Source organism: Eucalyptus grandis, chromosome 11 (genome assembly GCF_016545825.1).
Source record: "Eucalyptus grandis isolate ANBG69807.140 chromosome 11, ASM1654582v1, whole genome shotgun sequence".
NCBI classification, from domain to species: domain Eukaryota; kingdom Viridiplantae; phylum Streptophyta; class Magnoliopsida; order Myrtales; family Myrtaceae; genus Eucalyptus; species Eucalyptus grandis.
Window position 1 is genome coordinate 40,352,019 of NC_052622.1, and position 72,089 is coordinate 40,424,107.

Genomic DNA, 72,089 nt, shown 5'->3' on the forward strand with positions numbered 1-72,089 from the left:
AGCCCAAAATGGAGCCATGGGATCACCGGACTGAACCAGCATGGTTGCGGTTAGGTCGGGTTACCCATGACTCCAGCTTTGTCAAAGAACCGACCCGTGTCGCGTGATTGCAGACCGGGGTGGGCACCTTCGACATGAAGAAAGAAATTTTGGGGTTAAGGTGGGCGACTCGTACTACACGGTTGTAGTCGGAGTGGTATCCACCTCAACACCATCTTAAGTGATCCTATGCGGCCCAGGTCCGGTGGCAGGTTGTGTGTGCTATGATGTAGTGCAATGTAGGGGATGTAGGCATGATAATTTATAAGCAATCAACACTTCATACATGAACAATAAACCATACATTCCTTCACCTCCCTACAAGACAAAGGTGAGCAAACACTTCCCCTTATACCTCCCATTCTACAAAAACATTTAACACCTTTAATGTTAGGGAACGTACTTGAAACCGTCGCTGCCAAACAAAATTTTTTATGAACAAGATTAATATTGGCCTAAGTCCTCTAAGGTTTAAAACCAAGTCCCCAGCGGAGTCGCCAAGCTGTCGCGACCTATTCTCGTGGGGAGGGAATAGGTTTAGGGGTATTGCCTAAAGGACGAGCCTACAGCCCATGATTAGGCGCAGGCTCTCCCAAGCCCATACCTCGCGTGACGTTGGGATATTCTTAACAATTTTTGCACAAAAGAAGTCGCCACTAGCCTATTGGGGTCGGCTAGAAACCAAGTGAGGCATGGGAGCGTGCCTTACTTCCTACGCAACCATAGAATCTAGGGTCGGGGACTTGATTACACTAATTAACCAATTAGTGCCCTTTCGGTACCTAATCTTATTCATTTTATCAAAATAATTTTTGGCAAGTAGCTTGAATTGATTTTATGCTTATCCACTAACATGTGAGGTAATCATGTAGGTGCGCAATCATTAAAGTAAAAATCATAGCTATCAAGGTCCTAATTGCAGTAAAATTAAACACGTGCAATTAAACATAATTAGATATGCAAATTAAACATGCAACATAATTAATATACGAGCAAATAAAAGTCTAATTACACTATAAAAGTAATACATGGCCATTCCTAGTCAAAACCTACATTTTTTAATTTTTGAAATTTTTTAATTTTTGTAATTAATTTTTGTAATTTTTTTTTATTTTTTTAAAATATTATTTTAATATTATAATAATATAATATATTTGAAACGAACCGGGTTGGATCCCTGGGTTGGGTCCGACCCGGTTCGGTGAACAGGGCCTGAACCCGAACTGGATCGGGCCAGGCGGCCCGAAACAAGTAGAAACCAGCCGGACTGGGCCTGATGTGTAGACCCAGTCTGGTTTAATTTTTTTTTAAAACAAAGCCCATAAGCCCACTACTTAAAACAGCCTAAACCAAGCCCTAACATTCAGCCCAAATTACTCAAAACCTTACCCGATGGGGTTTCGCCCGACCCGGTCAAGACTCGGTTTGCGCCTCCTCTCTAGGGCTTCTTTGAGGCGAGGCACGACGATGCGGTGCCGGAAGTTGGTCACGGCGGCGCGGCAGGGCGGTGGAGGTGCGGTGGCCGGCATTGGTTGCTGGTGTCGAGCAGAGACAGTGGCAGCGGCGGTGGCGTCGCGGCTAGGCAGGGGCGGGCTGTTGCGTTGCGGAGCAGACGCAGTGGCGACCGGCTCTAGCGTCGCGGGAGGGTGCTCGTGCAGAGGTGCTGCTGCGGCAATCCGGCAGAGGGGAGCGGCGGAAGCTCGGGTGGCGTCGGGGACGGAGGGCGGCGGCAGCTCGAACTGCGTCTAGCGCCGGGCGGAGGTGGCGCGAGCATTTGATCGTCGCAGTTGCAGCAGGGGGGTCGCGGAAGCTCGGGCTGCAGGCGAGTCGGGGCGCAGCGGTGGTGGCGCGGTGCTTGCGGGCGAGCGGCTCCGTCGCGAGGCGGTCGGCACGGCGAATGCTTCGAGTGGCCGTGGGGCGGAGCCGCCTCTTTCTCTCTCTCTGTTTCTGGGTTGCTCTTCTGCTGAGCTCTCTCTCGAGCTACGATTGCTGGCGCGATGGTCGTCGCGGCTGTGGGTGTTGCAGCGGCGTCACGGCTTCGAGCTGCTGGTGGTCACTGCGGCGTCAACGACGAAGCCGGATGCAGCAGGTTGCTGCGGCGGCGTTGGATTGCAGGTGGAGGCGAGCGAGCGACGGCACAGGCTGTAGCGAGGTGGCTCGGCTGGCGTCGGGTTGAGGCGGCGAGGAGGGCAGTGGCTTGGACGGCGTCAGGTAGCACTGCCGCTACCCTCCTCCCCTTCGTTTCTTCAGATCTGGATTCCAGGGAAGACGGCGGCGAACGACGTCGATTGGGCGGCTCGTCCGCGACAGTGGTGGCGGTATAGCTCCCTTTTCTCGAGCTCCCTCTCTCTGCTGAGAACTCCCTCCCTTGTTTGTTGTCTTCGTCCCCCTTCTCTCCATTACCCTCCCCTCTGCTATTGCTAGGGTTTCACTGAAAATGGAGGAGGGAGAAAGCGGCATGGGCCGGGCCAAGGCGAAATCCGGCCCAACCCCTTCCATGTCTTTTTTCTATTTTTTGTTGTTTTGTTCTTGTTATTTTTTCTTTTTTTCTTTTTTTGTTATTTTTATTTTTTCTCTTTTTCTCTAATTTTTTATGTATTGGAAAACAAAAATTAGGTGTCAACAAGGACAAAACTATGAAGCTTAGTATGGGATAAGCCAAAGTTGATAATTCCTTGTTTGAGTTATCTAGGGATGTTGCACCACATCTCATGTTATGATCAAGCTGTTTGACTCCAAAAGGTTTTCATACAAAAAGTCCGAACCACATATCCATGGACTTCTCAATCAAAATTGAGTGTTGCTAAAGTCACACCTCAAATCCTATAGGGATGAGGAGTGACATGACTGCATTCTTTCTCCAATAGACGCAATCTCAAAATATTTCCAAATATCCAGCTCCAAAAAATTCCCGCGATAATATGTTCGCTCTAACGATCACTAATTGAGAGACCTGAGAAACATGATAACAAGAAAAGAATGAGCTATCATGGCTCAAGGAATAATACATTTCTTCTAAATGAATCGAACAATTACTACACTCATTTGAAACACATACATAACTCACTTTAGCCAAATTTGGAATTTAACAAACCTTCAAGTCCAAAGTGCAATATTTCTTGTTTTAACACAATATGTTTATAGCATAAATACTTAAGATAATAACAAAGTAAACACCAATGGTCTAGCCTTGGTCAATCTCATAAAAACATATGTCAATGGTCCATTCCATTGACCAATCTTATGCTCAAGTACACCATGGTCACACGTAATGCTGGTGACAAAGCGATCAAGATTCTTCCTTTACTAGGTCTTCACCTATTATTAGTCGGTAGGTCGGCCCACAAAGATATTCTAGATTCATATGCGCATACCTAAAAGCTCCTCACTAGGCTTACAATGATATTAAGCACTCAATCGACATCCTCCAATATCAAAAATCCAATTCATAAATAATCTCATATATCATAATACATTTCACAAATCATTTATAAAACATTTCAAATCATTTCAAGATTCATCTCATAAAGCTGTTTTGTAAATTGAATAGAATCAAGTCAAATGCATATCACAAATCGATATATCTAATATTTATCAACTTTCTTCATCGAATAGAATATATATTTTCACCAAACAGTTCTCACACCATTCACAAATACTGAAACATGTTAAATAACCAATCCAAATTTTATATAACAAATATGCTTATTTATAACTTATAAAAAAATAAAATCTTTATCATTTTGAAGGAATGGGTTACAAATTCTTAAAATAAAATAAAATAGTATCACCAACCCGTGAAAGCCGAAAACCAACTTACAATGGTTACGTGAGTTGACGCACTCACATTCCTATCAATTAATCAAACAAAGATAATAAAAACCGAGTAATACACAACTCTAATGAATGACTTGACTTAATTACCTTTAATCATCAATAAAACAACTTCTACAGGCTAACAGGTAACTTTGTTTAAGGCGCAAGTCCATCCTTTTCCTCATGTGTATTATTCGTTACACGTAACTCGCGGGACAACTTTAGAATTTCGTTCCAATCAACTCGTACATTGAAATCAATTTTTTCAAACCTCACCGCTCCACCATGCCCTAGCCTACTATTTTCACAAAAATCACAACTTCATAAACTCTTCAATCACACGTTGTAGTTCAAAATCGAAATAACGCCAAATTTAGAACCCAACTTCGAAAATTACTTCGATTAGATGAATAGTAGGCTCAAATACTTACTCAGCATTGCAATTTGCAGTTGATTCAGCTTCTCGGTACGTTCGGATCGTGTACGCGCAAAAATTTCTCTATTTTCCCCTTTTTCCTCCTCTTCTTCACGAACAAGCGACCCCTTCCTTTCCGTATAGTCTCTGCTGAGTTCCTCCTCGTTTGTTGAAGGGAAAATGAAATGGTGGGCTGGGCTTGGGTTTGGATTTAAGAGAAATGGGCTGGCGGCCCATTTATTACAGCGAACTCTGCACAAACTAATAATGCACCGGAGACAGTTACAGCATTCCCGCGACGTTGGCAAGCTGCATTTGTCTGTAGTGTTCCAAAGACTCTGTCCCTCTCCCAGCAGAAGCTAATGCATCAATGATGGCGTTCCAACTTATCGCTTTGGGCCTTGCCAATGAACAACCATCGGATTTTTGAGCTGGAAGAATATTTCAACAGCCAAGTCGCATAATCATGAAATGGTCGGATCGTAAAATTTACTCACAAGAGTACCCAGTATGTGCATATTGAGATATGTTAAAAACAGATGTCATAAATGAAATTGGAAATGGACATACAGGGACATAGATAAAACGGCAAAAGGTAGAAGTTCTACTTTCTGCTGACAAAACAAAAATGCATCTGGTTAAGATGTAGCATCACACGTGCCAGTGATAGAGCCATTGGGAACGAGGGAGTACAAATTTTCATGTCAACGAAAATTTTAAGTGTCTAAAATTAAAAATCTAAAATTAAAAAAAGAAAACTCAATAAGCACGCTCCACAAAATTTGAATAAGTAATTAATTGACTAATAATGAGGTGCTACATGTGGTCCCTCCGTTCATATACTGGAGCATGCTTCAAAAAGCACTGCAATGTTGAACTAATGCAGAAAATGCATCATTCCGTTTGACTGTTTATCCGAATTAATTAATAGATTTAGATTGTCCTAACAATAATATAGTGCAGAGTGGAAGGAGACCTTACTATCTTGCTCAGACGCCTTGCCAATACATGCCGATCAAGAACCATTAATATATCTCTTCCTCTCTAGAGGCCTCCCTTTTAGGTATAAATTAACTTCTTGACTTGTTAAATCAGCTTCTTAGAAGCAAACTTGAACTAAACCACATTAAAGACTTGAACTAAGCCATCTTTTACTTTATTGGAAATTCTTCTCGTAGCATCAAGATGAATAATCTCCTTTTCATTTTTAGATACAAATAGAACAAGATAGATTTATTACATAATAGTATGATGATCCAATCTTCAAAGCCAATCGACAAAAGCAAAAAGGAAATCAAATCTTCTATGTTACCAAAAGCATCCGCAAGAGGTCTAATCTTCATTATCTGAATGCGGCAATTAAGGTTCATCATCAACTTCTAGCAGTTGATTTACTATTGAATCCATGGTTGGCCTCTTGTTCCTGTCCTCCTCCAGACATGTCACGCCAATCTCAAGAAGCACTCCTGCCTGCTTCCGGCTGTATTGCCCTTTCAATCTCTCGTCCACCAAATCCTCTATCCCCAATCCTCTCCACATTGGTACCTCCTCTTCATCTCCCGGATGAAGACCGTCAGTTCGGCCTCCTGCTCCTCATTCCCCGCTTTCTCCATGACCCAATTCGAGAGCCGAATCCCCCTCGCTATCTCCAGGACCGTTACCCCGTAACTGTACACGTCGACCTTCACCGTGATTGGGAGGTTCAGGGCCCACTCGGGCGCCAGGTAGCCCTTCGTGCCCCTTACGCAAGAGAACTGCGTATTCGCGCCGTCCCTCTGGAGCAGTTTTGCCAGCCCAAAGTCCGCGATCTTGGGCTCGAATGTCTTATCCAAGAGGATGTTCTCGGGCTTCACGTCGCAGTGGATGACCCACTCGAGGCACTCGTGGTGCAGGTAGGCTAGGCCTTTGGCCGTGCCGAGCGCGATCCTGAACCGTTCCCTCCACTCAATGACGTCCCCGCAGAACAAGTGCTTGTCCAGGGACCGATTCTCCACATACTCATAGACCAAGAGCTTGTGCTTTCCCTCACAACAGAAGCCCCACGTCCTCATCAGGTTCATGTGATTGATCTTCCCAATTGTTCTGACTTCAGCCCAGAAGACCTCCTCCTCATGGTACACATCTCCGAGTCTCTTCACTGCCACGACCCTTCGGTCCGCTAAGACGCCCTTGTAAACCAGTCCTGACGCTCCCCTCCCTATCTCTACCTTGAAGTTCCGGGTCGCTCTCTTGAGCTCGTCATAGTTGAACCTCCTGAACTGGCTTGTTATTGCGGCGTACCCGTCTTCCACTATGCAATGCACATCACGCTTCCTGAAGAGAATCCACCAGCCCGAGAAAAAGATGAGGATCTCGACCGCCCCAAAAGCGGATGCGAACCCATAGAGGTAGGCCCATCTCACCCTCTTGCCTATAGTGCCATACAACGTAGATGTGTCTACCAATAATTGGTCTCTGGCTGCGGAGCACTCGGGAGCGCTGCCGTTGTGAATTGGCTCCAAGGATGCCACTATGGAGATGGGCAATTTCAGATGTAAAGTTCCGGGAAAAGACGGGACCTGATAGCCGTTAAACAGCGAGTTCTTTGTCCAACACCATCTTTGCGATTCCAAGTAGATGAAGCCCAAGCAGCTGCAGCTATCCAAACAGGTCTGCCTGCAGAAATTGAATGACGCGTTATTGTTTTTGACCGCGTTGAACCCATAGTAGTCCGTGTTGGGAAGCGCCAAGAATTCCACATCCCGAGGCTTGGAGCAAGTGAAATTGAATTTGGGCTTGCAACCTTTGTGCCAGTCACTAGGCTCTTGCATCTCGTAACCAGGAGGGCATGTGCATCTGGGCTCGGGTGTGTGTACACAAATCCCATTCCTCCCACATATGCCATGCACAATGCACTGTGCCGGAAGCGCCTGCCACGTCACTATCCACAACCCTGACTGGTCGTCCAAGCTGTACAGCCTCAGGTTCCCGTCGTGGTCTAGTGTCAGCCGCCGTTTGATCCTCAGGCCTCGGTCGGAAGCGTTGAATTGAAACCGGTCACTTGATTGAAAATGGCCAGTCTCGTCTAGGACCGCAACTCGGCTACTGTTGTCATTCGTTCTCCCGTTTGTGGACACGTTGAAGTGCGGGTTAGGCCAATAGAGGCTAGATATGTCCGGTCCATCGTACATCAACCTCAGCACGTTGTCATGGTCGAAGTACAGGTTGAAGTAGCCAGAGTGAAATTCTCCTCCTTTTAGATATGACACCAATTTCTTGCTCTTATTGAGGAGCTGGGTTGGCAGCAGAGTATCAGTCGGATGATCAAAGCTTTGCCATAGTTTTCTCCTATGAGGACCTCTCAGCACAAGATTGCCTGAATTCAAGAGCTCTAGCGAACAGGCATCGGTGGAAGTCGCGTGGGCCTCCCAGACGACGGAACCATCTGCGTCAGTCACGGCCAATGCACCGGTGCCCCTGAGCGTGACCTTAGAGCCTCGGCCATTCACGGGCTTGTCCCGGTTGGCCGTCCAAACGACGGTCCTGTCCGAGGAGTTGGCGAACCAGATTGAGAACCAGTAAGCATTGTCTCCAAGGCCGTAGAAGCCGCATGTGAAGGTCTTATCTGGGGATGATAGTGTGTCGGAGTCATGTTTTTCAACTGATAGAGAGGAGCCTCTACGCAAAACGTCTGAGCTTGCAAAGGAAAAACATGGGAAAAGATGAGTGGGAGGAGAGAAAAGCTCGAAAATGTGATGGCTTTGTGTTTCATCGCTGGAGAAACGTTTATGTGAGTTTGGGATACGAATGGAGAGAGAGAGAGAGGGAGAAAGACAGTCCTGATCTCATTTCGTTTACAGATATTTGAAGTGCACATCGATCACATTCTCATATATATATACGCCGAGATATAATGGTCAATGACTTGCCCAAACTGGGGTACATATTTTTATTACGATATTTTATCATATATTATATGAATGGCATGGCATAGTCAAGCATAAACCGTTGAAAGGCCAAATAAGAGGAGACATAGGATAGACTTTGGTTTACACAATTTATTTTGATTGAAGAATCATCATCATGACCTGGCTTCAGAGGCGTGGTGGGATTATTAGCAATTAGGCTATTGAAAAATTACACTTAACTATTGGGATTATCTCCCTGGGTTGCTCAAAAAATTCATAAAAGCCCAAATTATTTTCACCCCCACATAAATTTCGGGGTGTGCAGGAGTAGTGGAACCTATAGACCATGTAGAATTGGCGACAATAGGCAGATTTGATAGTGGATATTAGAGCTTGCAGAATAGGTTGCAGGTTTTAAAATTTAGCAATTAGCAAGCTTAGGATAGGTGCCGGAATTTAGGGTCATATTCACTCTGAACCTGCCTTGCACTTTGCATCATGTACAATGTGCATGGTACACTTAGAAAGGTAAGATTTTACCTTATCTAATATTTTTTTAATTAAATATGTGTACTTAATTATGTATGACTTTCTTTTTTTCTTATGAAATTTTCACATTTAAATGTGTGAAAATTCAAGTTGTCGCCAATCTTTAATCAAAGCAGAAAAATCAAATCTCCAACTTCATTTCACCCTCCCTCTCTCTATGATGAGCTTGGCTATGTCTATGCCAAAACAATTTAATTCATCCTATTAGTACAATTGGATAGGCTTTCATGTAAACTCGTAGATTTAAATCAACTGCTTGAATCTATTTTTAAAAAGGTCTTATTGTTGAGGCCAGGATTATTTATGTAATATTTTAATTTTCAATGCGCCAATTACACATAATATGAGACATATGATACATTAGAAAATCCCACACTTTAAAAGGTTCTTAACCAATGCCCAAGAGCACTTTTTTGACAAGATTGTTTTCAAAATCAAATTTTCATTTATTGTTTACATTGTGATGGGGAGTCTTGTTTTGTTGCTCCCTGTCTATATCATATGCAAGATAATACTTCCCCATCATGTTTTTTCCACACGACATCCTTGAGAAACAGCAAACTTCCTTGAAGTACGTATTATGTTGGTCTCAACTACATGGGGTTAAACCTCAAATTAAAGAGACAGCGAACATATTCAGCTCGCCGACTCTCCACAGATCACGTCGAGGATTGAACATTAAAATAGAACAACCGTGAAGGGTAGTGTAAAATAATCTTCTTTGGGTCGGTCAATTATTGCAGCCGACCCTGTAAAGAAAAGGGGCCCGATTGGCTAAGGAATCCATAATGACAGAAGACAAGTTACAATCGCGAGTTGTCAAGACGGCCGCGTGTAGAAAAGATCAATCTTGGAGTATGATCGGGGTTAAGTATAATCGCAACGGCAATTGACTGTAATGGATTGGCAATTCATATTAATCGTGTTTAGTCTTATAATTAAAAAGCACCATCTTTTTTGTTAATTGAGAACAAGACTTAAGTATATGCTAAAATTCTTGTCAATTCAAGTTTTTTTTACAGGTTTATCAAATAGTCTTATAAAAACGTGTTGATTCGTGTCAGAATGACATCAGCACTACATTTTGAAGTGACGAGAATATAATAACCAAAGAGCAAGTATGGTAGACTTAAACCATGACTTTGCTTGAATCAATCGTTCATTTTAAACGGTTATTTCCTGGGAGGCAAATTCACGCGTATTGAAATTCTTATGTTTTTCTTTATCCAACGAATAGCTCAGTTTAGATAAGTTTTTTAGGGCCAAACGGGATAACACCTCTGTTCATCTGCACTGGTGAGAAGCAAAATTAATCTCAAATGAGTCCATGTTTATTTTGCGCCCTAAATTAGAAGTCAATTTTCATTGCTCCTTTTGTTTTCCTTTGTTTTTTTTCCCCTTACTCTCCCAATTTAGATTTAGATTTGGTAGCTTTCCTCTTCTAATCTTAGATTTGGGAGCCTTTCTCTTCAATCTAATTTTAGATTTAGGAGTTTTAATGAATAAATACTTTGTCTCCAATTTCAATGGTATATGGCTCGCTATCATAAGTGTCAGATTTGAACTTGTTTAAGATGTTTAGTTATTTTTGTATGGTGATGATGTTCGCGACATTGAACTTAAGTGTACAATACCAAAGGCATAACAGTAACTATAGATAGAGATCTTGACGTGTATTTATCATTGATGATGATGTGTAATTTGATGATCGGCCATCGATCTTATCACTTAGATGCAATCATAGATCTATTCTTGAAAGACAACTATGTGATTATTTCCATGTTATGATGATATACCTTAAATTTTGGTTTTTGGTTTAGATTGGAGCTTTAAGGGCTTACCTTGTAATGGTGACTTTTGAGACTTCTTATGGATCCTTTTATAAATCATCTTGATAATAAATGGAACTTTCTTTGGACAAAAAAAAATTCTCATGCTTCATATTCCCTATCAATAAAAATTTTATAAATAGTTTGTCAAATTTTGTTGTACTACGTTAGTAAAATTGGGCCGAGTGTTTATTCGAAATGACTTGATTGCATTTTTTTGAATTTTTAAGACTTGATTACACATCAAACAAAATGTGCATGACTATTGATGCAGTTTATCCTAATACGTAGGTAAACCGTTTGTCCCTTAGATTGATTTCGTAATAACAACAAACAAATTTCTCTAGTGAGTCTAATAGCTGATAAAAAAAATATGGATATAGGCAATTTGTGATTTTTTTTTGGTTGAAAATACCCCTTGTATCCAGTAGAATGGGTCGAATCAATTGGTCCTCCGGTTCATTTGCCAAGCATGCGTCTGATTAAACCGGATCAGTACATTAAAAATCTAAATTAGTAACAATTGAAAGGGGAGACTTCAAACATCGGACCTGCCATAGCACTCTCCATGCCCTAAAACCGATTAAGTTAGGACTCTTTTTCTCGATATAATGGCTACAAAATATATTTTATGTTGCGTACTTGCTCTTCTCCAAAACAAAAAGATAAAAAAATAAAGAGTCAACTTTCATCCCACCAAGTTCAAACTTGAGACCAGCAGGTCATTGGAAGCAAACCTCTACGATCTTCACCAATCACAGCTTCTGTAAATCATGTGTTTCATATATATATAGTCCTTTACACATAAACCATTCGGTTTAACTGGTCATATTAGTCAAACCGCGTATGGTCGTCCTGTTAGGTATAGCCACTTGTATGGTTTCCAAATCATTACCCCAAACTCGAATTCCTTCCACAATTCTCTCTATAACATTATCATATCTTAAACTCGTCAAAGTCACTTTTGCATCACTTGGGAGTTAATTGACACCCGAAGTAATCTCAATCAAATCGATAATGTGATTCAAAGTATGCACGTCAAAAACTGTACGGTCATATTTTTAGTCTTGAACTTATCAAAACCACGTCAAGAGGAGTAACTTTGCTCGAATCGCCATGCTTTTTTCCTTTAGGAAAGTTACCATGAACCTTTGTCATCATTTCAATACCACTTTGTCCATTCTATATTTGACAATGCAAAGGTTGAATGCTGTATTTTCACGTCAAAACCCAAATTGCATCCCGCATCAGTCAACGTCTTAGACTTATTTAACGAATCGTCGTGTCTCTCTCGAAATTTTCCTTGTCTCTAAATTCCCCGACCCTCCAAAAAGCCTTCCCATGGAGGAGAGGAGACGACATGTTGATTCAAGAAACTCGATTGGTTGACCAAAGTCCAGAAACAGAGAGTAGGTGAAATTCACACCTTATTGCGGTAAAATAGATTTTTCTAGTAGGTATCCGTACTAAATCAATGTCGATATTATTACCTTTCGTCAGCCATATCGGAAAAAATTCTAAAATTTTATCTTCTGGAAGACAATTTTGTTGTCCATAACATAAAGTTTCATATACAACTCTAGATTACTCTAGTTATTATTTTCACAACCAGTATTTTATCTGGACATGTTCGCATATTCTATACCAGCTAATAGAAAAATTAAAATCCAGATTTGCCTTAAAATCATAACCTCTTATGATAGTGTGAGAAATTGAAAGTTACGATTAAGTTGATTAATATCATGCCACCAACTAGTTTAATCATTTAATGGCAAAGTAAATAAACGACCTTTGCATAACATATAAAGAAACTGATTGCTGTTTTAAGTGACTAATAAAAATATTTTATTTTCCTTCTATGTTTATTTATAGTAATTGTTTTGTTATGGAAAGAACGGAAAAAATTAAGAATCACATAAGCAAAATAGGCTATAGAAATGTCGCATTTGTAAAGTCGTTTTTTTTTTTTTTTTTTTTCCAATATACTATTTACCAAGCTTTCTATGTGACTAAAACAACAAGTGCTTTTATTTTCGTAGATGAAAATAGTTAATACAACTTTACTCGAGAATTAGATTATCACAACCATCTAAGAATGTGCATTATTTCTTCATGCTCTCACCTAATCATATCATTTTAATTCCCAAAATTTGATTCTAATTTTAAAAGTGACTTCAAGAAACACATGACACAAGTATGGAAAAACCGGTTCTATATCGGATATAATACAATCCACGTACAACATAAACCCTTTGGCTTACTTTATACTGGTGAAGAGAAAATGTGTAGGCGTGCAAAGAAAGAAGATAGCTTAAATGTTAATTATATATGGACATAAATTAACTGGAACATGACACGGAAAAGTATGTGAAGAAAAATTTCGGCAATAATATAAGAGTGAATCTGCAAGAATATTGATGATTTTACATCATTTGGATAATAGGTGAGTAAAACTTGCATTTATAAGTATACCTATATTAATGGATACATTTTATAGAAGCCATTGCATCTAACAATTGTTTTTTGTTATTTTTTTATACAAATTGAATAAATAAATAAAAATTATTAGCATGATTTTACATCATTAGGATACACAAGTTATTTTGATTGGCATTTTAATAAAAAAGATTGCATCTAACGACTGATTTTTTGTTATTACTTCATCCTATCAAATGGAAAAGCCAAATAAATATGTATTTATATGAATATGACGTACATAATCATATCTTTGGTTTACATATAATAATTGACAGCTACATCTTTAATTGACTCATCAAAAGATATAAAATAAAACATGAAACATTTCTACCCGAGCATAACAAGGCATATGTTTTATATACGTGCATATTAGGTTTTATTGCAAAAGAACAAGTATCTTTTTATAAGTTCGCATGCTGGAGATGTAATTAAAAATCACATACATACGCGTAGTATTTGACTACCAGAGTTAGGGAGGGAGAGAGAAAGAATACATACGCGTAGTATTTGACTACCAGAGTTAGGGAGAGAGAGAGAGAGAGAGAGAGAGAGAGAGAGAGAGAGAGAGAGAGAGAGAGAGAGAAGTTGAAGAATGCGAATTAGTTTGGGAACGGAATGGTTGGTGAGAAAAATAAAAATTCAATTTTCAAAAGTAAAATTCACGGGATTGGTTGTAATTATTGTCATTATTAAAATTATGGTTTTTTTTTTCAATTTTGCTACTACGTATTATCACAATAAATCTTAATAAAAGACATGGGTGTTCCATGAAACTTTTGTGCAAATATTTGAAATCCCTTATTGAGTTTGCTCTCTATATAGTAGAGATGCATGTTGTGGAGTAATTAAACGATGAACACTCACGTGGATCGATCGGTGATGCAAATTCATTTCTTAAAAATACAAACTCTCTCCTATTTTTGTGTGTGTGTGTGTGTGTGTGTGTGTGTGTGTGTATTGTCTTACCCATAAGTAATCAACATTTCGTTTCAGATGGTCAATATTTGTTATCATTAAAATAGGAAAAGTTGCCCTAGAAAAAAGTGTTGTTTGGTGTTTTCTTGACCAACATAGCATCGTACTCTCTATATTTGTAATCAATTTGAATATAGGAAAGTCCCTAGAACAAGTATAGTTCGGTTCAAGCTTTTTCCCGGAAGTAATTGTAATTGGTTCATATAAGTCTGAATGTTGAAACAATATCTAGTTATGGATCATTGATGAGCTTTCAAAAGAATTCATACATATAGCAACAGATAGGTAAAAGGGTCATGCTATTTCCATAGTTAATATCGTTCAGAACATGCCAACTTCAAATGATTGTGAAAATAAAACGCACTGATTCTTTATTCATCTAAAATCATAGTTTTGGCTAATTTTGACAATATGTGCAGAGACCCAATACTAACATCATCCTTTAACTCCAAAATACTACTTAAAGTTTGCCATAATTTACTATTCCGAACTGCCGCAACCTCTTACCATCTTTTGTTGTTGGATGTCCGCTTATCCCACGGTTCAAACCACCAATACCGTCGGCCAAAAAATCTTCTAGCCCACGACAGTGAGCGCCAACAGTAAACTAATCCACATCTTGCTAGTGACAACAAATGGGCCTGGCCCATTACTCGTGGAGTCGGAGCTAAGCATCGGGAAGAACCGGGTAGGGGCCAATGAAGCAGCCTTCCATTCCTCTAATGTATAGTCTTAACAGATCACATGTTCACATATTTCTAGCATACTAATGATATCCTAATATAATTAGACAACTAGCAAGACTTTCATCTCGCTCATCTCATTGAAACACTTCCAGATATATTCCTAAATGGGCCATAACCACTTTAGTTTTGTATATCCGCGACAAGAGAATCTTCTGCATCTTTGGTAACTCAACGTATTTGACTCAGATTAGGTTAGAGGAAGGCGAGGCGCAAATGAGGAGATGCAAGACCCTTCTTCGGGGTAGAGATGAGGCTTGGACCCTAGATCCGCTGAGGCCATGATGCAGGAATAGGGGCATGACTTGATGGCCTAGACAAGGATAGAGTATGTAATCCCTGACCGCCCCACAACCATTCAGCCTTGATCATGGCCGCCGCCATTAGATCATTACTAGTTCAATTGGCTGTAAAGGTCTCATTACCGAAATATTTTCCATTGCAGCACGTATCCATACATCAACGTGAGCTCTGGAAAAGGGAAATTTTACCAGACACAAAAGGCAACCGACGATGATGACAAAATGCTCGGAAGTTCTGATGGTTGAAGCAGCATAGGACTGGCAAGCAAGTCCTGGTTGAAATAAACAGCAAGGATACAAACAATGCATGCATTTATCATATGTAGGAGACTGAATTGTCTAACCCACAAGAAGAAATCAAATGGCTCCCCATCAGAATAAAGCGGCATAATTGAGTATGGTACAAGAGCTTTGAGAACCTGTCAGGTCTTGACTCCGATAAATGGACCTTGACTGCCATCTCGCCCTACGACAGAAATAATGCGCGAAAGTATTGTTAATCATCTTTAACGCCTACAACATAAAAGCCAAGCCCACCTATTAACTAAAGGATAATGCGCAAATCTCTTTTTGTCAGGTGCAGTATTCCAAAGATAGAGAGCTCAACAGAGTAACCCTCACATCATTGTCCAGTGGAAATTTAGTGGGACAAGTCAAATTGTGGTATATACAATGACAAAACTCTCTGAATCTTAAAGGAATATAATGACTGGCTGAAACACCTCCTATGAAAACAAGTGAAGGCATTTTGCTAATTTCTGCACAGAACTTGAGAATTTTTCATCCTCCAGCCTATTTACAAATCCTCTCCTACCAATTTACCCCGGTCACATGAAGAATAACTGTACAGATAAATTATTTTACAGTGTCGTAGCAGGAGCAAAGTTAATAGGGAGAGGGAGTAAAGTAACTTTCATTGGCTATGTGGCTCATTGCAGGTCTTCGCTTTTGTGAAGAGCCATGCCCGACCTTAATCAATTCTGTTCTTAAGCATATTAATGTAATTACGAAGCCTATATCGGTCTGAGTTAGTGAGGGAGAAAGGTGGATTGAGGTGAAGTGATGGCGCCTCCACTAGAAGAAAGAGTAACAGCTGCACAGCCTTTGAATACGATGATTTTGCATCTGCATTACCCATAAGTTCTTCAACCTGCAATTTGCAACAGCAACATTTAAGTACGTCAGTCCACACACTCGTTGAACTGGTGTCAGACTTTATAGATAATTTCAAAGCAATATGATAAGTTTCCAAATACTAAAAATCCCAGCTAGAGCTAACATTTCAATTTACAAATTTTACATAGTGCAACCGCAATATAACAACAGTATGTTTGACAATTCATGCATTGAGCGCAAATTGCTGAATAGGCCATGCCACTTAGGCTGCCTAGCAGTTGAATCGCATCCCATACATCCCCTGCTCTGTACATACTTTGCTCTACCTAGTGATTCATCAGCTTAATCAAGGCAGACAAAGCATTGACCGATCAATAGGTTAAGACCTCTAACCAAGTCATTACGAAAGAAAAAGAGCAATCACTCATCCAAAGGCATAGCAATTGAATCATTCTGTTCTGGACACTCTTAGAGTCAACAATGCTATATGGCAATTTTTAGATGAAACGTGAGAATAATGTTAGGGGTACCAAACATTTGCAAAATTTACCTGGCCATACATCATTTGATGCAGTTTTCATAATGCAGATACAAAACCAATGATGTATGGCCACCTAAAATTTTGTAAATCAACCTTTGAAAACATTTCATAACAGGCATTACACAGTGTTAGCACGACTAGTAGATCTACATCAATGGCCTTTAATGGACATCACTTCAACCACATGATAATAGCAGGAAGGACAAATATAAATAAAGAACACTTACAGCCCCACGTCTGCCAAGATCAAGAGCAGATTGAAATATTGCCTCCATCGCATCTGGCAATGGCATTTCTCTACTTCCTGCAATCATCTTACTTATGTTAAACACTAAATAAACCAGAAAGATGTACCTCACTTTTTTTTTTGGGGGGGGGGTCACAGTTCAATTCATAGTGAGATAAAAATGAGGTTGAACAGTCATACTAAATTACAATTGAGTCCTGTTATGCTGAAGTACACTAGTGACTGACCAAGCAAAGAACATGAATTGACATAATTTGTCCTCCCATGTCTTCCCTTCAGTTAGGTCCTCGGTACACTATTGGGAATTATTGAGAATACCAAATGTTTGGAGTTAAAGACAGTTTTCAGAACTAGAATTCTACAAGATCTTTTAAGTCCATTTTATTTTACTTGATAACCAATACAGAGGATAAATGATCATAATAGAATTTGACTTGTGCCATGAAGGAGAAATGGTGCAGTAAAGCAACAGTAAAACAAAGAAATGATCCAAGTCAGAAGAAAATATAAAGAAGACAGACCTGGTTCAATAACCTTCGCAAGTTCCTCAGCATGCTCCACTTCTCGAAGAAATTCACCCTCGATATGGATGGAAACCTCCTCCGGCCCTAAGGTGTTGTAAGCATCAGTCACTGGGCTGGGACTTCCTTCCGTAGCAGATGCAGCCTCTGTATGGCATATGTGCAATGCTTGTTTCCATATAGCAAGAATCACAAGCTGGATTGAAAATGCTTTCAAATGCTTTTCCTTCTCCATCTATTTGTAGATTCAAGACATACTTATTAACACAAAGATGTATAAGCCTAAAGTTTCACGAGTGCAGTTCAATAAATGCTGAAGGCAATATTTCTCTTGTGGGTGTAATCAGTATGAGATGCATGCTAAACCTAGCAACAGGTAGCAGATTGACAAGCGCATAATTAACTCAAGGAACTAACAATTTATGAGGTCAAACGTTGCTGAGTTTTAATTCCCGGTTGGTTATCAAACATCGCAAACCCTCAATTAAAGGGTATGAGGTCATGCAAAACCCCCATATCTGTCCACATACCCTCTCATGAAAAATTATTCGAAATGTAAGAACAAGTTTCATTATTCTAATCGATAATTGGGCCCAAGTCCCTCCACGTGTGCACAGGATGCTGAAAAGAAAAAGACCCCTTTATTCCCTAACCACTGAAAACTGATATATATTACAAACTTTTATTCATCTCTACTGTTATTTATTTTTTCAATTATAAAATGGCATTCCTCTATACAAAGGAAATACCATGATCATAGACAAAGAGGAGCCCTGAGCCAAAATCTAGATGAATCAAAAGTAGTATTTTTTGGATTTGATGATGTGAGAAATCAAGTGCCATGATCCTACACAACTAAACCAATCCAAAGGGCTAATTATCTGTTTTCCCCTATTTGTGTTAGAATTCTTGATATACGAATATTTGCTTAAAATTAGATAGAAGTTAGACAAAATCAAAATTTCACTCCACAATCTCCCCCATGCTACTACTTAACAGATGCAAACTGATCATGTCAATAGGGTCACTCAAGTACTCATTTAATATAAAAGTCAGAATCCAGGGATTGAGTTGTAACTTGCCTCTTTATTCACTAGTTGCTTGATGATAGATGTGAACTGTTGCAATAACATAATTCTCATCATACAGTGAGACGATGGCCTTTCCAAGGCATCTACATTATCCATGGATTCAAATGAAGTCCCTCGAGCAACAGTAGAACTTCCAACGCTTCCCATTTGGTAAATATTACCCCTCCTTAAAAGACCAATTGAAACTGGGGCACTTGATGGGAAAGCCACTTCATGAGATGCCTGAGGTGGACTATCTGATTTGAATGGAAACTGGCTTGTCTTAGAAGCACTAAGAGAGGAAGATGAGACATCCAAAGGAGGTCCAGGAACTAGAACATAGTCATCAATCAACTCCATTGAGTCTGCGACTGTGAATTAGATGATATACTTCAAAGACAATCCTAGCTTTCATAACTGAAAATAAAGAGAGAAAAGGAGCATACCTCTTGAGCGACTGTTCATTGGTCTTTGGTCCAACAAAGGATCGTTTGGTTTTGCATCAGAATTACTATAAGTGTCAGGCCTAAAGCTATCATTCTCTATCTTCATGTTGCTGCTACTACTGTCCCTTGAATTTCGTCTGTAACTAAAAGCAGCGGATGGCAATTCTCTCTTATCAATCTTTGGATCAGTTAATCCCTGAATCGACTGTGTTGGGGTCCTCCTACTTGAAAAGGATGGACTCCTAACTGAACCATTACAATCATCATCAAGAAAAAAGGGAAAACAATCATCATGAACCAATTCCTCTTCATTCTTCACGGGATCAGACTCTGATGAAGGAAAACTATCCAAGGTTCTTGAAAACTTGCTACTTCTGCACATTGAAAGAATTTTGTAGTCATGAACAGAAGGTTTTAATGCATAAGGTCTGATGACAAAAGTTTGTCCCTCAAAAGTACCTCAACAAACCATCTGGCTGCTTCTGGGACAGAAATGAGTGGTTGAAGAACTCTTGAAAAGTCAAACGTTCAACTGTATATTCAAACAAAAATTAATTTCGAGGATTTTTTCACTGTAACTCTAGCATCTGATAACTGACTAACAACTAATTCAGATTCCATTGGTAAATAACTAAATCTAAAAAGGTCTTCCTGGTTTCCCTTATTAGTTTGTTTAAGTATCAAGAGCAATGAATTTTTGCAATTAGCAAAAAATAAAATCTAGTATTCAAACATTCACAAATAAATGAGACAGGTAGAAAGCCAGTTGTAGTTTCATTGTGTAGATGGCCTCCTCGGGCAGAACCAGAACTTCAAACACTAGTAAGAAAGGTTACTCTCATATAACTAGGTTTTCAGCTAAATGGAATTACGGAATAAACACAGATAACCGAGGTCCAAGGTCTCTGGACATCTGAAGTAAAACAAGGTAATGAAATTACATAATAAATGGTTTTGCCACAGGTATAGCTTTGTACACACAACACCATGTCTAGAGGCTTTGGTCACATATCATGAAGAGCTGGTAAAACCATCATATCAGCATCTGCTAAGTCATCATGAAAATCACCCTTCTCTGAGATAGATAACTCCCAATCCTGTTCTCCATTATTTACTCCTTTGACAAGAACAAAGAACAAAGAAAACCCTCAAGCTCCACACTTGTTATATCCCATGCTCAATGCTACTTCCAGAAATTTTATTTTTTTCCTGGAACTGGAGAACCAACATCTAATTAGTAGCGGATGCCCTCTAATTTTCACAAGCTTTTAAATAAACAATTATTTAATCACAAGATCTAGATGTTACCAGATTATCTCATTCTCGACTAAACAAATAGTCACAAAAGGTACCAGATTCAACGCAACACTAATGATGACATCTAAAATGAGAAATGTCCTAAAGAGAATTAGAACGGTTTGTTGCATCCTTTTTCATATTTACATGAACCACATCACAACTTCTCCATAGCAATCTATGCCTAACAAAGTCCTTAAACAATCAGGATAAGGGGTTAAAATTTCTTTGGTGGGTTCATTTTCCCTTTCTTATTTGACAATAAGCTAGAATGCTCCCAAATACCTGGATTACGGCGAAGTAACTTCTGGCACAAATCTTTGCAGTCAAAGCTTAGATCCCTACTTTCAGGAGGAAACTGCAACTCTGTCGATTTTACAATGTTCTGAAGCAACTGTGCAAAGCATGTAGAAGGAAAGGGTCAAGACAGAAGCTACAAATAAGGGGCAATTGCTATCCTATGGGTGCTAGCAAGCATTTAAAAGCATTCTGGCATGAGGCAACATCAGTTATACCTGCATTTGGTTGTTCCCAGTGAATGGGGTTTTTCCAGTCACAAGCTGAAACAGTATTGCACCAACACTCCAGAGATCTGCCTGCACATTTCATTCAACAAGAATAAGTTTCTAGAAGCAATGGCTGCACTTAAACTGAGAGTAGAAGATGTTACCTTAGCATCATACTTCTGAAGTTGCATGATCTCTGGTGCCATATAAAGAGGTGAACCACACAAAGTTTCTGCAAGGCCCTTTGGTTGCAACGATCTGCCAATAGAGAATAATCACATTAAGTGGAAAAACAAAACTTACACAACCAATCAGTAAAACGAAATTGCACAACCTCAGCACAATCAGATGTCTTAAAAAAACACTAGACCTACATTCCCAAAAAAAAAATTGTAAAACAGATCAAGTCACATGCCCACCTAGTCTGAATAGGTTTTTGACGTAGTAAAAAATGAATCATGGTAAGCCTGAAGTACCAAAGCCCTCAAAATATTTACCCAGTACAGGTCCAAATTAAGAAGAAGATTAAATATAGAAAATACAAAAAGCTGCGACAAAACACACCATCAAATTACAATTATTAGTATTGACATTCACCTTAGAAGTCGACATCGTCGAGATGTACTTTACAGGAAAAAAAATTGCAAAATAGCATTTGGTAACATAGTGAAGGCCTAGATTGGGAGGTGCATACACAAGGTTCAGCACTTGTATTCTCTAGGAGCTATTCCTGAGGATTGTTGAGAACATAGGCTGCACCCATTCAGGTTCAAGATGGAATTACATGAAATCAAGTCTCCCTAAATGACTAAACAAAGTCCATGCATAGTCACTTAAATAACCCTGAGTTTTAAATTATCCCCTCTTTAACTATAATTAGAAAATTGATCTACACATTAAATATATAGAGAATGAAAATCACATTCAGAGGCAGACGTATCATCTTCGCCGTCTATTGATGTGGGTGGAGGGAGAGAGAGAGAGAGAGAGAGAGAGAGAGAGAGAGAGAGGGCTCCAGTCACCTTGCAAATCCAAAATCTGCAATCTTTAATACAGAACGTTCATCATTGGTAGATAGAAGGAGATTCTGTACAAAGGGTAATACATGTTATCAAATGTTCATCGTCTGAAAAGTACTAGAATGGATGAGACAGAAGAGTATCAGGCAATATGCTATGATTAGTTTTATCTGTAACCAAGAAGACAGAACTTTCATATTTGGTCTATAGAAGGGGTCATCCATGTTACAATATGTACAAGATCTTACGAATATCAGGCTGTATTAAAAAGAAGAATATCAAGCAATATGCTTATGATAAATGTTAACTATAAAAAATTCGCATACAATTTATTTTTCTGGAGATATATACTTCTTTCTGCAACAAATGAATAACATCTAATTTGTCCTTTTGGATATTAAAGCACTTAAGGACATGTTGGCGTGGTATCAATTTTTACAAATGTATGAATTAATCAAAAAAATCATAGGAGAAACCTAAAATTCTTGGAATTAACATAGGTGCAATTACCGCACCTGTGGTTTCAGATCCCGGTGTATAAGATTATTGTCACGAAGAACTTGTAGACCGTTTGCTGCAGAGAGACACAATCACCGAAACTCAAATCACGGAGAGTTGGAAACAAAGGATCTCATAGATGAAATGTAGATAAATTAAATTCTAACACACCTAGCTGTTGCATGTAGTGCTTAGCAATCTCTTCAGGAACTCTTCCGCGGCGATTGATATACGAGGAAAGGTCACCACCTTTGCAGTATTCCAGTACAAGATGTATTTTCCCAGGGGCCTGACTCATGCAACATGGTTCCAATCTTAAGCTACTAATAACATCTCCAAAGATCATAAATATATAGACATATGATAACAGCTCAGCAACATATCATGAACTCGTGTCTGACATGTCAACATAGTTACTGATTGCTAGTTACGCATCAACTCCTTTCTAACAAATGCTTTTAGAAGGCAAACTTGCTACCCTAGACTTTCTCGCGTCCAATAAAGAACCTTCAATTGGGATGGACTTTACGCCCCAATCTATAATGCGCCTATTTTTATGGTAAGAGATTATGATCCAACTACTCGATACAACAAGTAAAATCTCCTTGTGCTTCGGGACCGCATAGTAACAACAAAGAATGTGCTAAACTATTAGTGGGAGTAGAGACTGCAGCGGCTAAGAAGTTGCATCCTTCCAAATAGGAATTGGCCAATCCATGGGTATATCATTAAATTACAAAGGTTGTACACCTAGACTCATGTGACAAGCCAAGGACCCGAAAGGATCACTAACGAAATACCGCATCTAGAAGCCCATTCCCTCAAAGGGTTGAAGGGAGATAGTGCATCAAGCTATTCGCAAGGGCCAACTTGATCCTCTTCCCCAGGGATCCCAGATGAGGGACCCCTAAGAGACAAAAATTTAACAATCACTTAGCCAAAATAGGAATTAATATCATTCCAATTGCCATTACATCTTTATCCTCTATCATCCAAACAGTATTTTCACAGAATAAGATATCTACTGGACTTAAGCAAATTCATGATGAACTGCAAAGCATCTAATGCTTTTTCTTCAGTAAAAAAGTTATTTTTCTGTAACAAGAAAAGGTCTCCTTACGCACTAGGAACGCTAACATTTCTAATACGTTCCGTAACAAAAATTTGCTCAAAACCTCATCACACCCGCCTAACCAGCAGTGACCTTAGTAATAAGATCGCCCAATCATTCATATTCCATAACATACCAGCCCAAGGCAAAAAAAAAAAAAAAAACAGGAAAAGAACATCCTACAACTCCAGAAGGGCCGGAAACCCCTCCGCGCCACAGCCTACAATTATCCCCTAACGAGCTTCAACGCCGAAAAGTAAGCAACTTGCCGCATATTTCGAAAGATGCCGGAAAAAGCGTCCCGAGAGACGACCCACCTCAATGATTTCGTGCAGCCGAACGATGTTCGGGTGGTCGATGTTCCTCAGTATGTATATCTCGGACAAGAGGCTCTCCTGCAGCTTCTTGTTGAGCTTGTCGGTGGCGATCTCCTTGATCGCGACCTCCATCCCGTGGGACCGGTGCCGCGCGTGCCACACCAGGGAGAACGACCCCGACCCGATTTTCTTGCCCACCAGGTAATCCCCGACCACCCTCCCCCCTCCCCGCCGATTGCGCCATTGACGAGACGGAAGAAAGGACGAAACCCTAGAATCGATCGGACGCCGAGCTCGGCCGCCGGATCCGGCGAATCGGAGCTGCGCGACGAGCTAATCGGGCGCCGCGACACGTGGGCTTTGGGCCCTTGCGCCTGAATCGCCGAGCGCGACGGCGAGGTGGGAAGAGAGCCGAGCGAGAATCGACGAAACCAGAGAGAGAGAGAGAGAGAAGGAGAGAAGATGAAATCGATGGAAGTGGGATTTCGATATGGAGCGTGGGGGAAGAAATGGGATCCAGTCTTATAAAATTAATTAATTACAGTCAATAATTATTAATTTTACAAGAGATAATAATGATTAAATATCTTGAATTTGATTTGATTTGAGTTAACTAGGTGAAAAATCATCATCTGTCGTCTTCTTTTTAACGTGGAGAAGATGATGTGTATTTTCTTTGCGTCACGGTCGTGATTAGCGGGAAGATGAATGTGGCTGGGGTTTGGATTAGAAAGGGATTGAAATTTTGATTAGATTTTTTTCTTTTTAGATTGGATTTTTGCGTTTAATTAGAGGAGGAGAGGAGGATTGAAAGGGAAAGGGCTTTTTGCCTGTTGGCTAACCAGATGAAAAGACAACGTGTTCTTTTTATCGGCAGTGTTAGGGTGTGGCCGGTTCTATGGTGTGCAATCACGGGCCGGAATGAGTCGCGACCTTATTGGTCGATTTTGTTATTTCATTCATTTGGATGGACGAGCACGGGACCGGCGGGCCTAATCCGATAATAATTCCAGCACTACACGTCAACACAAAATTGATAGAATGAGGTTATAAAGATTCGACGAAATCGACATTAGTGGTTAAATGGTCCGTTGTACTTAAAATATTATTTGCAAACTCGGATGTGTACTACCTTGAAAAAAAAAATAAAAGAAAGATAACGAAGTACTTTTAAAGAACCCAACAATTCAGATGGACTCAAACATTATTTCGAGTGAATTCGGACAATAATATCTAATTAACAAGCTCGGCTAGGCAAATTTAGACAATAATGTTTAATTATCAAGCTCAGCTAGACCTTGATTGGGCCCAACAAGTTTGTGAACTAAACTTTTTCATAGGCGAGCCTAAGCAACAAGCGAGACACGATCAAAGGGCCCAACTCACTCGAGCCATCCGATGATCATCCCTACTCTTTGTCAATTCAGTTTGGTCCTTGAGTTTTGATTTTTGTTCAGTTTGATTTTGTACTTTGAATCAAGTCGTTTTATCCTTCTAGTCATTTATATTTTATTAGCGTGGAACATGCAAATCCAACCTAGCCATAAGCTCCATGTTTGTTAATGTGATTGTTAAGGTATACAACCACATTGACCTATAAACATTCATTTGATGCATATGCTGATGTTTATTGCCAACACTCCAGGCTAATTTTTTTTTTTATTTGTGCTACTATCTCAAAAAATTTCCCTTTAACATTAAGTGTCATTAGACGGTTGCACAAAATACGAGTCACATCTCTTCACTTCATCTATCGCAACATTCATACTCGAGATCTCCATCAATTTCTTATTCACAAATGATCAAAGAAATAGGAAGACTCCGTTGCTCGGTACTTCATCCCTACTTCTCACCAAGGTATCATTTGAAGTTCTACTCTTGCTAAACTTGACACATGATTTATAATAATTATCTTGACTTAAAGAAGAGGCCAGGAAAAAAAGGATTTGACTAGTTAACAAGGGGATGACTATTTGAAATATAAGAAAGTGAAGAGAGAGTCTGAATTGAAGAACAAGAGAAGAAAGAAAAGAAGGAAACAATGAAGAAGAATTTCACATGTGCATACCTCAAGAAAAGTGACTCTATTTTGCAGTTATTGATAAGGACTTAAGCCCTTTGCTCGTCCAACTGGAGTACTTTCTATAATTAATGTGTAAATTCAAAATTATGTGAATTTTGAATTGCAAGACTCTATTTAAGAGTTGGTAAGCTTTGGAATTTTGTGGAAATGATAGATTAAAGCATTATGGAACTGTGGGATTTGATTGAAATTGCCTCAAAGTAAAATTTTGGTTGAAGTGAAATTTTAAAGTTTTACATAAGTTTTGTGTTGCGGATTGTTTTGAATATTTACTTTGGATGAGCATTTTGTTGGAGTGTAGGAGTCGTTTTATCAGCATTTAAACTTAGTTGATTCATGTTAAGATAACATTTTTTTTTTAGTCGATAAGATAAGATTTTTACTTGATTTTGATATTTTTCACACTTATTTAATAAATTATGAATTCGTTTGTCTAAGTAACTCTTGTTATTTGGTTTTAAACCTCATTTGACTAGTCCTATCTTTTCTTTAAATTTTTAAAATCCTATTTTGAAAGTGAAAATATTAGATATACTATGTTATAAGTATGACTTGATTAAAAAGTACAAGTGATCTTTATGGTATTTTGATGCATAATTGGCCATTTGCTACTATATTTGTTATGAAATATTTAAGAAGTGTTTATAAAATGAATTGTGAAAGGTTATTCATACTAATTTGTGATCCTAATTTATGAAATAAATTATTGAATGATTTGAGAAATGTTTTTTTGAAATGTACTCTACTTGATGAACATTAGTGAGAAAGGTTGCTTAATGTGGGTTATAGACATGATTTATGTGACTAGAACACAAGTTTAGTTTTGTGGATTATTGGATGGTGATGGTTAATTACTCATTATCACTAAGAACTTGATTAGGAGTTTCTGGGTATGGACATTGAATCTAGATATTATTTTAGGCCAAGCCATCGACTGATAATAAGTGGAGACCTTGCCAAGTGTTGTGTCGTGACCGTGATTGGTAATAACTCTATAAAAATAGAGTTATTTACCCATTTTAGGTAACAAATAATGCAATGTTTGTGAGAAAATATTTAGATTTTCTTCTATTTACTCAAAATTTTCCTTGTGACATGGAGAAAATAAGAAAAAAAAAAAGCAAAAAGAAGGAAAGGAAGACACCACCCACAAAAGTGTTGGAAGGTGAATGCTAATTCATGAATTTTGTGATTTATTTCCTAATTTTATGCGAAACATAAGCAATTGCCTTATGTTAAAAGTCTTGGATGTTTTTCTATTATGGGATAATATAGAGAATTCAAGAGGATAGGTAAGTTTTTATTTTTAGATTATTTTTCATTGTTTTGGGAGTTTTTTAAGTATACAAAAAGTGGTGAATAATTATTGTTCTTTGATTTAAGATTTCGAGTTTTGCTTATCTACCATTTCACCACTTGAAAGTGAATCTATTTTCATTTTTTTTTCTATTATTATGCCTAATTTCCTTTTGTTAGGGCTACGATGTAGTCTAACTATGATGATATGAATTTCATGTTTTTTATGTTTTGTAGATGATTTTATTTATGTGAGTCATATATTATTGTACTTTACATTTTTAAGTAAGTGGCCACCTTAATGTGCACACCTGAGATGGTGATTATATGCAATCACTTCTTACAATATATAGTCATAAATTAAATGTGGATAGAGATAAGTAGCTTTTGGTGATAAGGTAGTCCAAAAGATTTTGTTCTAAATCAAGAATGTTCAAAGATTTTGATGCATTTATATTTATTTAAATTCACGTAGAGATATGGTAGATTAATAAACTGAGTAAATTGGCTATACCCAGATATAAAATAGTAAATAGATTAGGAAATTTGACTATCACATGCTAGATATTATTTTTGTATGTATACATAATGATATGAAATTCATATATAGTGATTATAGTGAAATCAAATACTTTAACGTATTTATCTGACTGATTAATTGTATTTAGTTCCAAATATTTGTTTCTAAAATCATCAATTTTAATTTAGTCTCAAGTTATTTTTTATTTGTTATATAATTTTTGGAATTAGCCATTTTATATTTAATTGGTTTATTAATTATCAATCTCTATGAGGATAATATTCTTTCTCATCATTATATGAATTGTTCAACACGAACAAATAGATATTGAATATGAAATTGATCAATGGAATATACCATTAATGTGTGTCATGAGATTGATAAATGATATCAATAATTCATCTGTGATTCAACATTAATTTAATAAGCATTTATGGTACGTATAAAGCTTTGTTGAAAATATATATCTCACTCTTAGTGTTGTACATATAATATATGTTGTGTTTGAGATAAATGAGTTTAATGTATTATTTTGTAAATATATATAGTGGGTGCTTCATTTGTTTAAAATAAATATGTACTACTCACTAAACTATTATTGCTCATTACATTTATTCCAACTTTTTTTTAAGGTTCTTTAACTAATGGCAAGTAGGACGAGTAATATGATAGAGAAATTTTGGAAGTTGGATTGTGAGAATGAGTTTATATAGTTGGATATGTCTAAATGGATATTGTTGAGGTTTAGTTTCTTAATTTTTGAAAATATATATTGTTGATAGAGTATAAAATTTTGATTATATAACCAGATTAATGTTCTATCAAATATATAACTAAAGATATATATATATATATATATATATATATATATATATATATATAATTCCCCTTATACTTGTATGGGTTAAGTTGTGACATGATTAAATCTCTTGTTTCGAAATTCGAGTTGATTAACTCTAACTTAGGTTTTATCTACGAACAATATATCATTCATAAAGACCAAACAATGAGGAGTATGGTTTTGATTGTATTTGTGAGTTCATCTGTAATTAAATAAAAAAAAAGACAAGAACTCAAAATTAATCTTTGTTATGACCTGACGCTATGTTTCACTACTATAACCTATTAACATTGAATTTGGGGACAAAATATAATTTTTATCATAAATGATTACAACAATTATAAAAAAATGTTGAACTTTTTCTTAGGAAAGATGAATTGAAATCGATAAAATGTTGGTTGTAATGGTTCTCTCTTATGCATTGACAATAAATGGGTAAGATATTTGTATCCCTATTTGTTTAAATAATTATGCTTTTTGAGTCAATATGACATCTCTTCTTGTTCTCATAAGTTTGGGAGTATAGTTGAAGATTGGACCATGGTTATTTATAATATTGGTCACGTCTTACAAATTTGTTTAACAATTGAGAGTATTCACAAATATAGTGGGCATCTAACAAATGAGCTTGAAAAAATAACTAAGAGGAAAATAACTCTAAGCCCAAGTCCAATCTCACTTAAGCTCTTTCTAATTATATTTGCAATTTGAGCCAACGAGAAGAAAAGAAGAAGAAGAAGAAGAAGAAGAGAGATTGGGATAAAAAAGGGAAAGAAGAAGAAAGTAGAAGGAGTGAGAGGCGGGAGACCAGGAGAGGTAGAGAGAGATGAAAGGGATTTGTTGCGTGCATTTATTGGAAGTATCCACAAGTTAAAGTAACTTCATTTTATAGCACTCGGTAATGATTTATAACATTGATTCATTTAAGTCGTAGTATTCATTTGAATTTTGAGTTGTTGAATTTGATCTAAGAGTTGTTTACTTGTAAATTCATGTAGTAGTGAAAGTTTAGGATATTATAAAATCATGAGATCTTACAAAAGTTGATTTAGACCCATGGTGTAGTTATGGTAACTTTTTGAAGTCCTATATGTGTTATTGAAAAGTGTCAAGTCATTATGTTTGGTGCTGGTTTTCCCCTATCTCTAGCCATCTTTTGGGTTGGCAAAGCTCATAATTTTTAAGTACTTTGAAACTTTTTCGATAGTAAGCTTGCTTGAACCAAAATGCAGTAAAGAGAAACTTTTTTATATGAATATTTATTTATTGTGCAAATGAGTGTTTATTGTGTGAGTGGAACAAAACCAAGTCATTAATATTCATTGAAACAAAGTGGCTATTCTTAAGGTCTTGTCGATTTATATTAAATATTTTGACCCAAAAAATAGTGTTGCCCAATAGAATTTTAGTCAAAATTGGTTGGCACATATGTATAACATTTGGTTAATGTTTTTTATTTTATTTTTTAATACGATTTGAAGTTTCTTGAACAGTGTAGCTTTTGATTTGAACTTTGGTTAGCAATAAGCAGTGTTTATCACTTCTACAATTTTGTGAACTCATGTCTTAAATATAACGGAAATTAGATAATGTAACAAACATGCTTACAAAAATATTCATAGTAGGTAAATGATTTTAAGTCAAGTTGAATTTCACTTAAGTCGATATTCAATTTGAGAAAAAAGAGAATAAGAAGAAAAATAAGAAAATATAGAGGGAATGATGCACTAATAGGGGGAGGGAGATTGTCACATGTATGCATTGGAGACATTGACAAATCATATTAATTTCATTTCGTAGCACTCGATAACGATTCATACCATTTATTTATTTAATCAAAATAGTTTTTTTTAGTCAAGTTATAAATTTGAATTTGTTTGAATTCTGAGTTTGCTAGGTTTAATTTATGAGCTATCTAACTACAAAATCATATAGTAATGATAGTCTACAATGTTTTGGAGTAATAGAATTTCAATAAATCGATTTGGAGTTACAATTTAATGATAGTGAATTTTTGAAGTTTTGCATATGTAATGGAAATCAATTTCAAAGTACTATCTTTGATGTTGATTTTTGCTTATCACCAGCTATCTTTTAGGTCAACAAAGCTTAGGGTCTTTTATTATTTTGCAATGAACTTGCTTGAATTGAAGTTTTGTAGGAAAAGAAATTACACATCGTGTGAGTAACTATTTGTTATGCAATGTGGAACAAAATTATGTTACTGAGTGGTTATTCTTCAGATCTTTTATCAAATTGTAGTTAACGATTTGATGCCAAAAATGGCATCACCTATTATAATTTCAGTTGAAGTTAGTTGGCACACAAATTTGATATTCAGTTAATGTTTTTTTAAGAGAGTTTGAAGTTATTTAAGTAGTGTAGCCTTGAATTTCCCTTTGGATAGCATTGAGTCATGCTAATCTCTTTTGTGAATTTGTAAATTATGTTTTGAAAGTGATAAAAGAAAGATACATTACAAGTTTTGTCTTTATTTCGCATCTTACTGTTAAATAGACTTATATCTTTTGTTTGTGTTGGAGTTTTATCTATTCTACATGTATCTTGCATTTTGATTTTCCTCTTTTTACATTTTGTCCTTGTTCCACATTTTATTGTTAAATAGACTTATGTCCTTCATTTATGAGTCATCATAATTGGTAATATTGAAAAACTGTGATCACATTGGGGTAATTTTATTTTTATCATTCACTTTTAAGTATTATATATTTACTATATGGGATGAACTAACAAGTGTTCATGCAACGAAGGGTTTATCTCTATTTTCTTCGTTCTCATTTTGACTCTATCTAATACTGGCCTCTCAATATATGTATCAGTTATAATTATTTTGTTCTGAATAGTTGGTGGCAGAGTTTCATCTATTCTACGTGTATTATGTATTTTGATTTCCCTATTTTCACGTTTTGTCCCTGTTCCGTATTTTACTGTTAAATAAACTTATGTCATTTGTTTAGGAGTCATCCTAATTGGTAATATTGAGAAACTGTGATCACATGGAGGCACTTTTCTTTTTGTCATTCACTTTTAAGTATTGTATATCTGCTGCATGGGATGAACTAATAAGTGTTCATGTAGTGAAGGGTTTATCTCTGTTTTCTTCATTCTCATTTTGACTTTATCTGATACCAGCCTCTCAAAATGTGCATCGGCTATAATTGTTTGGTTTTGAGTAGTTGGTGGTAGACCTTCATCTATTCTACGTATATATTACATTTTGATTTCTCTATTTTTATGTTTGTCACTATTCCGCATCTTAGTGTTAAATAAACTTATGTCTTTTGTTTATAAGTCATCCTAATTGGCAATTTTGAGAAACTATAATCACATGGGGGCAATTTTCTTTATGTTCTTCACTTTTAAGTAGTGTATATCTGCTGCATGGGATGGATTAACAAGTGCTAGTGTAGTGAAGGATTTATCTCTGTTTTCTTCGTTCTTATCTGCCAAAGTTCCTCTATAACCCCAATAGGTTAAGTGTCAATGGCCAGAATAAAACCAACCATCAAAGCAAGCTTGGATATGTTTTGTGTTCGCCCTGTTAATTTAGAATTTTCAATTTAATTCATGATTTGTGCATTACATTCAGGCCTTTCTGGTTTGTCGTAATTGTTTTGGTCGAAAATTCACAAATGCTGCGAAAAAAGATCGTGCAAGTATTGATGGTGGTTCTTACCCTTTTCCTCCCCATTCCACTTCCACACCTGCTCTCTCCTCTCCCCACTTTTTCTTCTGTCGTGATGCTTTGACTTTAGTAAAACGAAAAAATGACGTCTAGAGCATATGTTGATACATAAATTTCACCAATGATTGTATCATGCATTTTTCAGAGAAACAATGATTTAGGGGCTTAATGGGTGTATTTCCCAATATTCGTTTGGTTTGAAATTTTTACACGAGTTACGTCAATATCTTAACTTACTCCTTTTAAAATTGGATCCAAATCGGATAAGCAACAAGTGAGTACATTATTGTTGAATCTACACGACTGTGCAATCTGTTTAACTTAGCTCAATTTTCCATTTACTCTAATCTAACCCCGCAAAAGTCCATCAAGGCTCAAAAGCTTATGAGCACCCATCTCACTCCTTCTTTCCTTTAGTTGCCACATGTGTTGGGCACTAAAAAACCTTGGGAAAATTATCTAAAATTTTTAAAATTATTATATGATTGTTAATTTAATTTTAAACTTTTAATTATATTAATTTAGTTTTGAATTTTTTGAAATTTTTATCAATATATTCATAAAATTTTAACGAATTACCAATGTAGTTCTTTCTGGGAGTGAGCATGGTTAGGGTTGGGCCGGCCCACCTCTTAACCCTAGGATCAATTCGCACAATGCTGGTCCTCAATTTTTGGGATTGAGGATTGACCCTATTGAGCTTGGGATCGAGGACCGGACCAACCCAATAAGTTCTGTTCGGTTCTAGGATCAACCCGGAACCAACCGATAATTTATTTATTTCATTTTTTGTGCTTTCTGAAAAGGCAATTAAGGACCTCAAACCGACCCAATGGGTTTGGTCCAGTTCCAAGGTCAACCCAGGACCAACCGATAATTTTTTGTTTCATTTTTTGTACTCCCTGAAAAAGCGAGTGAGGACAAGATTGACTCCATGGGTTCAGTGATGAGCGAGGTTAGTTAAGAGAGGCGAGTGACGAGTGTCGAATGGGGTGAACGTCGAGCATTAAGCATGGAGCAAGAAGCCAAGTGAGCATTGAGCGGCGAGCGGCATGAGTGACCTAAAGCAAGTGAGGTGAGTGTCGAATGACAAGTGAAAAAGTTGTTTCTTTTGATTTTGACAAATTAAAGATTAAGAGGACAAATAAGACCGAAGAGAACAAGTACTAGAGAAGGATGCTGTGAGGAATTATTTATGTCCTTACTCCTCACAAAAACATTTTCCTCATTTGTAAATTATGGTTGTTAACGCCGTAAAAGACATTAAAAGATCTAAGTTATTCAAAAATAATGTAAAATTACTTGAACTCTTCACTAATGAGCTATTTAATGTTGTTGACGTCGTTTATTTTAGGGTTTTCTCTATATAAAAAAATTATAAGTAATATATTAGATATATAATATATATAGAATCGGGGTTGGCTTGGGTTGGACCGACCCTAAACTCTCAGGATTGATGACCAATTCGCACAATACCGGTTTAGGAATCTCAGGACTAAGGACCGACTTCGGTCTTCCTAGGAACCGAACCAGGGACTAGCAGGGTTGGGCCGGTCTAGGGTTGGTTTAAGGTTGACTTTTGACCGATACTCACCTCTAGTTCTTTCGGCTAATTTTGATTGGAAATTGCTGACGTAATGATGTAGTTAATGGTGATTATCCTATGTGGAACTATTGATGTCAATGTGGACAATTTTTATTTTCCATTTTTATAAAATTTTCTCTCTTTTCTTTTCTTTACTTTTTTCTTCTTCAATGTGTTATCCAGGTTACCAACCAATGGTGAGGGTCATGAGCCCGTCAATGGTGGTGAGTGAGGGCGTCATGGCCCTTGCATGGCCTCGCTATGGCTGAGAGAGCCATGCTTTGGTCACCCTAACTTTGTGTTGGTCACCCCTCTCCCATGAAAATTTAAGCAAATCAGAACATGCCATGCTAGAGCCTGTAGAATCAAATTTATATTTTTGGTGAATTGTTTTAATGAAAAGAATTAATCATGAATTGCTTTCGAAAAGTACATGCATCATTATTAATAATAAAATATAGAGAGACGATTTTTAAACTTTTGGACCAAAAAAAAAAAGGAGGACTATTTTTTTTTTTTTTATGGCTGAAAAAGAGGAGTATGTATATACCCTTGAAAGAAAAGGTATCTTTTTACGTAGGCCACGATTTTCCTGGAATCGGAGGGCAGACGTCGACGAGTTTATAACGCATCCGCATCTCCTTCCCCACCACGTAAGATCGGCAAAATCATCGCACGCAAAATATCCATCGACGCGCCGAAGCAAAGTTCAGTTCGTTTCGTTTCGTTTCGTTTCTAGAAGATTCCTCTTTCCCTCGATCTCTGCGTCGTCTCCTGCCACCTCCGTCCCGAACCGAGTCGATCGAATTTCCATCGGTTCTCCTCGATCGCGCGTTGTTTCTAGGGTTTCCCGACTCGGCGGAGAACGAAGAGACCGGGGAAGAAGAAGAAGAAGAAGAAGAAGAAGAGGGCGGATCGATGGATTGGGGGAACGTGACGGCGGAGGATCTGATGGACGCCCTCCGCGAGGTGGACTGGTCGCTGCCGCCTCGCCCCTTGCCCGAGTTCTTCTCCAGGTTCACCGTCCCGAGATCGTACGCCAAGTGGAGCAGCCGCCTCAAATGCAACCTCTACTAGTACGGATTCTTTCCCCTTCTCTCGTCTTCGATGAATTCGCGGATCCTTCTCTTGCTCTTGTCACGAGTGCTCCGTCGTGGAACGGAGGAGGGAGGGGGACGGATCTGAGGTGTCGTGTTCGGGCGGCGAAATTGACGCGCGCTCGATAGAGTTTGTGTTGATCACGGAATGTGAACTTGATTCGTGCCGGTTGAATTTTGCGCGCGGACAGCCTTATTGTTCTGAAATTCGAAGAGATTGAGTGGAAAAAGTTCGGATTATTTCAGTTTTGCCTAATTTTGAATAACTAGCTTTTATCTTTTTCGGTTTTGTTCTAGCTGAAAATGCGATTTTGAGCGCTATTGGTCTGGTTTCTGATATAGATGACCTCTTATTAGCACGGTTAATTGCAAAATATATTGAGAAGCTCCCACTCTGTTCCCCTGACCGATACTTGTGATTACAAGATTTGTAGATAGTAAGCATGTTGAACATAAGATTGTTTGATCCCATGATTCATTGATGGTGAAGTAAAATGGAAGCTGGGTGAAGCTCAGTTACTATTTGTCACCTGTGTTTTGTAGAGAGATGTCTATTTATAGATAAAGGAGGTGGATTGCCTGTGATCTGGTAACTGTTGGGAACATGTAGTACTTTAGAAAATGTTGATAAGTTATGGAATGTGATATTAGAGTGATAGTGAAATGGAAACCTCCTTTTTTCTTTTAATAGTTTTTCTATGGAATTGGCATTTTCCCATCTAATTACTGGTAATATATTTTCTACTTGCAGCTATAGGACAAACTACTTCATCATGATTGTTGTCATTCTTGGTAAGTAACTGTAAGAAGGAAGTTTTCTATCCTGTTTTGACTATGAAGAATGTAGAACTCTCTTTTTTCCTAATTTTCATCTATTATTGTATCAACTGCAGCACTTGGTTTTCTCAGGAGGCCACTTGCTATTATTGCTGCTCTTTTGACAACCCTTAGCATCGCATTTCTCAATGACAGGTAACAGTTATTTCTCTCTCTCTCACATCTGGTGGAGGATAGTCATCTTAGTGAAAAGCATCTTTTATGTGATATTTCATCTATATAACATGTAATTGCATATGCTTTTGAAATACTAGTGAACTTAGCAGTATTTCCATGTCCAAGCTCGATGGTGAATGTAAACTACATAAATTTTTTCTCCTGTCTTGCCATTCTCGTCCAGTGTGTCGATTTCGTCTCTAGCATTGCCTGTTGATGTTGCCAATGGTTGTTACTGCAGCTTTGCAGGCACTTTTAGTGAGAAGGTGACAAGGAGTGTTAGGCAGTTTTCTCCACATTTAGCTGCCAAGATGAGGCCATCTCTCACGTAAGTTTGGGGTCTCTTACTTTTCTTAAAATTTTGTTTTTCCCGATGATTATTTTTTAACAATTTACTCCCCAACAGACCGGTTATCCGGGGGCGTCCATCAGCTAAAAGGACAGTTCACGTATGTGGTCAGCCACGTTGGGTGTTTGTCTTGATATTCTCTTCTGGTAATCCTGAATTCGCCATTGCTGTTGCATAAATTTCTGAATTTTTCTTGTCCGCATTGTATGAGTCATTGACAAGTGGGTCTCTTCCTTCTCTATTCTTGCACAGCGTCACTTGTCCTCTGGTACCTCTCCTGTGGTCTTTTAACTGTCCTTTGGGCACTTTTGATTGGACTTTCTGGTATGAATCTTGCTTAGTTTAATTAGTTGTCTTGTACTTTGCAATTTATCTAATATGACTCTTCATGTCTGCTTGCTCTCTCAGCCACTCTCCTCCATGCAAGTTTTAGAACACCGAACTTGAAAGCTCGCCTGAATACATTCCGCGAGGAATTTCGTGCTGTTTGGCGTAATTACAGTGAGCTGTAGTCTCCAGCTTAGAAATGAGTAGCTTTTCTTGGTAAGTTCTTATTCTTGTTTCTATGTCATCTGCCATGTTTATATAAATTACCTGTCTCTGGGGAAAATTGAATTCTCAAACATCCTTTCATGCATAGAATTAGCACGGTCAACTTCTGGGAAAATTGCGCCACTTCTTAAACTTAATGTACAAAATGCAACTAAGTCCTTAACTTTTCAGTTTTTCCGATCTAGTCTAAACCTTTATAAAAAAGTGCAAAAATCTAAGTTATAAATTTTTGATTTGTTCAATTACATTTTAAAATTTAATTGAAAATATAATTAAGTCCTAAATTATGCTGAAAGGTGCAATATAAGGAGGCTATGTTGGTAAATTTTCAAGTGACATGAGGACAATTATGGGTACTGTTCAATGAAAGGACTTGATTGCACCTTTGGAAAAAGGTTTAGGACTCAATTGGATGCATTGATAGGTTTAGAATTTGATTCCGTTTTGTAAACAAAGTTTAGACTTCCTATGCACTTTTCCTGTCAAGTTCTTGTAATGTATGTTAAGTTTTTGGTCTTCACATGCTCATAGATTTTTTCCTGATCATAAATGGGAAAAACATGTTATTGAAGAGACTGAACATTGTCAATTTTCAGAGACTATACTGTGAGATGTTGTTGACTGTTGCAATGAGAAAGTTGTATGTGCTGTTACTTTTGTGTGGTCAGTGCGATAATTTCTGTGGTGCTGCTTGCCTGTACAGAGTTGGCTAAATTTATAAAATGCTAATATCTGCGCTGGATTCCTGGAGGTTGATGCTGGTTTAACTAGCTGGGCACTCCCATTATGGGAACGCAAGACTATGTTTACAGCAATCTATGTGAATGACATAAAGTTCACACCACGGAATGGTGAAAACACTGAAATTCTTATTTTGTGGTAGCATCTTTGATGCAAGGTCATCGAATAAAATACCAAAACTTGAATAAAAAAAATGTGATTTTTTAAGGAACATTAAGGAAGGGATGGCTTAAGTAAAAGAAGGTTCACTTATAAGGGTGCTATCAAATATAGCAGAAGAAAGACAAGCAGAATGAGGCCTTTACTTAAGGCTTAGTAAAAGCTGTAATCGAAAGTTCTTTTAGAGGTTGACATGTGTCTACCTCTAGCATTGCTTAATGTCTAAAAGAATAACATTTAAACATGAATCATGAAATCGGGGCATGACACAAGCAAAGTCTTATTTAACATAGGGAGCATCTGTGTGATTTTACCAGACATACGAATGGGATGACTACAATTTAAGCAGCCTTGGTTTTTGGTGGATCAGAATCGAGCAGCTCTAATTGCAAAGAGTTATTGTTAATTTTTATTTTTACTATTTAGATGCAGATTGAGTGAAATTTGACCTGATTTGAGTGCTTAACTAAACCACCTTTTATTTGGGGAAATGGGGTGACCATTGTCATGTATGAGACTAGGCATGAAGGGGATGGCTATATTTCAAAAACAAATTTTTATTTTTCCACAAGGAAAATATGTTGTGCTAGACTTATGTACGCAACCCTCAGATATATTCTTTTAGAGAAGATATGATTTGATTTGGGGTGTGTTTGTTGCATTGAAAGTATTTCTTTTGGGAACTGTTTTCATTGATTTTTGGTGTTTGCCACTTGGTGGTCAACCTGAAAAGTTGTCAATGAAATCTTGGCAGCATGAAAGACAGAAAATGAAGCTCCCTACTAGAAAAGAGGAAAGTGTTTTCCAAGTAAAATGAGTTAAGTCTGGTGTTAATATGGCAAGGCTGAGGACCAGTGCACCTCTTCCTCCCTCTCTCCTCCTTTTTCATGTACTGTTTTCAAATTTGCTATATGCCTTCACCAAAAAAAAAAAAAACTTGTAAAGTTTTAATAAACAATCAATATGACTAATTCACGGGAATTCTTTATCAATCAGCTATGACAAATTTTTTTGAAAATTATATGCTTTTCATATTAAGATGCATTATCCAACAAGGAGGGAAAAGCAAGCGTTTTTCTTGAAAATATTTTCCAAAAAAACATTTCCCCTATCATGAAGTTTTATGTGAAACAAACAGGCCATTATAGCCTTTACATTCTAATGCATAGGTAAGAATCTGTGATTCTGGTCTTGATGCCAATGAGCATAGTAGCTGGTATGATACTCGGTAATCATCAGTTGTGGGCTGGTCTGTTGTGCAACTTGCAAATAATAGACTGATTGGACTTTCCATTAGGGTGATGAGCAGGAAATGATAAGTTCTTGTCCAATGTGCTAGATTAGTCTTTGGTAAGTTAAGGAGTGTCAGATCTGTTTTTGTTCCCCCAGATGCCAAACATAGCAAATAAACTTGAGGGTTCTATTTGGCTTTTTGACCTGGTCATTGATTAACAATGCCGTGAAGCTGAGATTTGGAGAAGTCAGCAATGAATTATTGCCTTGTTTTGAGTTGATTCACAAAGTTCAAAAGTCAATGTTAAAATGACAATGCTTCTGACCTTTTTTTTAAGGTCTAGTACCTATTTCAGCTTTTTAAAAGTCAGGTTAGTATGTTGACTCCGATTGTTTCTTATCCAGGTGCTCCCCCAAGGCTTGAAGCTTTATTGATGTTTTAGTTGCAAATTTGGATGACAGCAGAAGGGACAACCACAGTGAAATGAGTTATTTCTCGGACTAGGATCACTGGGTGAAGGCCAATATTAATCTCCGCTGATTCTCCGAAGGTGTAAAGTGTTGAAAGCAAAGTATTCCGTTTTTCATTTCCTGGGAAGCAGAGGCAGAAGAGGAGATACGGGTCAGCATGAAGAACTCAGTGTGACGTGCTGGCTCATTTGGCTTCTGAAAATGTTTCCCTTTGTATGACATGTAACCTTGTTTGCATACCGAACAGAAAGAAAAAAAGAAAATAAAAGATAGAATTATGTTGCGATTATTCTCAACTTGGGATAGCACAACCTGTCTGTAGCTCTCGGAAGTTAAGTGGGCGAGCTTTTCTTGATTTTGTGCATTCCATGAAACAAGTCGCCATCCCCACATTCACGGTTGCGAGAGCCAAAAAAATGGAGGAAAAAGGGATATATGCAAGACCAAAATCGAAGGAGGTTGCGAGCGCAAGTAGTGAAATGGGCCATTAACGCAACCAACTCTCCGTTTACCGATTTCCCCTCTGAACCTGAAATTGCCAGGGTGCTAAGCAATGTGCTCTCCACGAGTTGTAAAGACTTATCATCTCGTGTTGTTTGAATGTCAGCTTAACAGCTTAAGGAAGAGAGTGAAGTGGCTATCGATAGATCTTAGTGGGAGGTGAGAAGCTCCGTTTTCTCACAGCATAGGATGATGGAGCAATTCACATGATGAGCCTTCGACGTGCTCCGTTCTGGAAAAGATTAGTTAACATGTTCTGCCTGGAGGATTGCTTTTTGGGAACAACGATGGCCTACCTACCCAAATGATACTTGTACTAAAAAAAGTGAACACGCATGGCTTCATGACTGGACCGTATGTCCGCGTAAAGGCCGCGTAGCTTCTAGCAATTCGCTCTCTATATTCAAGTTGATTGCCAGATACTTCGCAGCTACACTAAAGAAAAACGAGAAACAGCAAAGATGTCGGCTCTTTTAATATTTGATTGCATAGATATTGGTTGTTGACGGTTGTGCTAGAATTTACTTCATAAAGAAAATCACCATCCCACGCTACTTGGTGAATCTTTTACGGGATAATTACAAAAAGAAGCACTAAATTTTTCTGGACTAAATTGGCAAATGATCAAATGATTTTAGATTAAAATGGTCAAATTGAAACTTTTAGGACTAAATTGGCATCCGTATAATAGGTTTATAATTTTTTTAAAATAATTTTCCCAATATCTTATCTTGGGTCCTTTTGTATTGCATATTGGCGTTATAATGTTCCTTGTGCGACAATTGCGTGCAATCGATGATTATGTTGATCGGGTTTATTGCTTAAGGAAAAGAAGTTTGTCTGGCTAATTATTACACCTCTCCACGCCAAGAAAGACTATCAAGCTGACTCAACTATTTAGCAAAAGATTGAAAGCAACCTCTTTTTTCGCTTATGTATTCTGTCCGAGTATCTGGTCCAATTATTTTTTCTTCTTATATAATCAGTTCTCGGGCTTTCTTCATCTACAATCAATCCATTCTCTGTATTGCTGTTAGAAATATCGTCAAAACTTACACGACATCGAACATGAAACACGCGATAGAAATGTGAGATGTTGTGGCATCAAACTGGCTACCCTTGACTGCTCTCAATCTAGGGGCCATCAGACCCTGCATGTCGTGCACCCACACGGAGAGACGGCTCTGCTATCGGGCTAGGGCCGTGTGAAGCTCCCCGGTGGTTGCGATCCCTGGCGGCTTAGCAACAGCGGTGACCGGTCGGGCGCTTCTCTCTCTCTCAGGTCCATTGACCGTCGCTTAAGCATGATGACGGGGTCATTGAACCACTTCTAACCGCGAGGGTCTTTGGATCCTCAATGGTGGCTAGGCGAAAGAGGCCAACCACTGCTAACCTGGTACGTCCCCTTTTGCCCCTTCTTTTCAGTTTTCTTGCTTTGTACTTGGTTCCACATCTGGTTTAGGTGTCCATTTCGTGCCATGTTTGCGATATGATGATGTTACTAATGAGCATCGACAAAAAGAGTTGAAGAAAATTAAAGGACTCGATTGCTATAAAAAATCAGAGGAATGAATGTATGTATAAATGGTGAAGGGACTGAAGCTGCGGTCTAATCCTTTCTTTGTCATTATGTTTTGATAGGAACCACTCCTGAACACATCCAAGTGGTCAAATAGTGAAAAGAATTACTAAATCAGTTTTAAACCTATTGTATAAATACCAATTTAGTTTATATCTTTTCAATATTATCAGTTTAGTTCTGAACGTTTGCATGAAATTTCAATGCAATTCTTTTGATCAATTTTCATCAAAAATGGCTAAAATGATGGTTTAGTTATTGCCGATCGTTCTAAGTGGTCTCCTGCCTTGTTAGTGATTAATGGTGAAAATTGGTTAAGATGACTACCTTAGAATTTCACGCAGAGATTTATGACTAAATCAATAAAATAGTAGAGTTTAAAACTGAACAACATCCGTATATCGGTTTAGCAGGACAATTTTCTTTCAAATAGTGCTGAAGCTCGCACACAAAAGCAGAAGGTAAATTACTAAGCTTGATTATAAGAGTAATACGATCATTCGAGGACGAATAAACCAAACATCTAAAACCATTTCATTGTCAATCAATGGAATATTTGGGGAACATTTGCCATCTAGGAAGTATAATGTCACACGCAGGGGCACAGACTGGCCCCATGTTCCGTCGGCCTCTTTATAGCTCGCACCATGTGCGTCTTTTTTACTCCTTCCCTCTGTCTATGATCTGTCTGAGATCTCTCTCTCTCTCTCTCTCTCTCTCTCTAATCTTGCCTATATAATGAGGATCATCGGAAAATGTTGGTCGGCAAGAATCACCGGCTCAATCATCTCTCTGCCATCAGCGTTTTCAGATCGATAAAGAGAGGAAGGGAGGTGAGAGGAAGGTCGAACATGGATGGGTTTTTGAAGTGGACGCAGGCTCTTGCATCAGCATGGGGAGTCATACTGATTCTCGGTCTCATCGGGTGTTGCCTCAGCACCATCCCTCACCACCACGACGACAAAACCAGCGGTTGTGCTGGCTGCACTAGTGATATCGGTGTATGATGTGTGCTCATTCTTCTTCTTCTTCTTGAATTGTGAACATACCGAGACCATGGAGGCATCCGTTGGTTAAAGGCCATGAAAACACTTCCTTTTTGACCGTGTTAACAGATGAAGGTTGTACAGTTGGTAGTCTTCATCGTTTCTGTTTGATTCTCAATCTTATATTGTATATGGATCTGTAAATGAGCCTTGATATGCCTAGGTCATGCTATAAGTGTATACAAATTAATTTGTGGTGCATACTGTTCATTCTTCGTAGAAATGCAACCTCAAGATGTCTGTCTAGTTGACAAGAAGTCTTTATTGGATGCTGATTCATGTTTATCGGGCCGTTTCCAGGCTTCTGTCCCCTTAAAAACCGATAAAACCGGTTGCCCGACGAGGTTTCAACCAATGATTGTAATTAATAGGGCAACAATTCTCTATATTATTATTTAGAAGTGGTAAAGTTACCCTACAGGACTAGAACGCCCCTATGCCTTGATGGAATTTATCCAAAACCGTAGCCCTCACCCCCACCCCCCACCGTGACTACAGAAGCCACAGCCGATGTCGAGGTCGGCGACTTCGAATCTGAGGTCGCCAGCCTTAGATAATTGGTCGATGGAGTCGGGCTTCGTTTGTTTTGACCAAGAGAGAGAAAGTTGGAGATGGGCTGTGACAGGGCTGGGCACGGCTGGCGAAGTGCAGCTGCTCCGGGACCTAAAAAACTAGAGAAATAAATAAATAATAATAAAAAGCATATATAATTAATTTACATTAAAAATATTAATCCGAATTTTATTAATATCATTTATTATTTTAATTTGACAAATTTAACTATATTATATGGCAATAATCTATAAAACTTGGATTAAAAAAACAAGCAATCCACGTTCTACTATCAAATTTAGGGATATGTACATTACATGTCTTAAAATTTATTGCAAAAGTGCAATTGAGTTATAAAATTTATTAAATTGGTGCAATCGATTCTTTTTTTTTAACACCGTTAATTTGTTTAATTGAAAATGCTAAAGTAGTATTTTAAAATTAATTAATTTATCCTATGTAGCAATTCTTTTTTTTTTATTTACTTTTTCTTTAAATCTTATTTAAAAAATAGTAAAAAACTTTCAAAAAAGTTAAAATAATTCTAAAAAAAGGAAAAAAAAAGGCAGGGTTGTGAAAAAAAAAAGGCACATGGGTGGCTAGGAATAATTCTAAAAAGAAAATGGAAAAACAAAGAAAAAAAGGCAAGGTTGTGAAAAAAAGGTAGGATTGTGGGCGGTTGGGCATGTTGCCATCGTTAAAGGGGGCTGACGAGGATGCCAGCCCTAGGCAAAGGAGGGTGGGCGGCCCTTGTTGGGCCAAGTGAGGCCTAGGCGAGGCTTGCCTAGATTTGGGTGATGTAAGCCCTCGCCGTGTGGCCGACGAGCCTCTCTAGCCCTAGGTGAGGCTTCGCTGGCCCTAGCCAAGGGCCGACGACCATTGTTAGGCTTGAGTGAGGGCGTGACTTCACCTAGATCTGGGTGAGACTTGCTCGGACCTCAGCTGGGGCATCACCAAGATCTAGGTGAGCCTCGTCGGCCCTTCCCTGGCTGGAAATGACCTCACTTGAGCTAGCGAGGCCCCCTCCACCACCTCGCCGGCCCCCTCTAATGGTGGTAGAGATGCCTAGATCCCTACTTTTTTTTTTTTTTTTTTTTTTTTTCATATATTTACATTTTGACTCATTAAGTATTGAAAACTTTTAAAATTAACCCCATGCATGTCAGAATTACGTATTGGAATTTTAGACTCGCGTGTTGAGAAAAATTGACCGTGTGTCGGATTTTCTAACACTTGTCAACCTCGTGTTGAAACGTGTTGGAGCTTGTTGGAGCGCGTCGAACATGACACAAAGGCCCCTGGAGAGTATCGGTGCTATACGGGAGAGTTGTGGTCTGATGATAGATGGGGAGAGCAGTTTGGGAAAAATAGAGAAGGAAAAAGAAGGAAAAGAAAAAAAATAAGAAAATAAAGAGGGAAATCAACCAGCGCTATTTAAATGGAGCAGTACTTTGCGTCGGTTTCTGAAGGATAACTTTAAAATGTACATAATCCAAGAATGCTTCCCCTATGCTCCCCATCTTCCTTCTACAACTCTTTGTTTGCGCCTGCCCCATTCATCACTTCCCGTCCTCATCAACTTCATTTTGCTCCTATTGGATTGGTCATTATAGTTACAAATTGTTTAATTTGAGTCATAATTACTCAATCCATGTACTAACCTGTTTGAGGTTACTCCATTCGAGGTTATAAATGTCCAAGGGACCGACAGCTAGAGATTTTCTTACGGCATGACTTGAGAAGACTTTTCCTTAAGCCACAAAAAACGGTGCCTAAGATCTGCTAGAATCTAAAATACAATAATAGAGAAAAAGAGATTTGCACATTTGATCTAAAATACATCATTCTTGATGCGAAATAGCAATAATTTGGAGCTCAAGTGCTTCTTTTATATTACTCTCTATATTACTAACTCAATAAAACTGTCATTCATCCAAGCGTGTAGTGATCCTTATGTGTGGATATTTTGTTGGAAATTAATCCAAAAAATACACATTGTTTGTTGTAATTAGAACATCAATGTAAAGAAAATGATAACAACTTTATAATATCATTCCTTTTACCAATTTTGGAGAAGAAGAAAATAAGTTATCACTGAAAAATAACATAAAATTGGAGGTGAGGTACAGATATTCGAATCTCCTTAAGACGATTAATTCCTACCAAAGGTGCTCGGCAGATTCACGAAGTATGCCTTCAAAATACAACACCTCGAACTTGTTTGGATTGGCATTATGCAAACAGGACTCAATCGAACTGTTCAATTGAACCAGTACACCTAGAAAAAAATTAAAAGAGTAGAGACATATATCAAAGTTCTTTTGGAGTTGAGTCGGAAAAACCCAAAAATCATAATGAAGGTCTATGCTCCCATCTATTTATAGAGCTTTTTAGTTTATGTACTGAAGAGATACATGAATTAAATAGACACATATATCCACGAAATTCATGAATCAAGAGATACATGAATTCAAGAGATTCACGAATCCAAAGATACATGAATTCAAGAGATTCGTGAATTCTATAAATACATGAACTAAAAGATACATGAATCTAAAAAATTCGTGAACTCTATAAATACGTGAACAGAAAACTATAGGAAATTCATAAATAAAAAAAGAGATACATGAACAAAAAAAACGTATATTAATTTATTGATTTTCGTTGATCCATTAACCATAATTATAACCATAATTACAACATACTTGTGTATTAGGATAGAGAATAGACTTGGAAATTATTTATATAACTTTAAACCACGAGCCGTCTTGTCAAAGCCCGGCTCACATTAGCCTCGTAAAACAATATATATAAATTTCAATAACTCTTCTATTTTTTATCCCTTTATAATTCGTGAAAGATTCTATTTCAGATATGCTATCAAATCTCGGTACACATACACGTTTTCGATCAGCTACTTTTTCATTTTAAATACCAATGGTTCCGAAAATCATTCAAGCAGAAGAAGTCGACGCTGACAAGGTCAATCACTCGGTTTTAATTCCACTTCCCCTATCTCTCTGTTTAAACATGGAAAAACTCGCAGCCGTTTTTTCACGCGGTCAAACAAGAAAATGTCTATCCTCGAAAGCAAAAAGCCCTCGTCGCTGGCTGGGGACCGATTCAAGAACATATTATTATTACGGTATCGCGTATTTTGAATTGCTCCTCGAGCAACACCACCTTACATGTTCTATATAAAGATGGGTGCTACGGAGAAAGCCTTCAAGTCACGTACTTTTGCAGGCAGATAAATTAGAAGAAGGAAAGAGAATATGGAGACTTTCGTCATAGTTTGGATTGCAGTGTGTTCTACGATTTCGGTTCTGATTGTGATCGTCGCTGTCCTGAATGCCATCTTTGCGATCCGTATGAGGGGAAGAATTTTAGGGGACGGGAATTTCGGTGGAGGAGACGGAGGAGCGACTAAGCACGATGCGCTTAGCAGTCATTTAGGAGTACTTGATGGTGGCGCTTCTCTGGAGTGTGGAGGAGATATGATTGGTGTTGTCGATTTCGGCGGCGGCAGTTTGATCAGTGGGGCTGACGGAGGAGTTATAGGCTGCGGCGACACTGGTGGCGGCAGTGGGGGAGGTGGTGGTTCTAGCGGTGATGGAGGCGGTGGCTGCGGCTCTTAGCCAGGGACAGAAAATCGACATGCTCGACGCTTTCCAGATTGAAGTTTTCTACATAGAGGGCAGCGGAAGTTGCAATATATTAGAAGGATTTGTTCGCTGTAGGTGAAGTTAATTGTGTACCATCAATCAAATTTTTTCCAGATAGATTATGTACAACAATTATGTGATAGAGAGAAGTCTTTGCTTATCATTGTCCAAAGTCTATATTACTGCACATATAGAATGTCACAATGTAATTGAATATTTGTATTAAGGTCGAGATTTTAAGATGTTTCAATTTGAATCTTTGTTTGGAAAAGAAAAGAATATTTTCATTATATAAACTTCATTTAATATTCATAAGTCTTTTCTACAGCAACACATTAGATGAGAAAACCAGGAAATTTGTGCTCGATTCCTTTTACTTTCATAAATTAGGTAAAACTTTCATTGTAAATTTTGTTACATTTTTTTTATGTTTAGAGCGAGCAGGAGTCCCTATTCCACGATTTGGGTGACATGGACAAAGAAACCAGCTTACTAATATAACAGAGAAGTGAAAAATCAAAGACAAACTTGTATCTTGCATGGGATTAACTCGGTGAAGAGATTCCTGCAATAATGGCAGCAAGCTCCCAACGGTATAAATTTGGCAGCTTGTAAATATCATACGCATGGGGAGAAGCTTGAATGACGGTCACATTTCCAGACTTTCCAAACATAGCAGGCGTGAAATCTGACCATTCCTTAGTAAGAACTGAAGAGGTTATTTTTGGCTCGTCGAGACGGTTGTCAAATGTTGGAAAACTAAAGATCTTACCCTAGTGGCAAGGGAGGGCATCCTATGCTTTGACTCAAGAATCGATGGTTGTGGATTTGATTCCTACCCTGGGAAACTAAGATTTAAGTGGGGAGCCGTGATGATGGGCTGCTGTACTAATTCCCCTCTAGATAGCCCGGCTAATCACGTTTGTGCTCCTGAATTATATATATATAAAATGCCGCAGATTTTACCGATGCACTACTGCCCATTGGCAAGCTATTACACTTTTTCTCACCACAATGCTAGTCGAAAGTCCAGGACCAACTATACAATTCAGGGAAAGCCCAATTTGCAGACTAGGTAAATTTCCTTGAGATCAAGGGTACATTGGAAATTCAAGCCTATGACAATCGACTTATAAACCGAGTGTCGAATCACTTGATCTGGGCTAAGGGGTATTATCGAGATCATAGAAGCCATGGACGACTTTGCAACTGAGGTCATTGTTGCAACCTACCCTCGAAGGGGCCACCCTCGGGGGGCAATTAGTTTCAGAGGTTAAGGTCAAGTGAGTAATGACGACCTCACCATGGAGCGCTTGAGCAACGATGTGGCGCAACAGGATGAATGGGAGAGGCGGAGAGACGGGTCGAGGGAGGAGAGATAGATAGGGACAAGACGGAAATTGGGCGATGTGGCTCAACATGATGAATGAGAAAGTTAGAGAGATGAGCCGAGGGAGGAGAGAGACAGAGAGATAAGGCGCAGATGGAGACCGAAAAAGGTAGGGAAGATGCAATTAATGGATGAAAATGGGGAGGAGACGACGGACGTGATGCCGAGGCGGCCGGATGACAGTCAGATACTATTTGGGTGCAATGGACAGCGACCGTTAATGTTGGCGGGTGGTGCAAAGATTAGGGTCTATGAGAGATTTGGGATTGATGGTGTTTCAAAGAGGGGTAGTTAGTTTTTTTATGATGGGATGTTGTCCAGAGGTATGGAAAAAATGTACTTAAAAACTGGAGGTATGGAAGCGATGACGAGATGAAAAGTGAGGTATGCTTTTGTGATTCTACCGTAATAGTCTCCCTCTTTATGTTTTCTTTTGAAATGGTTGATACATCACGTTGCTAAATACAATTACAGGTGCTTTAACATATGATTAGTTTTTATTTTTAATATTAAAGTCGTTGGTAACCTTGGTTCATGAAAGAAAGTAACGAAATTCGAGAGTCAACGTGTTCTGCGGAGAATGATCAGATCGAAGCAATGTCGATATTCTAAAAAAATGGGTCCCCAAAAACTTAATTTTTAGTGTCATTGATGATAGCTCGGACAATCCGACCTGTCTATATAATTCTAGAAGTCGACCATGACCCATGAGTTTCGGCTAGTTTATACGGAAGAATGTTTCGAGAACAGCACGCGTGGCATCCTCACTGATCCGTCGACCAAGCTAAACAATAAGAAAGCAACAGAAAACTCCCATGGAGTTCTGTCCATAGACGCAAGAAGAGGCTGAAAACGCCGGTCCTAAGTAAGTCCTCAAGGAGGACGTTTTATGAGTTTTGGATTGGTCAGATTAATCAGTGGAAATAACCCATTCTCCCTCTGACTTTCCTTAATTCAAATTGCTTAGGCGAAGCCGTTAGCACGTCACCTTTCAGCGACGCTACGAGTATAAAACGTGAACGGAATGGAGAGAGAGCGATGAAGAAACTCGTGCCCCCGTATTCTGCTAATTGGCGATTGGAACGACGTGAAATCTAATTGAAGTCATGGGCTGCATTTGCAGCAGAGGTCGTGGGAAGATGAGAACCAAGCCACCCATTGCCACCCGCGCTCGACGGCCCTTTCATCATTCCAGATCTACCAAAAAGAGGGGTGCCAAAAGAGGCGGGGGCATGGCCACAATTGTTCAAGGTACTGGTCGTCGAGGTGGCGGTGGTTGCGGTGGAGGGACTGGTAGCGGAGGAGGGTGCGGTGGTTGTGGTGGTGGCTAAATTTTTCCGTTTGTGGCCATAACTGGTACATGTATTTTATACTTCCATGCTGGACAAATGTGCATGTAACCGTTGGAGTGAGATAAGCTTGAGATCACATAGATCAAACTCATCTATCCCTACATGAATAATGATTCTAATGCTTCTGTTCCATATGATTTATGGATTTTGCAAAATCTTATTGAAACTTCATTGATTGGTTTAAAATTTTACATCATTCGAAGTGAATCTAAAAAAGGAAAGTATGAAATGTCCATCCAATAAACTAGGTCTGAAAATTTAGCTTTTTCCATCACTTAATACCTTCTTTTGACGTTCTTTAATCCGTCACCTGGGCCTGATGATATTTAGAGCTCGTCTTCAATACGAAAAATATCTCTCGACAATTTCAACTCAGGGAAGTTTTATGGTCCATTGAGGAACGGATCCTCGGATTGTAATGGATCACACTTTGAAGAAGAAGAAGAAGAAGAAAACGTGAGTGTGTGGCTCTGTTGATTAAGAATCGGATGGTGATTTCAATGGCGAAATTCGTTGACCGGCACCTATCATTAGAAAGCCTCTTCATCCGTGCATTTTCGACATTCTAGTCATGATTAGCTTATTGTTGCTATGATCTAAGATAGGATATCTTGATGCTATGTTGTGTAACCTCTAGTGGGACTAGAGGAGGCTTCTTGTAATCTTGCTCTACATAGTGGAAGTTCTTCGTGAGCTTTTTTTTTTTTTTTTGGGTGAAGTTAAGAGATAGTTCTTCGTGAGCTTTTGTTCCGTGATTTTTCTCTAGTTGCGGTTTGCACGTTAAAATCCTGTGCGCCCATATTGAACTGTCTGATTGTCTATTACATTGTAGTAGTGGTTATTGTGCTCATTTAATCACACAGAGTGGAGAAGAAATTTGCTGGTGTTAAATAGTTTCCGTTGTGCATGTTGTAAGGCGATTGCAAGGTCTCTTTCCAGTGAAGAGCAAATACTTGTTGAGCCCTCTCATCCTGAGATCACTTTCCGCCCTCATTGAACCAGGCCATTGTAATTACAGAATGTTTGGCATAACTGTTAAATCCACCTACAAAATGTACGAGTCCGTCGCCCTAAGCTCCATTGGCGCACATAAGTTGGGAGATTCTCAATATGAGGTAGTAATGTCTCCTTTAGAGTTCGTGGAAGATTCTATATCAAATATGCCATCATTTTCTGGTACATGTTCGTGTTTCCCATTGGCTGCTTTATCATTTTTAATCTCCCAGGCAGAAGCAGTCAACGCTGACAACATCGATCACTCGGTTCAAATTCCACCTACTCTATTTCTTAATTGAAACGAAGAATAGTCGGCTGCCAATTTTTTTTTTTCTTGGGAGGTCAAACAAGAAAAAGTCCTCATCATCTTTCCAAACATATTTATTCTCAGTTACTACTCTCTAAAGCAAAAGTCCCCGTCGTTGCAGACCGATTCAAGGCCAAATAACACATTACATGTACTGTATAAAGTTAGGTGCTATAGAGAAAGCCTTCAAGTCACGTGAGTATACATGCAGATAAATTAGACGAAGGGAAGAGAAAAGGGATTTCAGTTCTGATTGGGGTCATCGCTGCCGTGAATGCTGTGTTGGCAAGCTGTACGAGGGGAAGAATTTCAACGGACGGGGGTTTCGGTGGACAACACGGAGGAACAATGATGCACGATGCGCTGAAGAGTCGTTTTGGAGTAGCACTTGATGGTGGCGCTTCTCTAGAGTGCGGAGGAAGGTATGGTAGGTGGTGGTGATTTCGGCGGTAGTGGTTCAATCAGCCGGGGTGATGAAGGAGCTATGTAGCACCGACACGCGACACGCGACACGACACGACGCGACACGCCGACACGTCATTTCTTAAAAATAGATAATTTCGACACGGTCCAACACATTATATATCAAATATATTTTTATTTATAAATACATAAATAAATAATAATAAAATAGCCTAAAATTAATTTACACGAAAATATTAAATAATATCATTCATTATTTTAATTTGTTACAAAAATACACAAAAATTAGAGGAAAAAACATTGTTTAAAGAAAATGCTGAAATGATATTTTTAAATTTATTTATTTATCATATATAGCATTTTTTTATTACTTCTTTCATAGTAAAAGACTTTTAAAAAAATAAAACAATTCTAAAAAAACAAAACTAAAAAAAAAATTGACCTCATGCATGTATATTTATAGCAATTTTATTACTTCTTTTATTACTTCTTTTGTGTATATTTATATTTTGACCCCTCAAGTATTAGAAATTTTTAAAATTGACCCCGTGTGTGTTGGAATCGCGTGTCAGAGAGAGTTGACCATGTGTCGGATTTTTTGACACTCGCTGATTGTGTGTCGGGAAGTGTCGGAGCGTGTCGGACATGTGTCAGAGTGTCGGACACGACATGAAGGCTTCCGGAGAGTGTCCGTGCTACATAGCGGAGGAGTATAGGCTGCAGAAACACTGGTGGTGACAGTTGGGGAGCCAGTGAATCTAAGGCGTGTGATAGTAGCCACAGAGGCAGTGGCTGCACCTGCTAACAAGGAACAGTAAATTGACATGTTCGACACTTTCCTGACTGAATTTTCCTACACAAAGGCCTAAAGGCAGTGGAAGCAGCAATGTTCGGAGGGATTTGTCCACTAGGGCTGAAAAATTTATAAAGAAAGTTCTAAATCTATTATACTTTTGTCAATTCAGTTATATATCTTTCAATTTTATTGATTAAGTTTTAAACCTTTTCACATTTTGCCAATTAAGTTAATCAGGCCAATTTTGGTCGGAAATCATTGACATTAACTTTCATTGTTCTACGTGGTCTTGCCGTTGATGAAGTGGACAAATTTTAATAATATTAATTTTTTTGATTTATTTTTATTTTTATTTCATTTTCCTTTTACTTTTTTTTTTTTTTTCTCTTTTCTCTTCCTTTCTTTATTTTCTCTTTTCCTTCCACCAACCACCGTTGGGCCTTGTATATGACTAGCGACTTGCCGGCCTCAAGTGAGGGACGCCCAAGCTTGCGCTGGCAAGGGTTGCCCTCACCTAGGCGAGTGTGGGCCACCCTCAACCTCCCTAACCTAGTGAGGGCTTCCCTCGTCTAATCCAATGACCTCTTCAGCTTAGGCTCGAGGTTGGCAAGAGCTCCAACCCACAATTGACGAGATCTAATGGTGGCTAGTGGAGGAAAAAAAAAGGAACAATAATAAAAAAAAAAGGAGAAAAAGAGAAAAGATAAAAAAAGGAAAAGAGAAGAAAATGAAAATAATTTTAAAAAAAATCAATATACTATTAAAAATTATTCACGTTAGTATCAATTGTGCCACATAGGACGACTAACATCCACGTTAATGATTTCTAGCCAAAATTAACCGAATGAACTCAATTAGCAAAAAATGAAAATATTTAGGATTTAATTGAAAAAATATAAAGATTTAGAATTGAATTGATAAAAAGTTTAATAGATTCTAGACTTTTTAGACAATTTTCTCGAGTATCAGAAGGTTACAGATTTTACTACACAACTTTTTCACCGGCGAGCCCCTTACCTTTGCCTCTGCATGATGCTAATAGAAAGTCCAAGACTGAAAATTCACCTAAGGGCAAGCCCATTTCGCAAACTTTCTAAGTTTCCTTGAGATCAAGAGTTCAGCGAAGAATCGAGCCTCGACTTACAAACTAAGTGGTGGACCACTTGACCCAGGCTAAGGTGTATAATGGAGATCCTAGAAGCCATGGAAGACCTTAGAAGTTACAAGAGGTCATCCATGGCTGCTCAACCTCAATCTAAGGTCGTAGGGAACCTTGGCGAACTCATCACAGTGTGCTCAAGCAGTGCTGCGACGCAACGGGATAGACGAGAGAGTCGGTGGGACGGGCTGTGGGAGGACAGAGAGACATGGAGCAGATGGAGGCCGGAATAGGGAGGGAAGATGCAGTAATTAGAGGCAAATGGGGAGGAGGTGACGGACAGTGGCATTGAGGTGTCTGGACGACAGTCGGAGGCTGCTGGGTGCAATTGATGCATTTCAAAGAGTGGTAATAAGTACTTGTATGAGTGAATGTTGTCCAGGGGGACAACTATGCATTTCAAAATCCAGAGGTATGAAAGTGGTCATGGGATTAAAATTGAGGTATGCTTTGGTGATTTTACCTCTGATATTCTCCTTTTTTGATTTTCCTTTTAAAATTGACTTATTTTAACTCATATATTTTTCTATGGAATACAAATTTAGTGAATTATACCTGATTGGACCTAGACCAAGCTCACACCCAATAGAGTCTGGCTCCAATTTTTTAATAATTTTTCTTCTTAAATATGAAGAGCAGCTCATTGAAAAAAAAATTAACCAATTAGAAAAATGAGAAAAAATTAACAAATTTGAAATTACAAAAATTTGAGGAATCAAGCTACGAATATCATTTGATTAAGTATGCGTTACGGGTGAGCGGTTTTAGGTGCCATATAGGTTTCACTTGGAACCTGAAATCTACCCGTTCGAATAGGTTTCTTATTTTTTTAGAACTTGAAACCTATCCTGCATACTGTAGAACCTGAAACCTATCTTGTTAGGGATTCCAAGATCAGTTCTAGAGTCTACCCAAGTTCCGCTTATATTATTAATTGGATGATTGTAGTGAATTAAAATCTTTGATGACCACCACTTGCTACTATAATTAACTGATCATAACATATATTTAGACATATGAAAAATATGAACATTAATAAGGTAAAAATCTCAATCATAAAATGGAAGCTGAAATTAGTGTTTTTAGATTATATACTTATCATCGAATGATATGGAATATCATAGGATCATGCCAAGGTATGGACCAAGAAAAATGTCAAAACTTGTTTCAAGTTCTAGGTTATAGGTTCCAGGTTCCAAGTTCCTTTAACTAAGACCCTAGAATCACTCGTCAAATAGGTTCCTTATTTTTTGGAACTTGGAACTTATCTTGCATATCTTGAAACTTGGAATTTATAGGTTCCCACTAGTTCAGCTCTCAGATTTTGGGTTCTACCTTGGAACCATGCTCATTCCTAGTATGCATTTTCATTTATTGAAACTTTAACGTTCTATGTTAGTTTTGTGAAAATCGATAATTTAAAAACATTATTCTCAAAATGATTGTTTGAATCACGTAGAAAAATTAGTTAGCCAAACTCTATCTCATCATTAATAATAGTTCATATCTAAATATTTTGTGTTAATGATGAAAATATTTTTAGTAATTCATTTTTGTTGAAAGCGATGCAAGTGATTATTTTTATAAAAATATTTCCTAAATCAGTGATTTGCCACCGAACAAAAACTTACTTGGTTACTAGCAAGGAAAAAAATGTTGCACATAAAAAGATACATCTGGATATTTTATTTTATTTTATTGAACCGAAAGACATCCAGCAGCATTTTGATTGGTAGTAAAATTTTCCCCGTAATCTAACTACTCAGTTCAAGATCGTTCTTGCGATGTTCACTTCAACGTCACCGGGCGGTCATCAGCCCCTCACCCTACATAGTTCGCTTCTGATACAATATTTTTATGTTTAGCTTAAAAAATTCTTCTGTTAAATTATTAAAATCAGGTTTTTTGATAACTTTATACAAAATTAGAGTAATCGCATTCAAGAATTCCACACATATGACATAACTCGCAGATGTCAGCAAAACTACGTTATTTTTTAATATGTATTTATAGTAGTTTGTATGTTATGATTCATCCATTCAACGAATTGGAATGGGTTTACGCAATTTATCAATTTGTTCAACTGCACTCCCTCAGAGGCGCCTTGGCGTGCAAGCATGCGCAGAATATCTCCTTAAACCATGATCATCGGGCTTGGGAAGACTTAATGAATTGTCTGTAATCGTCGCCACCAACTTCAAAGTTCATTATCTTTATATTCGAGACTTGTATTGTCGAGTATAAAGAAGTTTTCTCTGAACAAGAAAGTGGGTTCTTCTCAGACCCACTAAAACCCATAATTAGCTAGGATTTGCCCCATTAGATTCAGTAAAATATAAATTTTACAAATCTTTGAGTAGCCCATACATCACTCAACCTGTTAAATATGAGTGGTAATATGAGTCGATGATCCATTTTGTCATCTCTAATGACAGGTTTTGGGATATGGCAAGTATATGACAACACGACACCTTCATCAAAGTTGGAGATTCAATGTATTCTGCAGGGAATAACGCACCGCGAGAAACTAATTTTAGTGTTATTTATGATGGCCTGGGCAACGAACCTGTATATATGCTCCTACAAGTCAACGCATAACAATGAGAAAAAAAAAAGCACAGGAAATATCCACGAAGCTATTTGTCCACAGACGCAAGAAAAAGGCTGGAACGGCCCGCCACCAGAAGTCATCGCGGAGTGTTTTCTTACGAGGTTTTAGGTTGGTCAGAATGGAATAAATACTCCGATGGAATTTCCGTGAAAATGACCAGAACATTCCTTAATCCAAATTGCTTAGACCAAGCCATTAGTTCGTTGCCTTTCAGCGGCTCGACGACTATAAAGCAAGAACAGCATCGAGAGGGAGAGCCATCGAGATATATTCGCGCCACCGTATTCTTTTTGTTTTGCGATAGGAACCACGCGAAAGCTTATGTCAAGTCATGGGCTGTTTTTGCAGTAGAGGTCGTGAGAAGACGACAACCAAGCCGCCTGCTGCGATCCCCTTTCAACAGCCCGTCTATCAGGTGGGATCTCCCAAAAGAGAGCCCTCGGCAGAGACGGCGGAATGGCTATTCTTGCTGGTGCAGGCGCTGCCGTAGTGGCCACTGCTGCTGTGGCCACGATTTTGGAAAATACTGATGGCGGCGGCAGTGGCAGTACCGGTGGAGGAGCTTCTGGTGATGGAGGAGGAGGGTGCAGCGGAGGCTGTGGAGGGTGCGGTGGAGGGTGCGGCAGAGGATGCGGCGGCTGAACTTTCCGTTTGTTGCCGCAACCAGTACATGTATTTTATGCTTTCATGCTAGACAAATAAGCATGCAACGGTTAGAGTTGCATATAAAGCTAATATCAAAGCAGGTGTAATTATATAATATATATATCTATATATTTTTGTCAAAGGAGTACTTATATTTGGTCTCATTTTACCACTCAATATGTTTGGTTCTCTTAACCCCCGAAGTGTGGAAAAAACTATAATTTGATCTTATAGATCGAGCAGATCAAATTCCTATTATTTACGTAGACATCGTGATTAATATGTTTGGCTCTTCATGGTCTATATTATTTATAGAATATTGCAATAACTTATCTAGCTGTCTTGAAATTTTATGTTTCAAATATATATGAAAAAGAAGTTGCTCATCCAATGAATTAGGGATGAGGTGTGACTTTTTAGTCACTGATACCTTCTTTTGAGGTTCCTTGATCGGTCATTCCAGCCTAATGGTATGGAGAACTAAACTTTAATAAAACAAAATCTCTTTTAATTTTTAACTTTTCTCTGTATTATTTGTAATCCATCAAGCTGTGATGAGCTGATAGATGCTAGGATTCAAGATAGTTTATCTTGATGATATCTTGTGTCTCTAATGGGACTAGACTATAGATGGCTTGTAGTAATCTTATTCTGTGGTATAGTGGAAGTCTTTGGCAAGCTTGCTCTGTGGTTTTTCCCCAGTTGTGGCGGTTGGCACGTTAAACTCTTGCGTGTCCTATTTTGTATTGACTGATCGTCCATTACATTGTAGTAATTAGGGGTTTAAACGGTTCGGGTTTCTGTGATACCCGAACCGACCCGAATATGTTTGATATATGCGAGTACGTGAACTGAACGGTATAGTAGCCGAACCAAAAACATGGTTGGGGTCGGTTTGAGTTTGTCTTTTTTTTTTTTGCGGGGGGCCTCTCCTTCTTCCACGCAACCCCTTCTCTGAAATCATGCCCTTTTCTATCTTCTCCCTGAACTCTTAACTGTGATCCATAAAAGGAAAGTGCGTTGGCCTTAAAATAAAACTCCTCCCCTTTTCTACTGGTCACACCGTTGTTATTAAGAGCCACCCTCAGCCCCAGCCCTTCGGCTGGTGGTGAAGCAATGGCCGACGGTGGAAGAGAGGGCGATGTTGATGAAGGAGGGGACAGCGGAGAGGCGAATGTCGAGTGGGACGGGGCACTCGCCAGCAGATGTTTTTTGCTTCTGGCATAGCGAGTTGGTGGGAGATGGAAACCAAGCAGGGGGCCGAGATGGAGATTGCTCCATTGATGAACCAAACGAGAGTGCGGTGATGGCCGCGACGATTGAGATTCTCGAGTTCGCCTTTAACTAGAGTTTTGGCTTATTTTTTCTATATTTTAACCCTATCAAAAGAATTTGGCTTCTACTGTTGATGTTTAGAAAGAGAGGGTGAACAACGAGAAAGTGTTTATGGTGGCTCAACCTTAACTAGGGTTGAATGATATGTATTTATAAGAGTGGTTAATTACTGAAATAGTATCAACAAAAATATAATTATAAAAATACTCTATAATACATATAAGATATACATTAGTATTTACTTCGGTTGCTTGAGAAGAGGGAAATATGAGAGCCCTAAGATCTTTTGGAATCAAATGGTGAAGATTGGAGAGTTCTATGGTTTGATTTATTTCGGGTACTTGAATCAATCAAAATCGAACCAAAAATGCTATGATGCCCATTCAATTATCCGTTACCTAAATTGGAATGAGACCCAAATTGAAAATAACGGAATTTTTTTGTTTCGGTGTGATGGTAATGCTTATTGTGCTCATATAACCACACAAAGATGGGAGGGGAAGGATCTAATTGCACAAAAAGGAAGATTAGAGAAATGCTTGAACATTTAAAATTTAAAAGTTCAGGGATCAGTAATGTCTCTATGTCAAATTTTTAATCTTTATCGCCATTTAATTGTCGGTAAGCTTCAAAATTCAGAATGACACTTTTTCTAGCTAGTTTGATGAACATCGCGGCAGAACACTTTATGTTGAAAAAGTTCACTGGGCTTGGTCCGATGGGGATGTACCTAAACTTAAGGAGTTTTAAAATCTTCTTGTTCAATTGTTGATGTATCAACTATCAATTCAAGAGTCCAAACTCAACAATTTACCTCTTCTTGTTCAGTTGTTGACTACGTGTACTATCTGGATGATTAAAGATGTAGGCCGATATGAATTCACTTAATATTTAAAATTTTGGTTTCGATTGTGTCTCAACCTTTCTCTCGCAAGGGAGGGAAATAGGTTTAGAGATATTGGCTTATAAAGTGTGGACTCTCCTTATGTCCATACCTCTTGTGACATAGGTTTTCTTAATCTATGTATTCAAAGAAGCCTCCATTAGCCATTGTTGAAGCTGGGCTAGAAACCTTAACTAAGACGCAATAGAGTTGTCTTGATACATGCGCATCCATAAATTTTGGAATTGGGAACTTGATTACCTTAGCTATGTAAATAGCCCTTTCGATATCTAAACTCGATTTGTTTGCTAATTAAGGTGTCGGGTAACCTATTGAAAATTCTAATATTTATCCTAACAATTCTAAAAAAGAAAATAACAATTAATATATTAAAATTGCATAATCAAGTATAATTGAATTGAAATGCACAAGCAACCACTTGGCATAGTCTCTAAAAAGAAAACAACACACAACAACCCTTATTGTAAAGCTTTAAAGGCTTGTTCAAATTGAGGGACAACTTTTGATGAAAGGATTTCAGATTTTTTTCTTTAAATAGCTAAACTAGTTCTAAATGAGAATTAACATGAAAAATCTAATGAAGCTAGTCAAAATCCATCTTTAAAATTTTTAGTTTTTTTTCCCCAAAGATTTCTGATTTTTGGAATTCTTTTTATAATTCTAAAAAAAGCCTCGGGTCAAAGGATCCGGCCTGAATATGGGTTTAACCCGGACCATAGAGGTCTGTGTTGGGTTGGGCCCGGTCCCGGTGTGGCCCTGAACTGATAGGTTCGGGCTATTTCAACAAAGCAAGCCCAAATTTTTTATTTCCATTTAAATGATCTAAGGCCGAAACCAAAATCAGCCCACACGCCTAGTCCAGATTCACAAAACTTCCGACCTATGTTTCTATTATTCCATTCTTCTTACTTTTCATTTTTCCCTTTCGATTTCTTTTGTTTTCTTGTCTATTTTCTACTTTTTTTTTTTAATCTTTTCCTTTTTTTACATTTCCTCTTCTCTGCACGTGGTCTTCTTCCTCAATGAAACTCCCCTATTCTACGTTCTCTTCTTTGCGCGACGTCTTCTTCCGCCGAGACCATGCCATCACCCAAGCTTCCTCACGGACAAACTCAACAAGACTTTACTACTAGGGGTGTGTATGGTTCGGGCGGGCGGTTCCTAACCTAGAACTGGGAACCGCCCGTTAAGGATCGGTTCTGAAAAATTGGAATCGAGATCCACTCGTTAGTTGCATGAATTCACCCAGGAACCGGACTGCCAGTCCGGTCCGGTTCCCGGGTGGATCCATGGAACTGGTCTCACAATAATAATAATATTATTATTTTCTTGAAAGCTCCGATCTTGACGGGAAACAACTTTGGTTTTCGACCAAAATTGCTAGTTCTTCGTCGCTTGACCTATTCTTCTCCTCCTCCTCCAGAGCCCCGCTTCACGTGCTTGCTTTTTGCCCACCAATTGCTCGACATTTTGTCAAGGTGCACTTTGGACATTTTAGCTTCAGCGCCTCTCCATTTGGTTTGATTGGAGATCAATGCCTCTCCATTTGGTGCGCTTTGGACTTTTTTCCCACTTTAATTAATTTTTTAATTATTTGATTTGGGTTTGTTAATTTGTACTTTCATTTTTTTAATATTAAAAATTAGTATATTATTTTAATATAATCGGTCCGATCGGACGGGCGGGTGGACGGATCCACCCATGGAACCGGGAACCGGACCGGTACCCACGGTTCCCATAAATTGGAACCAGGAACCAGACCGGTTCCCTCAAGAACCATTGGTTCCGGGCGGTTCCAGTTCGGTTTTGGGCAGTTCGGGCGGGTCTCGGTTCTTTTGCACACCCTTATTTGCTACACGAACTTATGCTAGGATCTCAACCAGTTTGAGGTCACCAACCAACCTCATCGACCCTCACCTAGTCATCACCGCTGGTTATCACTCCGGTCGTCACCAAACATCACCAGCGACGTCGATGACGGTGAACATATATATTTAGAGATGGCGACCATTCTAACATATGCATGCCGAGACAAAATGAAAAAGCTGACTATGGCGGCCTCTAACCGTAGGCTCCTCTGGCGAAGGGTGTGGATTGAAAGAGTATGAATTTGATTTTAATTGGACACACAATTGATATGGAGATTTGTATTATATTTATAATATGTACATGAGCGGGAGAAACATAATTAAAAATATTTTACAAAGATAAAAATCTACAGTATCAGTGATAGCAATCTACAATATCAGTACGGATTGTGAAAGATTTACTCTATCAACGGAATTGACACAAATCGTGGAAGATCGACTCAATCATGGGATTGGCACAAATTGTAGAAGATTGTTGTATCATGAGAGATTTGCTTTATCACGCCCCCTCAAGCAAAATGGTGGTGGAGTCACTGTGAGCTGGTCGCGTAAAATAAGAAACTGAGAGATGGATAGAGGCTTTGTCATGATATCAACCATTTGAACCTGTGTAGGAATGAAGTGAACTTCCAACTGCTTCTCTTTAATTAAATCACGAACAAAATGATAGTCAATTTCTATGTGCTTGGTTCGGGCATGAAAGATGGGATTATCAGACAAATGGATTGCCCCTACATTATCACAAAGAACAAGTGGTGGCCGATGTAGAGTGTATCAAAGATCTCGAAAGAGTGGTAATAGCCATAATAATTCAAAGGATACATTAGCCACCTCTTTGTATTTCGATTCAGTGCTGGATCTAGCAACGATTGGTTGCTTTTTAGAACTCCAAGAAACCAAGTTGGGACCAAAATAAGTGCAATAGCCACTAGTAGATTTTCGGTCATCAGGGCAGTCAGCCCAGTCAGCATTTGTAAATGCAGTGAAGGTCAATTGGTGAATAGGTTGCAAGGTAATGTCATAATGAATAGTAGCCTTGAAATAGCGCAAAATCCGTTTGACGGCTGACCAATGATCTTCAGTTGGACAATGCATACATTGGCACACTTTATTGATGGCAAAGGATAGATCTGGCCTAGTTAGAGAGAGGTATTGCAGTGCCCCAACCGTACTTCAATAAGTGGAGACATCAGTCAGTAGTTCACCACTTTGTTTCAACAACTTAGAAGTTGAGGGAGCCATAGGTGATGAGCAAGGTTTTACATCAGCCATGCCTGTACGAGTTAAAAGAGTGGTGGCATACTTGGATTGAGTGAGGGATAGCCCGGTATAGGATCTATGGGCTTCGATGCCAAGAAAGTATGATAAATTTCCCAAATCGGTGATTGCAAACTCAGTGCCAAGGCGAGTAATTAATTTAGTGATGGAGTAGGTAGAGCTCACAGTAATAATAATATTGTCCACATAGATGAGAAGAAGTAGAATGTGGTTAGAGCGATGCTGTATGAATAATGAAGAATCAGCAGTGGAGGCCACAAACCCAATAGATAACAAATATGAATTTAGTCGAGAAAACCATGCTCTTGGGGCTTGTTTTAGCCCATATAGAGCTTTCCGAAGACAACATACATGGCTAGGATAATGCGGATCAACAAATCCTTGGGGTTGTTTCATGTAGACTTCTTCTTTAATGGTGCCATGGAGAAAGGCATTCTTAATGTCCAATTGATGTAGAGACTAGTTTTATGTGATAGCTAAGGAGAGAACCACTCGAATTGTTGTCGGTTTGATAACCGGACTAAAAGTTTCATCATACTTCGAGCCAGCTTGTTGAGTAAAACCCTTCGCAACGAGCTGTGCCTTGTATCTATCAATGAAGCCATCGGACTTGGTTTTTAGGTGATAAATCCACTTGCAATTGACAACATTCGTAGAAGGTGATGAGGAACCAATTCCCAAGTACCATTTTGAATGAGAGCATTAAATTCACTAGCCATAGCTTGTTGCCAGTTGGGGTCTTTGTTTGCAAGGGAAAAACAAGTGGGTTCACTTGGTGTCAAGCTTGAGTGAAAACAAGAACCAAGTGGGTGCTTAGTGGAAAGAAAAACCTTTGGTTTACGAATGTTATATTTTAGACGAGTGACCATTGGATGGGTAGAAGTTGGCGGTTGAGGTTGAGAAGATTGTAACGGTGGACGTTCTGGAGAAGAGGGTCCGAAGATTACTGAATATGTGATGATGAGTCATCCATGATAGCATATGGACTTGATGGAGTTGATGTGGTGGTGGACACCCCCTGAAACTATGGGGGCTTAGAAGAGGAATAACCAATGCAAATAGGAGAACTAGGTGATGGTGATGACAATTGACCAAATTGTGAATTAGCAAATGGGAAGAAGTTCTCCTAGAAAATCACATGGCGAGAGACATATATTCAGCCAGTGCTACGATGAAGACAACGATAGCCATGGTGATGAGGAGAATAGCCAAGGACGATACATTGCATTATTCTGTTATCAAGTTTATTGCGAGTATAAGGGCGCAGCCAAGGGTAGCATGCACATCCAAAAACACGCAATTGTAAATAATTGGGTTTTTGGCCAAACAATTTCTCATAAGGAGACAATCCACTCAAGACTGTTGTAGGCATGCAGTTAGTTAGAAAGACCGTAGTGAGGAAGGCATCATTATGATATATACGAGGAACATAAGCTCGGGTAAGCAATGTGATGCCAGTTTCCACAATATGACGGTGTTTGCGCTCAGCCTGACCATTTTGTTCTTGCGTGTGCGGGCATGAAAGACGATGTAGGATGCCATGAAGATGGAGATAAGGATCAAATTTCTTATACTCACCACCTCCATCGATTTGAAGTGCCTTGATCTTACAATTGAAATATTTTTCCACTTGGGATTTAAATTGCACAAAAGTAGACATGCATCAAATTTCACAGTAAGTGGAAAAAGCCATGTATATCCACTATAAGCATCGATAAAAATGATATAACAACGAAAACCATTAACTGAAGTAACAGGAGATGGTCCCCATAGATTAGAATAAAATATCTCCAAAGGAACATTACAAGTAGTTGATGATCTAGTAAAGGGAAGATGATGTGACTTGCCCAGGTGACATGATTCACAGAAACTGGATGAGGAAGACGAAGATATCGGCAAGTCATGCTTTGAAATAATTGAAGAAGTAATGCGGGCAGTCGAATGACCCAAGCGCTCATGCCAAATAGAAACAGAAACTCGTTCACCAATGAAGTAGGATGGAGCTGGTGTTGATTTATTTGACTGTAGAGAGACCTTATTGGTGGTATGTGCACTATTAAGATAATAAAGTTCATTCTTATGTTGGCCTTTGAGCAGGAGGTTCCTCGAGGATTGATCCTTAACACAACATAAAGCAGGATGAAATTCAAATACCACATTGTTGTCTTTGGTAAATTGAGAGACTGATAATAGATTCTTCTTGATAGAGGGAACATGATAAATATTTTGCAGGTTAAAAGAACTAGTAGGAGAATGTAAGATGGAAGAACCGATATGTGATATTTGCAAACCTGACCCATTTGGAATGCGGATTTGATCGGTGCCAGAATAGTCGCTTCGAATGTTCAAATTTTCTGTCAGTTGTAAGATGATGAGTGGCACCAGAGTCTGGCTACCGGTATAGATCAAATGACTCACCAGTTGAAGATACATACATTATAGATGGAGAGCCATTATTAGCTTTATAATCAGGATTAAATCGTTGGTAGCATTGGAGAGCTGAGTGACCTTCAAGATCACAAACCCGACAAATGAGTCGAGAATGAGAGGAATCTCATTCATAAAAATTACGACCACAGCCTCGACCACGTCCTCAACCATTGGAGGGGGGATTCGGGGCAGTAGATGATTTGACCGCTACATTCACAATAGGAGAAGACTCTATTGGAGATTTAGTGGCGCGGCTTTGAAGAATAACTTCCTGATTGTAAAGGAGGCCGATGAAGTCATCAAGAGGTAATGGATCAAGATAAGATATGACTGAGGTAACGAATGCATCATACTCCGAACCCAGGCCACTGAGGATGTTGAGAACTAATTGGGAATCAGAGATGGGATGAGTAGTGGCAGAAAGTTGATCCGCAATATTCTTGGCTTTTTTAACAAAGGCTTCCATGGAAAGAAAGCCATTCTTTAAAGATCAAAGCTGATACTCTAATTGCATTATGCGAGCTTGAGATTGAGGAGCATAAAGTTTCTCAAGCGAGGTCCAGACATCATGAGAAGTCTCAAGACCGATGATGTGTGAGAAAACTAATTTAGTAAGAGTGGAGAGGATGTAGCAGAGGATGAGTAGGTCTTGATAATGCCATGCAGTATGATCCGGGTTGTCAATCACATTATTATCAGCATCAGTGATAGTGGGTGTCGGACATGGATATGACCCATCCACTTGCCACAGAAGGTAATTATTGTGATCTAGCTTGATTTGGAGAACATGAGGTATATTGCCAAGAGCAAAGGGCGGTTGGGAGAGGGATAACAAGGATGAAGAGTTAGCAGCGGTGACGACAGTAATGGTGTTTGAGGCAATAATGATGTTGGAGGATGTAGAAGAAGACATTGTAGTAGAAAAGAGAAATAAGATGAAAAAAATTGTGAAGCTCTTATACCAAGAAAGAGTATGAATTTGAGTTTGATCGCACACACAATCAGTGTGAAGATTTGTATTATATTTATAATATGTACATGAGCGGGAAAAACATAATTAAACATATTTTACAAAGATAACAATCTACAATATCAATGATAGCAATCTACAATATCAGTACAGATTGTGAAAGATTTGCTCTAATGACGGAATTGACACAAATTGTGGAAGATCGGCTCAATCAATGGGATTAACACAAATTGTGGAAGATTGCTGTATCATGGGAGATTTGCTTTATCGTGGATTTCCTGATGAGAAGACATTCATCCATGGCCGACTCGGGCATCAAATGATATGCCACAAAATCAAAGAGAAACGCAGATTCAGTGATAATGCAACAAGATTAGCACCTGAGCGCAAAACAAAGACTTTAAGCATCGTTTTTATGAACTCAAATTTAGTGCTTCATTCAAACATTTTGTTAAACGGGTGATGTGCCATTCGGAATACCACTTCCAGGTTCGGATTTAACGTCGTTCGTGGTATAACCCAGCATATTAAGCTCCAAATCAACGTCATTGGCAAAAAATTAGTTTGGGTTTTGTACAGTTTGCTCAAAATCTCATCGGTTTGGTCTCACGTTCTCAAACTTAATAAGTGAGGGAGAAGTGGAGCGTTTCCGATGTTACCTAGTCCGGGAGCTTGCTGCGACGAACGGCGATGGGCGAGTTGGCTTCCGCAGAAGGTCAAGACTATTCAGACGAACCACCGGCGAAGGGGGAGAAAATCTCTCACTCTCGATTTCTCTCTCTGAATGAACGCTTCAAAAAAGTCCCCCCTCTTAGTCGCTCCTCTCTCGCATGACGTCCTACCACCGACGCGCATGACGTCCTACCACGCCAGATGTTGCTGCAGGTCTGCCCTCGACCACTAACTCCAGTGCGACTCTCGCGCTTGTCTCCTCTGCCTCTGTCCTTGGCCCTCTCTCTCCTTTTTGTAGAATGCGTGAGAGCGTGGGGGACAGGAGGAAGGAGATAGGCGCGCAGGCCGGGCTGGGGAAAGATCAGAGGATATAGGCTTGGCCCAAACAGGAAACGGGAAGAAGAGGGAAAAGAAAGAAGGCTGGGCCGGCCTGACCCCAGCCCGGTCTCTCTCTCTCTCTCTTTTTAAATATGATAATAATGATTTTTAATTATTTTTTTAAATTCAACAAATTTCTAACAATTGATACCAGTAATGCAAATGTTCATAATATAATTTAATGAAAATTATTTCGTTTATGAGCTAGGTTTTAGTTCCCAGTTTTTAAGCAATTAAGTCCTAAATAAAAAGACAAAAATTTAGGTGTCAACGGGTTGTTATATAGTTTTTAATGTGATTGCAGCCGGTCGTTCACTAGTATCAATGATTCTTCTGGTGTCACTGATTACGTGCAACGATAATTTCTTGATAACGTTCTCTTGAAAGCGCATGTATGTTAATTCATTTTCAGTTTTGTATTATTTACTTTAGTTTTGTTCTGATCTTTTTCATAGTTTTGTATTAGCTTTGCCTATCAGAATCCAATTTAAAATTTTGAGGCCAACGGTGTAGGGATGCTTCCTTTATTTTTTTCTGCATTGGTGAATTTCTTCTCTGCTTTATTTAGAATTTACCTAGTTGTTGTTCGGTGAAAGTCGAATCTTAAACAGTCGTTACTTAAAAGTCATACTTATTTGATAATCTTGTCGAGTATCTGTTATGTTATAGATGACGCGGCGCCTATATATAGAATTGAGAGAGAAAGAGCAACGAACAAACTCCTGATATCAATCATTTTCGTCATAACTGCAAAAACGACTCAAAATTCTAGTCATGTGCTGCTTTTTCCGTAGAGGTCGTAAGAAGAAGAAAGCCAATCAACCCTCTCCGACCACCGGCCGGCAACTCACTGATCAAGTTGAAGCTCCCAAAAATAGTGGTGGCAGGGATGGAGGGATAATTGTTTATGCTGGTGCCACCACAGATACCACAGTTGTTTGTGGTGACAGCGGCAGCAATGGTGGTGGTGATAATGGTGGCGGAGGCTGTGGCGGCAGTGGAGGCTGTAGCGGTGGCGGAGGCTGTAGCAGCTGACTATTCATAGCAAAGCAAAGCAAGTAGGGTGATGAGTATTTGTTGTTGTGAAATGTAACTTTCATGCTTTCATGTAGGGTGAGCATGTTTATAATTTCCACGATTGCACACACAAATAAAGCAAAGCGAGTATAATAAGATGAGTGGATTCATCTGTTCAATATAAGTGGTGTTGACACCTAAATTTTCGCCTAAAGATCACTCTTACATTTCATAAAAATAAATAAATAAATTAGAGATTGAATTCGTCGATGACAATAAAATTTGCTCCTAAATGAAAAAAACTGATATCGTATGATAGTGTGTCCATGTTCTTTATCGCATATAGACAAGAGAGATATTCGTGTTTAGGGATAACAAGTTCGCACCAAATAAAACAGAGGCCCGGTTATCAATTGCCCAAATTAGCCTGACTTTGGATTCCCTTGCTTGACCACACGAGCACGCTTGGTATGTGGTGTTCTAAGTTAGAAAAGTGAATAGTAATGGGCAAGAATTTTCGGCTAGTCCAAGATATAGGGAAGTGATTTTACGCTTAGAAAAGAAGAGGAAAGGGGATTCGGCTGGAAACGGGAGGGGAGAGATGAGAAGGAGAGTCGATTCTCATGAATACACAATTTGGCAATATGTTTCAGCCATGTATACAAGATATATTCATGTTGGGAATAACTAATCCCCGAAAACCGGATTCGATACTAAATCGAACCCCTAAATCAATGCGGAAGACGAAGCCCGGGAAAACACGTATCACCAATCGTAAAGCACACCACGGAGTTGAGCGTACCTTGTTAGTCACAGATTAGACACCAATGCCGAAGATCGAGGAAGAAATTCTGATCCGATGATGTCAATTCGCCTTAAAAAGGGAAAACGGCGTTGCCTTAAGCGTACTGTTCTTGTTGGAGGGAGAGAGAGCGTTGGAGAGGACGTACGTACGTTATGCACCAAAAGGTGCGTCCTCTCTCTCTCTCATCCCTTTTATACGTTCCCTTATCAACGGGCCCTTATTCCATGGGCTGGGCTTTTAGGGCCCAGCATGGGCGGACGGGCCTTAAGCCCATCTCATATAAAACCATCATCTCCCATTCGCACATGGTGGGCCGAACAGAATTCTCTTTACCTCTCTTCAACATTCATACCGGTGAATAATCCGTGCGACCAGCATACTTTGAGAGCTCGTTGCCATACATCTGTTAGGAATATATAGCAGCTCATAATGGGCGTCACACTCCGAGTAGATTTAGTATGCAGTACCCTAAATCGATTGATCACATTTATATCTCTCTCTTGATCTCTTTCAAACAATGATATATATTGTATTCACAATTATGATTATCACAAAGACAGTCATAATTGGTTAACCGGTGAATACAAAAACTACAATGTGATTCTCCAAATTCGATCTTCCTCTTCCCTTCAAACTCTCAATTTCAGTTCAGCTTGCTTTTCTAGAAATGCCCCATTAGATCGAATCAACTCATGACCATTGGCAACATCCTAAGATAGCAAACACTAAATAGAAATCTTGCGAATAAGTAAGAGTCATGAGGGGACTAAAAAATTGAGGAACTCTTTTCCTCAAGAGTCTCACACGTCATAAAAGTTGAGATCAAACTTTTTGTCACTCTTATTGGTCGTCTCATGCATACGTAGTATGAAATATGTATTACGGTATTAACTCCTTTCCCATGGAGCGTATGTCTATACCTTTCAATATCATACAGATGATAGTTCAGACATACCCAATGTCTAACTTGAGTTCACGTATCTACTCATTTACAAAATTCATCAGAACTCACATCTGGCATCTTAGACAGATAAAGTAAAATATGTGGGGTATTTTACTTTCGGACATAGTAAGTATTATGTCATAATCTTAACACCCAGTTAAGGCGACATACGTATTTTAAGCTTGAGCTCTCGATTATCACCTAGATAATAAGCTTAAAAACAGTCTCATCTCTATTTATCACACAAGTAAATAGAGGCGATTACCGTGTGAGTGGGCTAATCTTATATCTGTCCGACATACTTTCTCAACTTAAAATAATGCACTGAGCATTAAGATGCATAAAGATCAAACAAAGATTCATAGGCATTAATGATGAAAAACACAAATTCATCAAATGTGAACACTTTAGGGAAATTACAATCCAAGACATCGACTCTACGCAATCCTAGAGATTTCACATGGCCACAAAACACATCTCTAGGTATTGGCTTTGTCATAGGATCTGCTACCATTCTATGCGTAGTATGTACTCTAAGTTCACATCTTTTCATGCATTCATATCCATGACAAAATTATACTTGGTATCTATGTGTTTGGTCTTGCCATGATATTTTGGATCTTTGGTGTACGCTTTCGCTGCTTGGCTATCACAGTTAACCAATAACAAATCTGCAGCACTTCCAATAACACCTAAATGATCCAATAATCTCTTAAGCCAAACATCTTCTTATACTACTACTGATAATGCCACGAACTCAGTTTCCATCATGGACAAGGCTATACACTTTTGTTTCTTACTGCTCCAACATATGGTGCCATTTTTCGGTAAGAGAACAAACCAGAGGTAGATTTCCTTTCATTTAAATCTCCTCCCCAATCAGCATCGTAATAGCCTTTGAGTTGCAGATCCTTTCCTTAATAACTCAACGTATAATCAGCAATTCCCTTTAGATACCTCAGTATTCTTTTAACGGCTTTCCAACGTGCTTGACCTGGATTGGATTGGTATCTACTCACCATTCCAACTGCATAACATATGTCAAGTCTTATACACATCATAGCGTACATCAAGCTCCCAACAACACTAGCATAAGGAACATATTTCGTTTGTTCCTTCTTTTGTGGAGTCCTTGGACACAGTCTATGGCTCAATCCTTCACATTTTGCAATAGGAATGTTTATGGGTTTAAAATCTCATATCCTTCAATTCAAAATTGGAAGACAACCAACTTTTGACAGTATTGACAAGCGCCATATTGCTTCCGGCAATTAGTATATCATCAACATATAATGATATGATCACAAATAGACCTTTGGATCTTTTGATATATATACAATGATCCTCATCTATCATTGTAAAATCATATGCCATTATGGCATTATGAAAACGTATATACCATTATCTTGACGACTGCTTAAGGCCATATATCGACCCCCAAAGTCGACATACCTATTCTTCTTGGCCTTTCACTATGAAACCAGCAGGTTGTTCCATATATATTCATTCCTCTAATTCTCCATTGAGGAAAGCAGTCTTTACATCCATTTGATGTAACTCAAGATCCATACTAAACACTATTGCCGAATTATGCGAATCAAGGTAAATCTCATTACGGAGAAAATGTATCTTCATAATCAATATCTTCCTGTTGATTATACCCCTTCACCATAAGGCGAGCCTTATGCCTTTCTATCGAGCCATCGGCTTTTCGCTTTATTTTGAGAACCCACTTGTTCCCAATAGCTCTGCGTCCATTTTGGAAGATCAACCAGTTCCCAGACTTGGTTGATTTCATTGACTCCATTTCCTCTTTCATTGCATAAATCTATTTTTCTTTACTAGAGCAATTCAGAGCCTCATTAATATTTCTTGGCTCATCCTCATCTTGTGGAGCAACCATAAAAGTTTCCCCTTCAATGTCGAAACGTCGATGGGAAATACTTTGGCAACTTGTTCGCTATATGGGAGAATGTACACTTAGCACATCATTCCCCATTATGCTCCTACTCGGATTAGATAATGACGATATCATTTCATCATGTGGTTATAATTGAGAATGAGTTGAATTCAATTCATCACTTCTCATATTACTCCCACTTGGACGAACTCCTCTAATATCATTATCTTGATCCAAGGTTTCAAATATGAAGTAATCTTCTCCTATTTTGCCATTCTTAGGAAATTCATCTACTAAGAATGTGACATCATGTGATTCAAATTCAGTTATACTCCCACTTTCTTGCTCACCTATGAACACATACCCTTTCGAGTATTCAGAGTATCTCATGAAAATACTCTTATTTCCTTTGCGACCCAATTTCCCAAACTTGTAAGAGGACTCATGAGTATAGGCAGCACAACCCATGGTTTAAGAAAACTTAAGTCCGGTTTTCTACTTGTCCATAACTCATATGGAGTGGAACTAATTGATTTGGAAGGCATCCGGTTAAGTATATAGGCAGCAGTTAACAACGCATCACTCCAAAAAAATGATATGTAAGTTAGCATGCGCCATCATGGACCTAACCAATTCCAGTAGGGTTCTGTTTCTTCTCTCTGCAACACCATTTTGTTGAGGAGTATATGGAATAGATAACTGTCTTTCTATTCCTTTTCCATCACATGATTTTCTGAACTCATCAGATAAATATTCTCGACCTCGATCGGATCTAAATACTTTTATTTTCTTGTCTAATTGATTTTCAACCAAGTTCATAAACCTTTTGAAACAACATAATGCTTCAAATTTATGAGAAATCAAATAGACATATCCGAATCGAGTATAATCATCTATAAAAGTGATGAAATAAACAGCCCCATGCCTTCTTCTCACATTCATTGAACCACAGACACATAATGGATTAAATGCAGAGGAAATTTAGCTCTTTATCTTTTCCAAATGGTTTCCTTGTCGTTTTCCCTACTAGGCAATGCTAACATCTGGGCAAATCGACTTTTTCAATGTTGCCCAACAAGCCTTTTTTGGTTAGTCTATTTATACATTGTTGGCCAATATGACCAAGTCTAGCATGCCACACATTCACATCATTATCACATGAAGTAAAAGACGTGAAACAAGGGAATAACATATTGACATCACCATAGTCAACATTCAGT

General features: G+C 38.5%; 4 protein-coding genes and 1 long non-coding RNA gene across 7 annotated transcripts; 3 read left to right on the forward strand and 2 right to left on the reverse strand.

Moving 5' to 3' along the window:
- Positions 1-5,629: 5,629 nt before the first annotated feature.
- LOC104427864 (putative receptor protein kinase ZmPK1) lies at positions 5,630-8,670 on the reverse strand. Its single transcript, XM_010040882.2, is given in 3 exon segments — positions 5,630-5,791; positions 5,794-7,874; positions 8,637-8,670. Coding segments are annotated over 3 exon segments (2,277 nt in total).
- Positions 8,671-15,600: 6,930 nt separating this feature from the next.
- On the reverse strand, positions 15,601-24,223 carry LOC104426428 (serine/threonine-protein kinase ATG1c). The gene is given in 14 exon segments (XM_010039487.3): positions 15,601-16,183; positions 16,918-16,994; positions 17,459-17,693; positions 18,541-18,899; positions 18,975-19,348; positions 19,434-19,506; positions 20,556-20,664; positions 20,786-20,866; positions 20,941-21,034; positions 21,799-21,863; positions 22,311-22,369; positions 22,465-22,582; positions 23,722-23,944; positions 23,946-24,223. Coding segments are annotated over 14 exon segments (2,067 nt in total). The 5' UTR covers positions 23,966-24,223; the 3' UTR covers positions 15,601-16,003.
- Positions 24,224-29,192: 4,969 nt separating this feature from the next.
- LOC104426429 (PRA1 family protein A1) lies at positions 29,193-39,702 on the forward strand. 3 transcript variants are annotated; one of them, XM_039305470.1, is made up of 9 exons: positions 29,193-29,209; positions 34,632-34,828; positions 35,601-35,641; positions 35,743-35,821; positions 36,084-36,170; positions 36,249-36,337; positions 36,444-36,515; positions 36,600-36,734; positions 39,282-39,702. In XM_039305470.1, exons 2-8 carry the CDS (start codon positions 34,671-34,673, stop codon positions 36,701-36,703), a joined length of 630 nt encoding a protein of 209 aa, XP_039161404.1. In that variant the 5' UTR covers positions 29,193-29,209; positions 34,632-34,670; the 3' UTR covers positions 36,704-36,734; positions 39,282-39,702. The 3 variants fall into 3 exon arrangements, with proteins under 3 accessions (XP_039161404.1, XP_039161405.1, XP_010037791.1); XM_039305471.1 differs by lacking the exons at positions 29,193-29,209; positions 39,282-39,702 and adding an exon at positions 38,398-38,579 and having other exon boundaries at positions 34,389-34,828; XM_010039489.3 differs by lacking the exon at positions 29,193-29,209 and having other exon boundaries at positions 34,390-34,828.
- Positions 39,703-40,808: 1,106 nt separating this feature from the next.
- LOC120289542 lies at positions 40,809-42,674 on the forward strand. The gene is made up of 2 exons (XR_005547570.1): positions 40,809-41,244; positions 42,230-42,674. It is a non-coding gene; the product is annotated as an uncharacterized LOC120289542 (long non-coding RNA).
- A 3,626-nt stretch (positions 42,675-46,300) lies between these two features.
- LOC104427865 (loricrin-like) lies at positions 46,301-46,663 on the forward strand. Its single transcript, XM_010040883.1, has one exon. The coding sequence runs from the start codon at positions 46,301-46,303 to the stop codon at positions 46,661-46,663; it is 363 nt and encodes a 120-aa protein (XP_010039185.1).
- The last annotated feature ends 25,426 nt before the right edge of the window (positions 46,664-72,089 follow it).

Bases quoted from the DNA above. Each gene is read 5' to 3' on its own strand.
- LOC104427865 (XM_010040883.1), top strand. From the start codon at position 46,301: ATGGAGACTTTCGTCATAGTTTGGATTGCAGTGTGTTCTACGATTTCG.
- LOC104426429 (XM_039305470.1), top strand. From the start codon at position 34,671: ATGGATTGGGGGAACGTGACGGCGGAGGATCTGATGGACGCCCTCCGC. The intron at 34,829-35,600 runs GTACGGATTCTT...TTCTACTTGCAG, and splicing joins CTCAAATGCAACCTCTACTA to CTATAGGACAAACTACTTCA. The intron at 36,338-36,443 runs GTAATCCTGAAT...ATTCTTGCACAG, and splicing joins TGTCTTGATATTCTCTTCTG to CGTCACTTGTCCTCTGGTAC.